The 72,089-nt window shown below is 40.5% G+C and overlaps 1 protein-coding gene across 2 annotated transcripts; it reads right to left on the reverse strand.

The window, feature by feature from the left end:
* Positions 1-769: 769 nt before the first annotated feature.
* Positions 770-55,245, reverse strand: BOD1L1 (biorientation of chromosomes in cell division 1 like 1; the record flags this gene model as incomplete). Of its 2 annotated transcripts, none has more annotated exons than XM_079707399.1 (26): positions 770-887; positions 6,173-6,326; positions 6,731-6,815; positions 6,913-6,962; positions 8,900-8,945; positions 10,035-10,069; positions 10,148-10,223; positions 12,088-12,158; positions 12,527-12,611; positions 14,242-14,321; positions 15,053-15,125; positions 15,736-15,806; positions 17,052-17,109; positions 18,532-18,575; positions 20,942-21,026; positions 21,911-21,975; positions 23,866-29,836; positions 31,680-31,752; positions 32,877-33,015; positions 33,679-33,790; positions 35,172-35,338; positions 43,361-43,510; positions 44,094-44,708; positions 45,181-45,371; positions 49,792-49,916; positions 55,009-55,245. In XM_079707399.1, 26 exons carry the CDS (start codon positions 55,243-55,245, stop codon positions 770-772), a joined length of 8,976 nt encoding a protein of 2,991 aa, XP_079563525.1. The 2 variants fall into 2 exon arrangements, with proteins under 2 accessions (XP_079563525.1, XP_079563524.1); XM_079707398.1 differs by having other exon boundaries at positions 12,085-12,158.
* Positions 55,246-72,089: the final 16,844 nt, after the last annotated feature.

Consider the following 72,089-nt stretch of genomic DNA (forward strand, 5'->3'; position numbering starts at 1 on the left):
TTTACTTGAACCGGAACTTCCTACGTCAGTGGGGCTGGTAGTAAAGTCACAGATGCGAGTATAATCTAGAAACAAGTTACATTCTTAAAAAACAGAATCACAACTGTGAACAGAAAAGCAATGGAGACCCCTTCTTGAGCTAAACTACTTTACTTGGATACATGCGAGAAGAGTCTGTATTTCCTGCCAGATGAGATTCAGATAGTTACAGGGCAGGCAGAGTCCTAAAACATCTCTACTAATGACTGCATAGCATTTAAAACCCTTTTTTTTTTTATTAAAAAAAATAAAATAAAATAAACAGATATATAGTAAAGTTCACAGATAAGTTTTCTCTGTAAAATAAATAAAGTGTTCATTGATTAGCATCATACATACAGTAAAATACAACCTGTTTTTACATGTTTATATACTGTACACAGATTACCAATTGGCAGCCTGGTGTCTGATGGGCTGGAAGGGTTTGCGTGAGTGATGTGTCACATCGGGAAATCCCAATTTCAAATGTTAAAATATACAACTACTTTGTTTTGAGTTCAGGTACAAAGTAAACTTATTTTCCTTTATCTGAAATAAATGTACATAATACTTCTATGAACAATAGTTTATAAAGCTGTTTAAAACATAACAAGAAAAAGCTTGCACCTAGGAACTTGGAGCACATGCACGGCCTTCCCCTGGTTAAAAACAACAGCCTGTGCCCTGAGGCTTGTCCCTCTTCTCTCTACCGTGTCTCCTTGTGGACCAGCCAGGGGTGGCCGCAGTCAGATTACCGCTTTGCCTTCTTCACCAGGGTTTCCTCCACCCTCTGCTGGCCTCTGGTGCGTGCCCCGGGAGGGCTGGCTTCTCTCTTGCGCTTGGTAGAAGGGGAGAGCTGTGACTTTGATCTGCAGTAAACAAAATTCAAGGCTGTGGTAAGACTTAAAAAGAGCTGCTTCAAATAATTTGGGAGTTCTTCAAAAATTGGAAGATTTTTGACCTTGAGAGCCAAGAAGAGAAAACCTGGCTAAAGTCTACACAGGACAAGGAGACTCTAGAAGAGTCTATGCTGACTGGTTATTTGCTGACAGCCTCACATCCTAACAGGGCACTGGTGGAGGAGTTTGGAAGCCTGTCCTCTGCTTCTGGCTCTGTCCTACTCTGGGTGTGGACCTTGGTCAAGACCACTTTCTTCTCTAGGCCCTAGTTCTTCTATCTATACAATAAAGAAATCAACGGCCAGTCCCATGTTGAAACAACTGGTGAGAACACAGCGGGATGGCAGCCTCCGTCTGAGCACACGCACAACCGTGTCTCACAGGACGTTACCACAGAGGACAGCTGGCAGTGTTAGAAAAGGCATGGGAACTTGAGAAGAGTTTCCTACCCAGTCTCCCTGCCAGCAGCCTAGCCCTGCTCTCCATTCTGCCATTAGACTGATTTGTCGGAAACTTCAGTTAATCATGTCAATATCACCGTCTTGTTTATCTCTTCTCTAGGATCTCTGATGATTTCAGCACAAAGTCATCCAGAACACAATACACAAAGTCCTTTACCATTTGCCCTCAACTGCTGCACCATTCTGGACTATAGTCCTGCCAAAGTAGCCCCATTCCCAAACACAAAGTGTTCTCTGACATGTTCATATTTTGGCATGTGATTTTTTTTGGAACAACGCCGCAGCTCCTATCTGGCAAACCTCATTTTGAAGCCCCAGTTCAAAAGCAATTCCTTCTGGGAAGCCTTCCTCATCACAGAGCAAGCTGCCCTTTGGAAACCTCACAGCACTTTCCGTTGTTAATTTATCCACTGGAGTTTTTCAAATTGCAGGCTAGAGCCATTATTTTAAAACAATGTATTAATAGAACACAATAGACCATTGATATCACTTCTATTCAGTTTGGCTCATGAAAATTTTGTTTCAGTGACAGCGACAATATTGCGGAATACATTCTTAACATGAGCTGCTTACTGTCAAAAAAGTTTGAAAGTCAGGTACATATACGTCCCTCCATTAGACAGGATGTTTCTCCAGGGCAGCTGCTGAGGTTATTCCTTTTCCTCTCTCCAGTGCCTAGTACAAAGCCCGACATGTGTGAGCGAGCAGTAAATGTTATATCAGTGAAGACACTTGGAAAATAAAACTGCAGGAGCTGGGACTCTACTGATGTGAAGACATGTTTTGCTTATTGTTCCTTTAACAGCAAAGTAAATAAGCTCAAATCGAGTCAAATATTGTTGTATATGATGTAGTTTCAGCATAATGTTATCTATGCATGTGTTGAGAACGGCTAAAAACCAGTGCTTGCCAATATCCCATTTCAAGCCATGACCAGGGAAAGCCATCAGCCACTAAGTGTGCAGCTATTTACCGAGGAGTGGGTGTGTGCCAGCACTGTGCTGGATGCCTTACCGCAGAGCACAGAAGCTTTGCGCAGGGGCTTCCGTCTAGCTGTGTGAGCTTGGCTAGGTCACCTGAAAGACCCTTTCTTTCCACTCAGAGGGTGGCCTATGACCAGCAGCACTGGCAGCACCTGGGAGCCTGTGAAAAATGCAGACCGCCAGGTCCTGCCCCAGACCTGCAGAGTCAGAGCCTGCATCTCAGCAAGAGCCTCTGTGATTGGCCTGCACATTCACGATTGAGAAATAATGAACCAGACCTTTCTAAGATTCTTCTCGTATATAAAATAAGGATAAATACTACATTTTACTTAATGAGGATTAATGGGAGAATCTATGTGAAAGGTGCCCGGCACTTCAGTTTGCTTTACTTTCTATAACATGGGGATAATAATGCATACATACAAGTATGCTATGAAGATCAAATGTGGTAAGAGACATCAAAACAGTTTTTATACAATGTCAAGTCTTTTATTTTTTGATGCTATAATGTACAGAAGGTAAGGCAAGTCCCTGACCTCAAGGAAGAAGCTTATGGACCAGAGAGGAAAACAAAACTAACACACTGAAAGCAATGGTATATGACACTGTCAACTGCACAGCCCCAACTGCAAGGGCAGCAGGAAGGAGGTGAGAATGAGCTGAACAGGCAGGGCAGCGTCCTGAAGGGGGTGTGTGTACAGGATGGAAGGACCTGGCTGACTGGGGGCTGGTGGTGAGGGCGCTCCTCAAGAAAGAGCCAGCACAAGCAGAGGCAAGGAGCAGGGGTCGGCACAACCTGTGGGAAGCAGGAAGATGAAGCAGGCCAGGCTGAAGGTGCAAGCCAGCTCGTGGCCATGCCTCAGGGGCTTTCCTGTCACCTCATCGCCTCTCCAGTGCTCTGGGCAAAACAGAAATGACCCTGGGCTGTTACCTGCTGGACGCTGCTGCACTGCTTTAACCAAGCATTCAGGTCTGTGACCACTCGGGGAGAAACAAGCCTTGTCTTTGTTTCTGGGGGGCATGAGTTGGCAGGTAAGGCTCACAAGTGTCAAGGATAAAGCCTGTACAGGAGGGCCGTGAGGTGGGGCAGACTGGTGAGGCCACCAAGACCCCTTTTGGCAGCCCTTCCTACTTACTCTGTTTGGAGTAGGTTTCATTTGGAAAACAGATGATTCCCAAAGACAGTTATTTGGCAAGACAAGAATCTTAAACTTAGAGAGAAAGCATCACTGCACCAAAACCAGTCTCGGGGGTTTAAAAGTGACTTGAACGTCAGCAGGGACTTACCTTCCTAATGGGGGAGATTTACTAACTTTTTCACTGGTAGATAATTTCTCTTTTGCTAATTTTTGGTGATTTCTAGGAGAAACTGTTTCTGGGCTGCCAAGTTTGGATGTTGCACGTGTAAATGGCTCACTATGATGCTTTCTGAAACAGATTATAGAAACACTGGACAGTGGCAGCACTGAACACTCCAGTCCCTGGGACTCCAGAAAGGACAAGGCTCCTCGCGGGCAAGTCAGAGAATGGGGACTAAAAGTAGGAAAATAGCTGGTTTTCTGGACCACTGTTGGTAAGCAGGTCTTCATGTCACCTGAGACTAACTCTGCTTATATGACTCCAGCTTTGCTTTCACTGTGTGGGACAGTATATTGTGATTTAGAGAAAGATAAATCTGTGATAAACAGAAAATATATTGGCTGATGATATAAGATCCCAAAGTGCTCACCAGAGTAGAATAAGGGGCCAAGATCGATGAAAGTACAATTGACAAAGCTGAATGTTAAGGCCCTGGAACCGGGTCCAAGCAGTCGCCTGCACAAGTATCAGGTGAGAGAAGAAATGCCCCATGAGGAAAAAGAACGTGCTGAGTTGGTGTGCAGCCCAGGCAGAGGGAGCCCAGTGAGCTGGATGCATGTTGAAGCACAGTCTAGAAAATAAGGTGGACAGGCCTTTTCTAGATTCATCAGCGCACACTTGGTGTAAACATTTGCTTCTTAAAGAGAATACAGATAAATTGAGGAGAACAAACAGGATGATGAGGGGGCTCAAAACAAGAGAAGACCTGGAAGCCGCCCTCCAGTGTTTAAGGGAAAGTTGTACAGGAGGCTCCAAAGGTAGAAGCTATGGGGAGGCCAGCATCCATTGAACACAAGAGAATGCCACGAGGAGGTGGCTTTCCTGCCCTGAGGTAACATGCAGAAGCAGAAATACCTTTTCAGAGGAGCTGCTGGCAGCATGATCGAGGTACTGATGGGTTTGCGGTATGGACCCACGGAGACCCCACGTGACCCTGAGAATCTGTGAGATTATAAAGATGCCAGAGCCCTGGAACCAATCAACCAATGCCAAGGAATCTAAAGTGAAAAGAATCCATTTGTAAATCACGAACTCCTAAAGTGCATTAAGGAGAAGCACTGATAATCCGGGTGATTATAGAACCGTAAATCAAATACGATTTATTTTTGAAGAATAAATTTTAAAGGGCAAATCTGTTAGCTACTTTTAGACACTCACTTGAAGATGCCTAGAAGGCCTGTGGAACTTTCTGAGTTGGGCTCGACTATACTGGATGATCTTTCCATGAGTGTAAAAGAGGGAGGGGTGTCTGTGCCCAAATGCACCCTCTCAATCAGCAGATATCTTAATTCTGTGATTCCTATTTATCTGAGCTGCCCCACCTAAAAAACAATCATGAGACACCTCACCTTCAGCCCTGTGAGCTCCTAAAGTCTTCTGGCTCTAAAATCTCATTCTTTGAGAAACTAAACCACATCATGATGGCTAATAATGTACAGGTTTAGAGGAATTAGAAATAGGCTCATTTTAAGTCTTTATGTAAACGTAACACATTATTACTATTATACTACAGTGGCAGATGTTAATAAGTGATACTCTTGAAATAAATATTCCTGAAATCTTGGATAATGAAATTATAGATGATGATACCAAGATTAACAGCTTGTGAATCACATTAAAAATGGAAAATATTCATGCTTCAGAAAAAGTTATAAAACTGTAAGGTGATGCAACACTTCTCAAAATGGGCTGTGGGGAAAGGAATACTGATTGATGTTAACAGGTATAATAACAGGGGCTGGGGGGCAAAGTATAACTGACAAAGTTAAACAGGTTTCTTTCCTTTAGGACCATGACAAGCCCTTAATATGGTAATGTACATTATGGCTTAAGAAGGAGAGAAAATTCAGAGGCATTCCCCAAACTCACTTGACCACGGTCCTCTTTTCTACAGAGGCTCTGGCTCTACTAGGGTTTGGGAGAACGTACTATGGGAAACATGAAATTGCCAGTTATGTAAGTGGAAAATGGTGGCCATCCTGGCGATTTCACGTGATGGACCTGTTACATAGCACTGCGAAGTGCATCTCACAACGGGTGTGGGCTCGTGATTTCTCTCTCTCACTGCAGCTAAGCACGCTGCACACAGAGACTGTGTTGTACATATCTGTGTTTCCACCCACGGTGCTTTGCACTGCATCTGAGACATCTACTCATCCTTGATAAATATTTATGAAGGAACTACATAGGTTCCACCAAACAGGTATCTAAAGCCTGGAAAAGATTCCAAAGTGATCCTCAAAAATGGTTTAAGAGGGAAAACAGCCTCTCCCAGAGGAACTGAAATGTCACAGGGCTGGGAGCATGTGCTCTCTGCTGAGGATAAAACGAAAGGAAAGAGCTCACACTGTGGCACAAGTGAGTCAAAGACAAGAGAATCCCATGAAACCCGCAGCTATTTTCTGATGGAGTAGCTGGTGAAGGTTCTGGAAGCTCTCCTTTGTCCCGTTACCTCTGAGCCTCTGATCTGGTGCTGGACCTTGTGGTGGCTCCTGTGGGCTCATCTTCTTCCTCTTCTTCCTCTTCCTCATCAGACTCCTGGTCTTTCTTGTCCTCAGTTGCTTCAGAAACTGACTTCTGGCGTTTTCTTTCTGGCTCTGAGGATTCTGTTCAGATAAAAGGGTAACACCTGGATTGTACAATTCCCAAAGACACTTCCAAAGGACAGAGTCACAGAGTTTAGAACAAAGGATATTAGGGCCTTGGAGGCAGAAGAAGTGGTTTTCCACTTCCTTTTTGTTTCAGCACTTGCAATTCACAACTGTTTAACTTAATCTCTGGGATAGTTTACTTAGGCAGTTCACAGCCAGCATTTGCAAAAAATTCACATGTACTCAGAAAAGCATCTGGGATGTACCATTTCTGACACAGGATTAGAGCCATTTCACACATATTTATGTAGTATTAATACTAGCTGCACCCCCTGGATTTTTCCTCATCCAAAGAAAAACTCTTAAAAAGGTGATTCTGAAATGGTAAGACTGTAATTAAGACTCTGCCAGGAACATACCAGCATCATCTGATAGAGTGAGCGAACGCTTGGGCTTTCTTCCTCTCCGACGCACATTTGCTACAGATTTTTCTTCACTGTCATCCTAGAAGCAATAAAATTAAAGTTGAGATGGTGGTCACTTCAGCATTTACTAAGTTTATTTCTAAAGGACATGTCTTGATAAGAAAGTTAACACTTACATTGCTTCCACTTCGTTCCTGTAGGTTAGGTGTTTCTTTATTGGACTCATCTTTAAGAAAAGGAAGATCTCTGCATTAATATTTTAATTAGTGTCAAATTAAATTTCAACAGTCTGGCTTGCTGTCTGTGAATGTACCAGTGCTAATTAAGGTATTCTTACACGATTTATCATTGTTTTTGTATCAGCCAAGCAAACGTTGAGGTGGAATACTTAAGCAAAAAAGCACGTCGGAATGAAAGTCAGGATACCAAAGTTTGCGTTTCAGATCCGTCATGAATAAGCTATGTGGTCTAGGCAAATTACTTAAATTCCCTCAGCCTCAGTTTTTTCACCTGTGAGATGAGGATTTGGGTTAGATTGCCTTCATGGTTTCTCTCTTTCAGCTCAAATGCTCTGAACCTGGAAAGGGAGGAGGAAGGGGACATCTAGGGAGCCCCCAAGAAACAGCAGGAACTGCAGGTCAGGATTCCAGACTTTACTCAAATTGTAATGGAGCTCTGTAAATAGTACAGCCCTCATTTGATAGGTAGGAAAATGAGGCTTGAGTAACTTAAGTAATTTGTTCAGAGTCACATAACTAGCAGGTGGGGGGGGGAGTTGGAATTCTTATATGACTCCATATACTTATATCATGGTATCTGGAAAAGTACATTTTATAAGCCTATTTTAGGTTGTGAATACCTATTCTTTATGTATTTGCTTTCTGTAGATGTTATCATTTTCTGAGAATGTATCTTGGTAAGAAAAATGAAGTTTAGTTCAATGCACTGTTTGAAGCTAAGATTATGAGGATGCTGATTAGACACTCATCAACCCAAAAGTGGACTTATTAGTGATGAAGACTGTGTAGCTGCCTTTTCTGCAAGTTCACTAAACTAACGTAGGTAGAAGAGTTAAAAACCAAGAAAAAGGCTCACAAAGAAGAATCCAGTCTTTAACTGGTCATCATTACCTAGATTCAGAAAACTACTGCCCAACGACAATACTAAAACATAATTGCATAGCTTACAATAGAGTCTTTAAAGGGCATTTGAGTTCTAAAGATTTCTTGTTGTATGGATATAAAATATTATAAAATTATGAATAAAAGATGGTTAAAAACAAAACATAAGCAAAACCTCCTTTTGTTAAAAAAATAAACAAACCTTAATTTTCAAAGAGGCAAGAAAAAGTAAAATATGATCATAAGATCCCACACATAGTTAAATGTGGAAAAAATTTTAAATTACACATTTGCTTTTACCTTGCTAATCAAAATATGTACTTTCCTGATATGACCATGCTATTTATTTGGTCCAAAATACTTGTCATATTCTTTTTTTTTTTTTTTGCCTGTGTCAGCACTTTCAAACCCATCAATGGCTATTTTTTGCTTTTATGTATCAAAAAATTTAAGCCATGAAATTAATATACATACATAGTAAAAATTCTGGAAAATGCAGGCAACAGTAAAAACATGAAATGTTCCTACTATCTCACCAGCCAGAGCTAATCATTATCAACATTTTGGAATATTTTTTCTCCTTGGAATGAGGACAAAAACACTTCATTGAAACAATTTTATCTCTTGCATCCTAGTTCTGGAAGCTGCACAGGCTGCTTTCAAAATTCTTCTTCTGAAAACAATAGCCTCTTGGGCTGAATTCCTGTCTTCCTGACAAGAGTTCCCAGTCCCAGGTTGATCTATTTCTCCCTAAAACATGTCCTCGAAAGTATGGTTTGGACACAGCAGTGCCTTCCCTCTTTTGCTCTGTGTTGCCCTCCCCCTCCTCTCTGAAGGCTTCCCAGACTAACAAAACTGAGAATGACTCAGATCACAGGAAAAGCCAATAGCTAGAGTCTCTCATGGCTACAAGGACAGCTGCTTTTACCAAGGAAGCCACCCACTTCATTGGAAAACAATGAAATTCTAAAACCTTCCCTGACAGCCAGGTCCCCCACCCCTTCCTTAGATCATACACAGAGCAATGCTTTTAGGTACATACCTGTTTGCATTACTTTCTGTTTGCTGCCAGGTGGAGATTGTTCTACCTAAATTTAAACAAAGAAAAAAACTGAAGTCAGCAGTTTGTTACCATCACATAGAAAGTCAATCAACAATGTAAAGAAGGTACAGGACCTCTGTTTATTATGTAGGCAGAATATCTGGAACCTACTTCCTACAGTTGACTAAACATACCAAGCAAATATGGATGCCTATGATTCTGAACACACAGGTCTTTCCACAAGGAGGATTAGGGCTGCCACAAGCCTCTTTCTCAGCCACTGTGCTGCTACGCTGGGGGGCGAGCAATGGAGGGACATGCATGGCCCGCTGTTAATATTCCCCAACCCAGCCCGGCAAACCATCTTATGTGTTGGTAAATTCATTCACACTCTTACATGTGGCTCTTTGGTTCTGTTGTCTTATAAGAATTCTAGTGAGGTAATTAATGCAGATATTGTTATACTACTTTATATCCAAGGAAATGGGAGTCTCGAGAGGGTCACATGACTGGCCCAGTATCACAGATCTGGGAGTAAGTGGCAGAGCTGAGGCTTGAATCCCATTTGCTTTTGTTACGTCAGTGGACATGTCTGTCCTCTTAATAATGCTATCATTGAAACTCATGCAATGACGTCTTGGTACAATGATTTTGTTGGGTATACACTTCAGGGTCAAAGATAAAGAATATTAAAAAATATAAAGTATTACTGTCAATTTTCCTGCATCAAAATTGGTGTACATTCTATTATAAAAGGGCCTCCATAAAAAGCAGTAAGATAGACACTTTGGAGGTTTCCATAAAGAAGCCATTATCTAAAAATCATATAAAACAGCTATTTTCTATATTTTAATCAAGGATGACAAGAAGATAAGTCCCTAGATAATTTATATAACTGAACTGACAGGTGAGGATAGAATCAGAGTGAATTACAATTAATATAATTATATTTATATGAAGCTATTAGTAATCATAATATGATCTGAATGGTTATTTGATGTTTTATTTAAGAAAATCTCTTAAAGCTTTTCAAATACTTTTTAGAAAAGATAGTTGAAAATGCTAATATTGCAGTACACTCTTTCCAGGTCAAGAGCAGATATTTGAAGAATTCTCATCTTTTGCAATTACTTACAGTGACAATGCCAGCATCTATTTTGCAGTCATCTTCTAAAAAATAAAAATCTCACTTAGAAAATCAGTTTGACAATTTCTTTTGTGTGAACTGAAAACACACCAAGTACCTACTTGTTTTTAAAGATGTTTCTACAGGGTGTTTACGAGGTCTTCCTCTTTTCCTTTTAATAATTACTGGCTGATCTTCCTAAGGGGGAAAGGAAAAAAAAGCAATAAAAAGTTTTATCCTCTATTATACAAATAGTTTGCTTTCTCAAAATGGGATTTAGAGTTCCCTCCTAAGAGGTCTCAAATCCCAGCTTTGTCTCTTAAAAAATACGTGACCTTAGGCTAGGTGCTTCATTTCTCTCAGTGCAGTCCCCTCACTTGATAAATAATGCTAACTGAGTATGAATTCACGGAGTCCTGAGGATTATGAGATAATGAGATAATGGAAGTAAGCGTTCAGTGTCAGCTTTTACTTCTGTAATAAATATGTATGTCCACTTAAATGTGGATTTGGTCCTAGTCACTTGTGACCAAATGGGATCCCTTATAAAAAATAAAGGAGGCCACTGAAAACAAACAGAACTATTAAAAAGCTGTATCAACAAACAATAAATGCTGGAGAGGGTGTGGAGAAAAGGGAACCCTCTTGCACTGTTGGTGGGAATGTAAATTCATACAGCCACTATGGAGAACAGTATGGAGGTTCCTTAAAAAACTAAAAACAGAACTACCATACGACCCAGCAATCCCACTACTGGGCATATACCCTGAGAAAACCATAATTCAAAAAGAGTCATGTACCACAATGTTCATTGCAGCACTATTTACAATGGTCAGGACATGGAAGCAACCTAAGTGTCCATCATTGGATGAACGGATAAAGAAGATGTGGCACATATACACAATGGAATACTACTCGGCCATAAAAATAAACGAATTTGAGTTATTTGTGGTGAGGTGGATGGACCTAGAGTCTGTCATACAGAGTGAAGTAAGTCAGAAAGAGAAAAACAAATACCATATGCAAACACATATATATGGAATCTAAAAAAAAAAAAAAAAAGGTTCTGATGACCCTAGGGGCAGGACAGGAATAAAGACGCAGAGGTAGAGAATGGACATGAGGACACGGGGAGGGGGAAGGGTAAGCTGGGACGAAGTGAGAGAGTGGCACGGACACATATACACTACCAAATATAAAATAGATAGCTAGTGGGAAGCAGCCGCATAGCACAGGGAGATCAGTTCGGTGCTTTGTGACCACCTAGAGGGGTGGGATAGCAAGGGTGGGAGGGAGGTGCAAGAGGGAGGGGATATATGTAAACATACAGCTGATTCACTTTATTATACAGCAGAAACTAACACAACATTGTAAAGCAATTATACTCCAATAAAAATGTTAAAAAAAGAAGTTGTATCAAGACTGGCAAACTTGGCAATGGTTATCTAGAAGATCTGGCTGGTGTACAAGTTGTTTCCCTTGATTTATGGGCCTCCGTCTCAGGTCACTGTGATTCTGTGTCCCACTGTGCTCTTTGCAAATCTGAAGGGGCCTGGAGTGAGCAGGGATGGAGGTCTGCCTCTCCTGCAGCCTCCCAGGAATCCCTGACCTCACCTTGTCAAACTGGGTCCCGTCTGGCACTTGCTGCAGGCCTTCCGCACATCCTGCTGCTGCTGCTGCTCCCATTTCGTTCTGCTGGACTCCAGGGCTCAGCAGCTCCCTGTTCTCTGACCTGAGCTGGTGCCTGGCTTGGCCGTGCTAAGCCTCTGGGTCAGGAAGTGACATGGACACTGAGGTACAGATCTGGGCTGATCCCATGTGGCTGACAGAAGTAGGTCTCATACAAATGTTTGGATAAAATTAAGATATAGGGAACAAAATGAATCAAAATGACACTGATAAAGTGCACTGCATGAAATGCTGTCCTAGTGCACTAAAAAAAAAAAGAGCTACTTCAAAAGCATTTAAGAAGAACTTTGGATAAGAGCACTGAATGTATTTTATTTGTTTGTAGTACTTAAATAAATCTGAACAAATAAATATAAAAAACATTTCTCACCTCCTGAGATTTTATGTTGTCATCATCATTCTGCTCTGTCTTTTCGCCAGCAGCTTCACTGCTGCTGTATTCATCTGCAGAAAGAGCAGAGCTCGTTCACTGCTGGGGACTACACTCAGCCTCAGCGCCAGGACACCTACCAAGGTGACCTATGTCGTCCCCGTCACACATGCATACAGACTCCATTCTCAGGTGGACACACCAAAGTTAATAAGCCAGAGTCTGGTTAACCGATAAGAAGCACACTTTGGGTAAAACAGGAGCCAGATTAAAAATGATTCCCAAGCGCTACTGATACTCAGCACGACGTACTGTGTTATAACGGGAAGGCAGATCAGCAAACTGCGGTTTCAGTTGGCGAAGCCTGGTGAGAGATATGCTGACTGCTTTGAAGGATTAGTCTCCTCTTAAAACAAGTTATCTAAGTAGATGTATTACTCACCTTTTTCTTCCATGGCCCTTGAAGCAGTGTTGTTTGTCTTAGAACTTGTTTTAGGTAACTCTTCCAAATCTCCAGAGTTCTCTTCCTATGGAGAAGTTGAACAAGACAAGAAGCTTCTTTTTCTTACTTATTTCAACAATAATTTCCTAGCAGTCTTTTAGATATTTGTGGGAAATTTTTTAAAAAGTAACAATCTTGCTGCTTGGGAGACTACACAAAAAGATACAAAATCTGAAGGCAGAAAAGCATGAGATAAGGCTATAAAGCAACAAGGCCATTTTTTTTCCCCTGCAAAATGGAAATTGCTCTTCTCCCTCACCCTGCACTTTTCAAGAGAAACTCCAAAGAAAGAGCTGAAAGGAATTTACAACAGATTTTTTTCTTCTTCTTTGTTGGTGGAGGGGAGGGACTGGGGGAAAGGAATAAAGCAGAAGATGCCAAAGAGAACTTCTGGGTATCCAGCTGGGCTGATTTAGAGCAATGGTCTCTCAATGGTTAAATTATTTGCCCTTAGTTGCAAAGAAGTTTTGAGCATAAAATACCAAATTGTTTATACTATGATACTAATATAATGTGTAAATAAAAATATACAAGTTAAATTTAAAATCAGAGTACTGTTTTATATTGAGAATATTACCTGTATATGTGATTCTTAAATGAAAATAATTAAGTCAGAGTATATTTAAATTTAACATTAAAAACCTTCCACAAAGTTGAAGGGAAAATAAAAGGATACCCTTTAATCTGCTTCTTTCCAAATTCAGGAGCACTGTCTCAAGATTTTTGTTCTGGATAGGGCAGGGGGAGTGATGGGCTTTTTAAAACCCAGTATCTTTCCTTGGCCACAACCAACTGAAATTCATGACAATATGTGACTTTACCTCTTCGGTTGTTAAAATTCTTTTAGTACTTTTTATTTAGTTTATCAGTTATTGGGAGGAAAAGAGACTATAAACTGGTTTTAGTGAGCCGAAGTCAGCTGCATATATTTATAAGGTGACAAATACTTTTGGAACAAGTTGGAAAAACAATAGATTAGGGAAAGCGAGAGAACGAGAAGATGGAGGTGGACTGGAATAGACACTGAGAAGTACTGAGTCTTGGAAATGGGAGAACACCCAAGAAGAGGTTATCTACCAGGAAATGGAAAAATCTGGGCCTAGAACAAAAGACAGGGTAAGAGCAGAAATGAAAATTTGTGAGCTGCTTCCCTGAGTCACAAGGTGAAAATAAGATCATAGGAAAAAAGAGGCAATGAGGGAGGGCCCATCCTTGGACTACCTATATTTTAGGGGCTGGAGTTATGGTAAAGAGAAAGCCAAATATTAAAATTTTTAAACAGTATGTATCACTGTATTTCACTGTTCTCATGTAAGTATATCTGTAATAAAGCATATTACACTTGGGAAGAAAGGACCTAGAAACCTAAGGAAGTCAATAATATGAACAAAATCCTAAGCAATGATTACATCTAAACTGTGATATTAATACAATCTTACAGTTTAAGATTATAAAGTGCAACATTTGTTTGTTTCCTTTGAGAGAGCCTAAAAAATATACACCTTTTATTGTTAGAGATACATAAAGTAAAAGGGATATTAGAACTATGTATATAATATATACACACACACACATATATATAATACAAAATAAGTATACACAGTGATGTAATTAGGTTACCCCTAAAACTTGAAATTAATATGTGGAAAAAGTACCTTTGTATCTTGTGGCTCAGTTTCAGAACATTGCCTCTGTCCTGTTTCTATTTTGGAATCCAGGACATCTGGATTATCATCTGTAAATCAGTTTGCACAGAATCACGAAGGAATAAAAGCCAAATGAAAAATGAAATGCATAGTTCTATTTTAAAAAATGACAGTTTGAGACTTCTTTCTTAGGCATTTATGATGTCATGAGCACTGAACACTGGCCTTGGCCCTAGCAAAACCAAAAAAATAAAATAAAAAAATCTACAAATGCTCAAATGGCACCAACAAAGCAGGAGGTTCTGTGGCGAAGGCTTAGGACATAGCATATTCAGAGATTCTTTTATTCTTGGCTGAGCTGTGTGGCTGTGGTTCCCCAACCAGGGATTGAACCCAGGCTATGGCAGTGAAAGTGCCAAGTCCTAACCACTGGACCTCCAGGGAATCTCCGTCCACAGACACTTTTAACTTTCTGAACAGGTTAGCACCTAAGAGGTATGGCTTAGCAATTAAGACCATGCTCTTGGGAATCAGATTTACTTGATGGCACCTGGCTGGGGCCCAGGCCCAGGGTACAGAGGAAGCCTGGGTTTTTGTGATTTCCAGGGGTTGGGTCTTCTGTAGGGAATAATCTAGTTTCTAGATCAAGTCCAGAAAAGACGCTGGAGGTGTCAAGCTGGTCTGGAAACACACTAGAGTTAAGAGTTGTAAACAATTACTACCCTCAAGAATTTTCTGTGTTACCGGCCCATTATTTTGGATGTGAAAATAATATGATTTTCAAAGATGTCTAAAACAGGAACATATATATTCTAGATACCCAGTTCATCTTCTGAAGAGAGGTACTGCTTCTTTCTTTTTCTTTTAGGCATGTGCCTTTCTTCCTCTTCAACCTAGAATTAAGAGTGACTATATTAAAGATAGTAGAATTTGGATCCAAATCTACTTAAAGAGGGGCACATTGTATTAGTTTCTAGCCCTTGGAATAAATTTTAAAAAAATCTAGACTAATGCTTCTGGCATCTAGATTTGGATTAGACTCATTTTGTAAGCTTGAGAGTTTTTTTTTTAAGATTTTAATATAAATCCATACAAAATATCCATATCTATTTCTGGTTACATACTGTATTTCAACAATTCTAAAATACATTAAAAAAATTCTCATTTTACCATCTCTGAAGTCAAACTATGTCTTACAATTGATGGCATGTCATAAATTAACTGGCAACATTTTTCTCCCCTCTTGGTGGCCTATTAAAGGGCTGATGAATGGCAGTATATGAAAAAACATCCTTGACTGTATCATAGGGACATGTCCAAATAATCCTGGGACCTGTCAAATTACCTAAACCTTACAAGAACATAAAGAAGTAACAGTGATATGGAGAACTCTTAATACACACATTTAATTTCTTATATACACAAAGAGGTAAAAGCCTTTGTGCACAGGAAAAAGCACTATGCATAAAACATGAAATACTTGAGTTTCTTATGAAAACCCACCTCTTTAGGATTTGTTTCAACACTATGACTTCTTATGGCTTCTGTGTTGTCTTTTCCACTATTGGATATCTCTGAGTAATAAATACAAAAGAAAAAAGAAAAAACAAAACCCCACCTTAAGTATTCACTCCAATACTTATTTTAGGGGTGTGTGTGGAAGGGGGAAGGAAAAGAAGAAAGAATACTTTATAAATGACTGTGGTGGGATCCTCACAAAAACTATGTCAGGTAAGTTCCATGATTTCCATTTCTAGACTTGGGTAAATGGAGTTGAAGGAGGGAAGAGAATCACTGGAATTTACATGGCAAATTTCAAAGCCATTTCTCCCCCCCAGCTCCTGTAGCAGCACAGTATAAACAAGTGTCCAAGGAAAACAACAGATCATGCATGGTAGCTCTCTTTGTAATTGGGACAAGTTGCAAAAAACCTCAATGTCCACTAACAAAAGAAGCAAAATAGTAACTGTGGTATATTCACACCATGGAATACTAAAGAGCAACTGAAGTGAAGTAACTAGAGTTATACATGTCAACATGACAAAAAAGAGATTGGGATTGGGGAGGGGGGTGTATAATATGGATTCATCTATATCTGTAACATTTTTTTAAAAAGTTATAAAGCAAATATACTGCATTTTAAGATATGACAAAACTAGGTGATGGGTACATGGGTGTTTATAATTATTGCTGCTTTACTTTGGTTTGAAATATGGTATAACATGTTATAAAAATAACTGTATAGGGGGATTAAGACCTCTTTCCCCATTCTTGGAATAGGGAATCAACAACATCAGTAGGAATCAACAAAATTCTACATTTTGTTTTGAGAAGAGAATTATCCCTCTGGGGTCGGCAGTCTCTGCAGGTTGCGTGCAATGAGGCCTGACTCCTGGGCGATGAGCCTCATAAATGTGATGTCCCTGATCTACTATCAAATTGAGACTGCTTGTCAGAAATCAACAGTTAAGTACTTAGCACAGAGCCTCTCCTATGATACAAACCACTGGGGTCTATACGTTTTGTATCCACATTGGATAAATCTACTGTGAGGTTTCTGGCAAAGTTCTAGTAGCTATTTAAGGCAAGGCACCACTTACAAGCCATGTGGCCTTGAATGAGACACTGGACCACTCCATGCCTCAGTTTCCTCAACTACAGATGTGATGCTGCTAACACTCATTGCAATGGATCATATAAATTAGATGAGTGAAAATTTGAAAACTAATTGTAATTAGCACAGGGCATGTCACACAGAAGGCACTCAACAAATGATAATTATAATATTTAAATTACTACTATGAAATTCACTAACTTACCTTCTTTGCTTTGAGATTTGCTATGAATTTCATTTGTTTTTGAGCCTGAATTTTCGACCTAAACATGCAATAGAAAAAGTTACTTATGGATAATCTCACACAAATCTTGAATATTTAGAAAATAATCTGGCCGTTTGTGGGAACGCTTAAAGGAACTGGAGTACGTGTTTTTTTTTTTTTTTTTTTTTTAATTTCACCCACAAGCATAGGGCATTTTCCTTTTGAAGAAGTTTCAGTTTAACAAATTAGCATCCCACTGTGTTTATTCTCCTTGTCTTTAAAATGGTTATGGCAAAAGAGTAAGAAATGAGAGAAAAAATTTCCGAATTCTATGAATTCTCTTCCTATCCAACAATCCCTGAAGATTTTCTTTACTAAAAAATGTTGAGGGATTCTGTCATTCTGTCATAAGGTTTCCCTCTGGCAAATCTTGTCAACTGTACTTTTTTTTTTTTTTTTTTACACAGAGAGGAAGTCTTAGAATATCCTACAACATTCTAAATCCTAGCTACAGAATTTCACATTTGGAAAGGACAGTTGTGCTTAAATGGGAAAAAGCCAGCTGAGGGATTCGGGGAAACAAGGTAGGATGCTGGGGAGCTCTGGAGGTTTCAGCCACATTTAGAATCCTTTTAACTCCTGGAGGGTAAACCTGAAGAGAACCAAGTGGGGCTTTTCTCTTCCTTTTATTCAGTAGACTGTGTGTGAGCTTCTAGATACAGACTGGGATGTCTCAACAGGGTGAGGTAAGCCCTCTGATGCCACAGTTGTCTGGTAGGAAGCAAAGCTCTTCTAAGTCCTCTAGGGGCACTGGAAAGAATGTAGCTGTCTGTGATTTGCAAGCGTTTTACAAAATGTTCACTTCTCTATGCACTCAGAAAGAAAAAAACAAACAAACCCAATTCTTTCAAGCACAAAAGGGATTATGAGAGCCACAGCTGGGAAAAAATATGTATATATAGCAATTATAGTTTAGTATCTTCACAAACGGTTTCTAAAGACATAAAATGAACTTTAGTTCTTAAAATAAAGTCGGTTTTGTCTACAGCACCAGGATAATTTAAGACATCACAGTTCAATCTGCAATCCCATTATAGTAATAAAAAAATAGAAAGCTCCTAGCTCTTTGAAGGATTTCATTAGGATTACCAGGGGAGTTCCCTAGTCTGAGGGATCTGGGCCGCCTTCTATTTTCTTAGTGCTGTTTCATGACATTGGCCTAAACAGCCACTAGAACATAGTGCAGCTGAATTGAGTGACTCCTTTTTTCTGAGAAAAACAACTAAATTTCCTGACATCAGTGGATATAGTTGAACATGGAACTAAAGGTGTCAGTAGGTTGAACTTGAATGGAGAGCACGTCCTGTCTCCTAAAGAAATGCACAGCCAGCCCTTCCCCTAAATGTAATCACTCTCAAAACTCCAAATCAAAGCAACCCCAACTGATAACAACAAAACTCTAACCATTACAGTGACTTACATTTAGTGATTCAATCACCAACAAAGGCTCCCTCTGTAGTTCAGCTGTTCAAAAATAATGAGAAATAAGGAAACTGAATGTTGTTTCTGAACCAAAGAGAAACACATTTAGAGCTTTTTAGTTAAGTCGGAATATGTTGCTAAGTGGCCTACCTGCTTTTGTGAAATATAAAATTCTGACCAATTATATTCTACAATCCGTGTTCTGTCGTACTATCAGAAAAACAATGTTGCCTGCATTTTTACAGTAATGGCAGTGATCCATTAAATCACTATAGTGATGTAGCCATGTCGGTGATCTGAAGCTTAGAAGGACGGTGGAAGGAAGGCCTTTGCTGTAACTGTTAAGCGACAGTGTAACACTGGTTCATTTAAAAATAATGCCATCAAATGAAAAGTTAGATCCTATCCCTTCAAACAGCAATGGTCTATTTATATTCTTTGGAACTTGAAGTACAAGGTCTACTGTTTCTACTCAACAATGACAGAACACACATTTTTCTTTTAAAAACTTCCTTTTACGTAAGTAGATCTCTTATTGAACTGTACCTAAACACAGTAAAGTAACCTGAAATATAACTGTGGGAACAAAGGACTTCAGAATCCAAAAATGTTACCTTCTTGACAATTAACAAATGGGATATTAATTATTTGTATTATAACACATACATACAAATTTTAATTAATGCATCTGTCTAAGTTTTGGATAGATTAGTCATCGTTAGGGTTTTAACATGTGAGCATGAATGGCTTACCAGGTCTTGGGGTGGTCTTCCAGTACTGCCTGGTACCTTTGCTTATAAGGCTTCTGAGGTCACATACTTTGAAGGCTGCCCTTTCATATGGTTGTGCCTTGGAAGGTCCCCACCCTGACTGCCCCAGATATTTCCGGGTGAGGATTTATATACACTGCCTTTCTCTTTGCCTTGTCCACCGAATATACACCTACTCATCCTTCAATAGTTGCCTCCAAGTTAGGGTATCAAGTGCTTGAAATGAAAATGCAAAATTTACATATTCTTTGACCTCTCAACTCACTCTTATGAAAACACTTGGGGAAATGCATGGTTACATGCATATGGAAGCTCACTGCAGCTAGTAAAAACTACAAAAACTGGAGACCGCTAAAATATCTAATAACAAATGGGAAAATGCGTTACAGACCACTATTAAAACAAATGAAGGGCTTCCCTGGTGGCGCAGTGGTTGAGAGTCCGCCTGCCGATGCAGGGGACACAGGTTCGTGCCCCGGTCTGGGAAGATCCCACATGCCGCGGAGCGGCTGGGCCCGTGAGCCATGGCCGCTGAGCCTGCGCATCCAGAGCCTGTGCTCTGCAATGGGAGAGGCCACAACAGTGAGAGGCCCGTGTACCGCCAAAAAAAAAAACAAAAACAAATGAAGTTGATCTGTATACAATGACAATGAAGGCTGCCCACAATATACGGCTGAGATAAAAAAAAATTATAGAACAATATAATTCAGGTACCTAAACTGAATCAGAATAAGTCTCAGGATTTCAGCCATGAATGACAGCACAAAGATATCTTCCTAAAGACCAAGAATGAGAAAGTGATTACTTCTGCTGGGGGCTAAAGGAGAAGATAAGAAATTGGGCCTTTGCAAGCTGTGTCTTTGCTCCTGGATCATGCTTTACCTGAACTTTTCAGTTTTTTGAATGCTATGGACTGGAAGTTTCTGTCCCCCTTACATGGAATATATTGCCACCTACCCCATATACTGAAATCCTAACCCCCAATGTGACGGTATTGGAGTTAGGGCATTTGGGAGGTAATCAGATTTAGATGAAGTCATTTGTAAAGTGTAAAGTGGTCCTGAGACCAAAGTGTTTGAGAGCCGCTGTCCTAATCCTGTCTGACACTGAGGCTCTCCCCTAAAAAATACTTAGTGGACACCGAATACTACTGCACAGAGAGACTGAGAAGAGGCTATGCAAGCGGGGAGTAGCTTCAGTAACTGGGCAACTTCCAGAGCCCAGGAGCCATGAGTGTGAGGTTAAAAGAAGTGCGAACAGGGGCCGGAGACTAGACTTTTGGAAGTGAACTGTGATAGCACCTGAAAGGATAGGGAGGGCCCCATTGACACATTTGTGAGCTTGAGCAAGGGTTTGCTCCAAAGCAACTTGTTTGGCCACAATTATTTGGAGACATTGGATTTAAACAATTACCTTACATAATATTGATTTACATAATATTGATACTTCATGAGAAAAAGTATAAGTTAAAAATGAAACAGTAAAAAGTTCCCTTTAACCTATGTTAAAAAGTGAGAGGTAAATCCATAAAGTGTGTCGATGTTTTATTACAAGTTAACTACTAATTTTATGTGGCAATAAAAGATAAAACTACATGCAAGGAAAAAGTAATGTGAACAACCACTAAAAGGAATTTACCGATTCCACTCAGCTTTCTCCCACTTGGACTTTCTGGTGGTGCTGGAATTTCATGATTTTTCTCTTCCTCTGATGGCACAAATACCTAAAAAGTCCAAAGCACCATAACAAATAAGTTAAATGAGGTTTTTGAAATAAGAAGGTAAGTTTAATTCACCTCAAGTGAATTAAACAAAACACCCAGCATCCTGTGACAATATAAAAGTCTACTTTCAAGTTTGTGAAATTTAAAAATGAATATTGTCAACCTTCAGAAACAATAAAATAAAATAAAATAAAATATGATAAAACTAATTTCATCCATCAATGGCTCTCCTATTGCTTTAAAGTAAAAGAGTACACCACACAAGGCCTTTCCTGATCTGCCCCACTTCCTCAAGAGGCTCAAGTCTCACCACAGCTCACCCTGAACCACTGCAGTGCCCGCTGTGATAAAAAAACAAAAACAAAAAACACCCCCAAAACTAGATTTTATTCTAAGTATGATGGGAAGCCACTGGAAATTTCAAGCAGAGCAATGACATGACCTAATTTATGTTTTTCAAGATAGCTCTCAGGGCTGTGTGAAGACTAGAAGAGGGACCGGAGAGGAAGAAAGTCCAATGGGGACACTACTGAAGTAGTGGCTTAGATTACGTGGCAGCTGTAGAAATAGTAATAGATGGATTCAAGTTATATTTTGGAAATGGACTGAATGTGGGGTGACTGAGGGTGACTGGGGTTTCTGGTTTGAGTGGATGGAATTAATGATGGCACTATTAACTAAGGTATTGAGGTTCTTAGCTTTTCCCCATAGGATGTGACAATAACAAAACTTAAATGTCTTAAGTACAATGAGAAGCTATACTCTGCTTGTATAGGTATATAGAATACAGGAACTATATTCTGCTCAAGTGTACATATGTTTATATATGGTGAAAAGGTACTTACACCACTGACAGTTCAGCATAACTGAATTACCAGCCATACCTCAGTTTTCAAGTTGGCTTTCAGTCCCATTCCTCCCAAATCATTCAATGGAGACTCTTCAGTGCCTAATGAAATTCAAAGCAGTAAATCAATTTAAGAATTTTCTTGCAAAATACATCCTGAATCAAAAGGTAACAGAATGTTGTTATCTAGTATGCCATGCCCTCTTCCTCTGCTATCAATAGAAAACAGTAAAAAGGAATATATACGAAAATTCTCAGATGAAAGGCAAGGGGTCATTTACTCATTTTTGGTGGAGGGGATGTGTGAAAATGTATTTTTTGCTGTTAAGATGGCTGCCCACAAAGAATGATACAATATTATTTGTGAGGACGTCTTATTTCTGAGAATTTTTCTATAGTGATCTACATCAAGTTTGTCCCTAAAAGAAAATATTCTAGGCCACTGTGGTATATTCCCAATAAAGAAGGTGATATGTGAATAGACTCACTGTACTTGCTTCATGCTGACACAGCAAAGTTGAACATAAAGTTAAAAACTGTGAAGTGGATAAAAAGAGAACAGAATTTTCTCTGCTAGAGACTCAAACCTATCCCTGTCTTGGTCGTTTCTTTCCTTCTCTCTTCTGTCCTGTGACTTCCAGTTTCTCTCACCTGCCCACATGTAAGCCTCCAAAGAAAACCCTTCCTTTCTCCAAGAGGCTACAAGCTTGCCTTTGCTAAAAGCCCTCCTATTTCTGTTCTTTCAGGGGGAAGAAAAGGGGGGAGGCAGGAGGAATAATAGACTGTAGCAATGGTTGAGTCATAAAAAAACTTCCAGAGTGTTCAATTTACCCTAAGCTAAAATCAATGGAAAATTTTAAAGTCACTTATTTCAACCCTTGGGACATTTCTTAATGTCTCCTATCTAAGTCTCTATAATGAACAGGACTAAACCTACTGGCCTCAGCCTCTAGAGGCTGCATTTAGATGGTATCTAAGGTCTATTCCAGTTGAGAAGTCTAGGATGCTACAATTTATACAATCAGAGTAGAAAGGAAGACAACATCCCTGATCCCTTCAAGTCCAGCCCATGTGCCCCCTCTGAGTTCTCACAGCATTCTGTGGTTAACCCTATTCTAAGCACCTGTCATGCAGTGTCACGGCCTATGTACAATACATGGCTAGATTCACAGCTGTTTTCCCATCTTGACTATTTATCTTTGAATCCACAGTGGTACCTGGTGTAATGTGTCTGAAGTGGGAGTGTATGAATGACCAAGCTTAAAGCTTACACCTTTGAAAGTTACCAACTGTTTCTAACAAGACCAGCACTCTCTGAAATCTACCAGGAAGGAGCGCATTTCTTTTCCTTTTCAAACAATTCTAAACCAGAAACTAACTCATTTATATGAACAATAAACTCCATTAAATAAACTAATGTGCTCCCTCGATTAGAAGTAGCCAGCCAGACTGAACTGACACATAGTTCAAGTCTGTAAGTCAGATAAGGGTTGGAATGATGCTTGTTTTTGTACTATTATTATCTCCTTTTTATACAACAGAAAACTGAGGCTCTGAAGTAATTTTTTTCTAAGAGGCACCTGAGTACTATGCAAGTTATTTAAACTCTCTGAATCTTTTTCCTCATTTGTAAAATGAGGGTGATAAAAAATATACTCATTTCATACGCTGTTGTAAGGGATCTTCATTTTGATTGATAAGAAATCTGAAGGTCCAAGAGGTTTAGTAACTTGCAACAATCCTGCAGACAACACTTGGCCAGCTGATGACCTGGCTCTCAGCCTCTGGCCTCTGGTCTCCTCGCACGTGAGAAGCAGGTCTAAGGCTTTAAGCTTTTAAACACAATTTTAGAGAAGCCTGACCTTCAAGTTGGATGACAGCTATTTTGTGATGTTCTAGAACCCAAACTATCTTTTGGAATATTGTCTTAAATGTCCTCTACACACAATTATCTTTGTAAAATGCAACAATGTGCACTTAGGAGATTCTCACCTATGTTATGCAAATTCTCTTCAGGAGAAACAGTGACTTCAAGGCCTCCTTCTTCCTGGAAGGACACGGTCATGCTGCTACCATCTCCTGTTTTCTCAGCAGGCGCTGGAGTGCTCCACTTGCCACTGCGATCACTCCTGATAGTCAAGTCCTGCTTGCACTTAGGAGCTGAGAGAGCTACAGCATAGGCAGCGGGAAGGACTGTCATGTGAGAAGGAGCAACTTCTGATTCTTGGCCATTAATACATTCAGTGGTGGTTTTCAAGTCGCCCTCAGGCCCCTGCTGATCATCAGCTTTTTTAGCACCAGTATTTACAGCTGTCAAACAGAGCACCCTGATGGAGGAGTCCTCGGCTGCCTGCTCTGCTCCTCGAGGGTCGAGAGGCAAGTCCACACTAACCCCTGCCAGACACCTGCCTGGAGTGCTGTCCCCCGACGTCCCTGCCTCAGGGCTTTCATCTTCTCTCTGAACTTTGCCCACACAGTCCTTGCCAGACTTCTCTGTCTCTGGTGCACACCCAGCACCTGCAGAGAGCATGCTGACCGACACCCTGTCGTGCCCTTCCCTGGTGCCCACTGCCACCATGGGGCCCACTTCTTTTTCTCCTGTGGATGGCCCAGGATACTGACAGTTGTCCTCAGCAATTAGGCTGGGCAGAGGGGCCTCAGCCTTGCTCATCTTCGAGGCTGACAGGTCATCTTTTCCTTCAGGGCTGCCTGCAGTCAGCTGATTCTCTTTCTGCCTGTCTAGGCCAGTGGCGGCCAGCACACATTCGGCTGTGCTGGTGGAGATGATGGCGGCATCACTCAAGTCCTCTGTTCCCGCAATGGTGGGCTGATCTTCATCCTGTGGGATGGCACCCACCATGACTGCCTCACGTCCTTCCAAGGTGCTGGTGGAAATCATGGCGGTGTCACTCGTCTCCTCCGCTGGTGTGAGCAAGGGATGGACTTCCTCCTGAGGGACAGCACTGGACACTGGGCCCTCGCAGTCTTCTACTGAGCTTGTTGAGATGATGGCACTCCCATCTTTCTCTTCCATGCCGGGGATGGATCGCTCATGTTCCCTTCCCACAGCCACACCACAAATGGAGGCCTCACACTCTTCTGCGATGCTGGTGGAAATGAGGGCACACTCATCTTTCTCCTCCTTGCTGGTTGAAGCGAGGGGGCTCTCGACTTCCACAGGTGCGCTGGGCATAGGCACATCGAAGTCATCAGCACTCACCAAGACTGGCCCTTTAGTTCTTTCTTCAACTGCTACAACTGGCTGCTGACTCTCGGCACCTTGGATGGTTGTTGCACTGGAAATGGGCACCTCGAACTCCTCCCCTATGCTTGTGGAAATCATGGCACACTCGTCTTTCTCCTCGTTTCTAGCAGCCGGGAGTTGGCTCTCACCGCCTGACACCGCGCTGGGCATGGGGACCTCGAATTCTTCCAAGTTCACTCTGGGGCCTTCCACGCTTTCTTCAGTTCTCTGGGCACTTGAACGACCTTCTTCCATGTCTACCATCGTGTTTAGCTGCAGGGTGAAATCATTTGTTGTACTGGTAGAAATCATCAAGCCTTTGCCTTGACTTTTACCACTGGCTAAACAAGCTGGGTTGGTAATACTGACACTGGCTTTAGCAGCCACAAGGCCATCACAGTCTTCATTTTCCACAGAGGTGATGATACCTTCATCTGCTTTTTCACCTGGTGACGTGTGATGAGCCTTGTATTCTGGGACTGCACCGGATACAAGAGCCTCATAACTGCCCCCCACCAGGCCAGTGGAAATAGTGGTATCATCGACTTTTTCTTTTCTGGTGAGCTGACTGTCACTGTGATCTGAAGCCGCACTAGTCATGGGACCCTCGCAACCTTCACGAACTGGAGCCACTTCGCCCTTTCCTGCAGCTGCGCTGGTCACGCTGCTTTCCACAATCCCTTTGGCACTGGAGCAGATCTCTGCATCTTTAATGTCCTTCTTGGCACTGCTCATGCTATCAACATTACTCTCATTTGCATTCAGGACGGCAGCCCCGGCCTCGGCTTCCACATGCCCCACTGCAGTGCCAATCCGACCATCCCCTTCTTCTGCACTTTCACAAACGGACACCCCTTCACCTTCTTCTTCGATCCCTGTGCATGTTGATGCGTGCCCGATCTCATTGCCTCTTCCAGTACTGGTCACGACACCCTCCCCTTCGTCATCTTCCTCCTTCGCGCCTGTGCTGGTCACGATGTCTTCGTCATCGCACGGACCAGCAGCGACTAATGGTATGTTGGTGACGTCTTTGGCAACTGTGCTGTCCATTGCACTCTCTCCGTTTTCTTCTGATTCGGAACTTAGAGCAAAGCCTTCGCTGCTCTCTTCTGAACCTGTGCAACTTGCCGGCCCCTCCCCATCTTCCTCTGTTATCCCTGTGCTGGTGACTGCGCTTTCACCTTCTGGGCCGTCATTCACAGACCCGTCTCCCTCCTGGGTGGGACTGGCTCCCGCTGGCGTGTCATTATCTACTGGGACCTCAGGGGCCCCTGTAACCCTCTGCTCCTCCTGTGGCCCTGCACCAGCTACTGAGCACATGACGAAGCTATCACTTCTCTGTTCTGCTCCTGTACACGTCACAGTCCCCTCAGTTTCCTTCTTGGGGCCCATTCTCATCATATTTCTCCGGAATCCATCCACCTCTTCACTGCTTAGGGACCCCTCTCTGATTTCTGTGCCAGCACTTGTTACTGCTCCATCACTTTCAACCTCGCTAATAAAAGTAACAGCTCCCTCCATTAGTCCTGAGTCCCCACTTGAAGAACCATCACACTTCCCCTCGGAGCCTGCACTGGTCACAGCGTCATCCTTCTCTTCAGGTGCTGCGCTATTGATGTCGTCTTCGGTGGTCCCCGCGGGAGCTGTCACTGGGTCAGCCACTCTTTCTTCTGGCTCGGCCACAGCGCACTCACCACTTTCTCCTTCCTTGGTGCTTGTGAGGAAAGTTTCACTTTCAGCAAATCCTTCTGTGACGACGCCCCCACCTTCCTCTGCTGCAGCAAAGATGGTGCCTTCCCTGGCTTCCAGCCCGACGTGAAGAGAGTGCTTTCTGGAGTGCACACCCATCGTGAGGCCTTCATCCGCCTCGATGCTTGTGCAAGGCACGGCCACCCTGCCCTCTGCTGTCTCTGCAGACGTGGTTGTGGCATCCCCCGCCTTCACTGGGTTTAGGGGAACACCTCTGTCCTTCCCTTCAGTACTGGTGGCAGTGGAAGTCTTTTCTGCTCTACCAGACCTGGCTGTTGCAGTCTCAGCTTTCCGGCTCCTTTGGTGTAAAACAGAGGATGCAGTGTTGCTTTCAGCACTGGTGTCCACCTCACTGTTTTCATTCCTTCCGTCAGCAACAGTTGGCATGTTTTCTATTTCACCTGGGCCTCTACTGTGCTTAAGTCCAACAGTTTCAGCATCTTTCTCTGTACTCACACCTACCACCTGATCAACAGCAATGCCATCCTTTTGGCCATTTTCTACAGAAGCCTTAATTGTCTGCTTTGAACTCAAGTTACTTCCTTTCCCAGCCACGTCCACTGAGCCACCTTCTTCGATAACATTCTCATTTTCCATAGTCATGTCTGTTAACTCACTTCCAAGAGGCATGTTTACTTTTCCTTCTTTGCTGTGGAGTATAGTGGCCTGGGAACCTTCTGGAATGTGTCTTTTGTTATCCATGCTTGCTTTTGCTGGTTTGTCTACTGCGGAAACTGCATCGCCTTCTTTGCTGTTACTTGTCCTAGGGACTTCTGATTCCCTAACAGTCAAGCTCTGGTTAGGGATTTCAGAGTGGTCCACAAGCAAGGTGCTGGCTGTGCCACCTTCTGAAACAGTTCTTTTGTCAACTGAAGGAGTTACACCTGAATCATGAGATTGTTTCTGAGGCACAGCAGTCACAGAACTTAACGACAGGGAGGAGTCTACATTTGTGGAATGTTCAAGAGCAGTACCTCCTTGAGCAACACGTTCTTCAGTGGGTCTGGTGGTGTTTTTCAAATTCTTTTGTGCCCTGTCACTTTCTGACAGAGCATGAGGTAACAATCGATGACTCGTTTCAGAGTCTACATTCATTTCATGAGTTCCTTGTTGAGCAGGCTCTTTCTCCCCAGGATTCGGTTTGGACACAACACTTTGGAGATGCACTTTCTTGGTCAGGGTGCTTTTATGGTCAGCATGCTTTTCAGAATTACCAACAGTTCCTGTTCCACGTCCTGATTTACAGGCTGGCACTGCTGTTTTTGAATCTACTATGGAAGTTCGTACCTCATCCTTTAGAACTGTGGTGGTTTTTTGTTTTGTAATATTTTCTGAGTCAGTGTCTTGCTGAGAACTACTGCTTCTGATATTTTGGGTTTTGGGTACTTCCAATGCATTTTCCATGGCTGGCTCCAGATCAATTTCCATTGGCTCTTGTTCGGGCATCAAGGCAGGATCACCGCTTTTTTTGGGTCTCTGAAGGGAGGAACTACTGGGAGTGCCCAAAGGGTTTGCTGTTGGTTTTTCTTCTCCTTTGGTCATTTCTTGGGATAAGCTTCCTCTTCGATTTTCACACAACCTTCTGCTTAATTTCTTTTCCACGACTGAACTGTTTCCTCTGGGCTTTTCATGACTGCCGTCAACCTCCTTACCATCCTTGTCCTCTGATTTATTTTCTTCCTTCTTTTTCACATCCTTACTACTATGCTTTAAGCTCCTGCTTTTGTGCCCATCTGATAACTTTCTCTCAAGTCTGGCAGAGCTTGACTCTTTATCACCCTTGTGCTTCTCCTTTGCTAGTGGTAACTTCACTCTGTGGCTGGACTCTCTCTGTGCACCGTGTGTTGAAGAGGCAGTGCTCTCTGATGCAGGTTCCGTACCACTTTCCTCAGAAGGTCTGTCTTCAACTCTAGACTTCCGCAGCCTATCTGGGTCACTTTCTTCTGTGTTCTTCTCCTTATCTGGTTTTGAAGTGGTCACCTGTTTTGTGACATTTTCTTGTGATTCTGTTTCAACTGCTTTTAACTGTTTGCCTTGGCTTTTGGATTTAGACTTTAACACAAGTTTCTCTTCTAACAAGCTCTTGGTTCTTCGCTTCTCCTTGTGAACAACCTCTTCTGCTTTTAAATTACTATCTACATTAGTCGAGTCCGTATCACATTTATCCTCTGAGTAACTTTCACTTCTTCTCTGTAATGTGCTTCCATGTTGCTTGGAACTCAGAGAATCTTTCTGAATTTTAGAATCACTTGATCTTCTTGATTTGTGCTCTGCCTTAGTTTTGTCGGCTGACCCGTGTCTCTCTTTTCTGTTGTTTTCTTTACGAACATTCTCATCGGTTTTTATAATATATTCAGAAACTGGTTTACCATCTTTGCCCAAAATTGATAATTTCCTTTCATTCCTATGTTTACTTTTTCTTTCAGCTTTATCATCTGAAGAAAGCCTTGTTTGTTGGCTTGGCTTCTGAATATTTTCATCAACTTTCAAGCCTTTCTCAGAAGAGTGAAGCTCAGTCTCATCACCTGTTTTATGTGTACTGTCACCTTTATACTTATGTTTTGTAGACAGTTTGTCTTCTGACAAAGTTTTCTCTTTTTCAGGCTTGTCCTTGGAGGATTTTGTCTCTTTCTTAGGCAGGCTTCTCAAGTGTGGTGTTTCAGAATCATCCTTCTTTAGATGCTTTTCATTTTTAAGTGTGCATTTCTGTTTCTGGGGTTCTTCTGTGCCACTTTCTGACCGTTCCACTGGCCTCTTCCCATCTCTCATGTCAGTCTCTTCCTGCACTCCTTCCACCACAACAGGGGTTGAGGTCCGTCTTTTATGTTCCCTTTCTATTTTGGATTCATTTTTGTTTTCATCAGCTGAATGCAAAGACTCTGAAAGTCTCCGAGTAGGTTTACTTGGTTCACTCTTTGCATGAACGTGCTTCAAATCCTTTGAAGAAGATACTTTTTCCTTTTCACAATGCTGTAAGAAAATAAGTTAAAATATAAGAAATACTAACATTAATTTTTATATTCACATCTAACATTTGGGTGCATATAGTACGTTGAGTGCTGTCACATGTTACACCTTACTTATTTAACCTTTGCCAGCAGCCAGTAGATATTGTTAACTTCATTCTATGCATCGGGAACCTGAAACTCAGCATGATTCAATAACTTGACACCCAGCAACGAGTTCAGATGATTTCATTCTGAGTCTAGTACCCTTCCCACTACATCGCAGCATCTTTTTAGAGAGTAGTTCTTTTTCCTGAGATGCGTCCATGCATTTAGGAGGCCTTCTTAAACTCTAAGTTGCTAAAGCCTACTAATGCCCAGTGGTCATTAATAAATATAAGCTGAAAGAATGACAAAGTAATGTTATTTTTAGTCCAAAAGCTGAAAACCTAATGAAGGCAATTTAAAAATTTTGCAATGAAATAAAGGTTTCTTATATTTTAATTTAGAAACCCAAATTATTTATGGGAACTCCATGAATTTAGGTTACCTGTAAGACAAGCTATGTAGGAAGCTTCAAATGAACACAATAATTCACGGTAATAATAATGTTATATATGACATATGTATACATTGATGTATCCAAGGGAAGATACTGATAGACCAAAACATCCAAACTTTCCTCCCTACCCCACAGTACGGCACTGAGGGGATTAATGTTAATGACTAAGCACACTCTTAATAAAGACTCATGGACTAGCTATAATTATTCTTATTCAAATAATGGGCTGAAGTATTCAGAAAGCCCTCTGTGTCTCTGGGTCAATTTATCACTGCATCTTTTTACATTTTAACAACTACTAATATTGGGACCAACATCTTAAAAAAATACTTTAAAATTAAACTCCTCAAAGAAAGAACAGGGATTTCATCAACCTAATTTTACGGTAAGTTCTAACCAATGTGAATAAAATTTTATGAGATCATTTTTCACAGAAATTTCTCATAAAATAAAGTTAAATATTTAAAGATATGCCATTAGAAAATCAGGATATACTTATAAATATGCCTGTAATTTCTGGATAAAGACATCAAGAACATTTACTGGCTATGAATAAATAATTACTAAACCATTAGTGTTTCCCTTACAAGTGTTAAGATAGTTCAGCTACAGAGTTATAAATATGGCAGTATACATAAACATTTAAACCCAGTGAAAACAAGTTTATCTCAAGAAAATAAGGCAAAAAGGAGAAGAAATGTGTTTACTGAACATTTTGGGGGTAGTTTTATGTACATATTTTTACTATTTAAAATGATCACATCTTAGAAACAATGTAAGTGTTCAACTAAGAGGAAATGCTTAAATTATGGTATTCAATAGAATATTATACAATCAAATATTATAATTAGGAAGTTACAGCATACAATGGGTAAAGAGGGAACATTAAAAACACTTTGCAAGATTACATCTATCTACAAAATTATGAACATATGTTGATGAGAATGTAAGAGAATAAAACAGATAATCTATTTGTGGAGGGATTTTTCGCTTTTTTCCCTTTTGTTTTTCATTATTATTCCTGGCAATTTTCTCATTGCCAATATAGGAAATAAGAGGTGGGGAAGTTAGGGGAAGGGAAGGGAGTAGAAAAGTAGCTATTATCCAGATAAAAGATCATAAGAATCAACTTGCCAAAATGAGGACTTTAGGCCATAATAGGATGGGGGTGTTAGAATGCTGAATGTGATGGATTTTTTCAACTTGGAAAAAATCAGCTTGTATTCTAAGTTTTACTACAAAGGACTGAATGGCGTATATCTAACAAAAGAACAGTTAAAATGGGGTTTTATTAATTAAGACACACCTCACTTGTTTTGAGGGTTTCTTTGGAATCTTCTTCAGATTGCTGTTTCTTTTTAGAATTCTCGTCAACGTTCCTAGGTGGGGAAAAAAGTGAAATATGAAAGACAGAAGAGATATGGGAACATATGTATATGTGTAACTGATTCACTTTGTTATAAAGCAGAAACTAACACACCATTGTAAAGCAATTATACTCCAATGAAGATGTTAAAAAAAGAAAGTGAAATATGAACTTTGAATCAAATATCAGAATTTATCAGAAAGATTAAAAAAAACCTTAGCTTTTCTTTACTATAACATTTAATCTGTACATAGAGACTTGTGCATTTCAATTTAAATCCTATTCTTGGTCAACAGTGAAGAACTCAATCACAAATGTGACATGGAACACTCTTGGCCCTATAGGAAGTATTCTTGAAACAAAATTTCCTGAATGTTGCTTGAAGACGAATAGGATATGGGCTACAATTTCATTTTGAAAGTCTTATCTTCTGAATAAACAGGGTAGTTTTATTTATTCAGATCGACAGGAATGAGGTCTATAAGAAAAATGAGAGCTAACTCCTCCCACTGAGTTCTGCAAATGACTGATTCAGCTATCTTCAAGTTTAAGATAAATTTATATAACTGCATCATGATGGAACAGCAAAGTTATAGCCCATGGCTAGACAGCCACTCTCAATCTCTTCAGCTTTGTAATTCTTATAGAATTAACCATGATAATGCAGTGCTAAAAAAAATTTGGCTTGGACCTCTGGTTTATGGGGAGAAGTATGAGATTCTGGTGAATTGCCTGGAAAGACTGGAGAATGGAAACAGTCACTGTCAGTAAGAGGTAACTTGAATGTCCAGAACAGGGATACTTCCTGAGTACTTCTGGAGAGTCTATAAACTCTGAAACTCTAGGGACAACTGTGTGCTTATGCATGTGCATTTTTCTGGGCAAAGAGCCCAAAGCTTCCATCAGATTATCTAAAAAGTCTACCCGCCTCAAAAGATTAGTATACACTACTTTGAAATATTATAGATATTAATACAATGAATTATGATACTGAAAAGGAAACCCTAAGGTCTTTCATAAACATGGAATAACATACACATTAAAGGTCTCACTCGTTACTGTCATGTTCAAAGCCTCCCTTCTAATAGCATGCCAAGAGAATGTTACAGTGGGAATGTGGCCAGATAAAATATGTACCTGGAATCCTTTTTTCTCTTTTTGCTTAAGGCTACCTTTTTCTCTAAAACTTTCCGTTCTTTAAGGACTTCTTTACTTCGGGGGGCTTTGGGTTCCAAACTCTTTGTTGATGATTCTTCTAAGTCCACACTACTTTTGCCTGAGAAAGAAGCAATCAATAAACTGTATCTCACAACAGAGTTTTATAAACAGTGTAATATTTATTTTTCATTAAGATTTTCTAATCACTGTAAAAATGCAAAATGGCTTTAATATCTCTAAGCTGTGTTAGAATAAAAATAATTTTTTAGATGGAGAAGTCATATTTTTTATTTCAAATGCTCATATATGTACATCTGTGTATTTTATATCACACAAGATCAGTGTCCAGAGGAAGTTCAGTTTTGTTCAATGAAATATTTCAGATAAATGTTTGACATTTTCGTTAACATAAAGTATAGATGAATTTCATTATTATCACTGCAAGGCTTGAGGACTCACAGGTTAACAATAAATTTTCCAGTGATAATTCATTCCACCATCACTGGAGAATAAATTGCTAACATGTGAGGTGTATTATCTGGTATGTGATAGAATGTTTACTTTAGATACAGAAATATAATTTAAAAAGTGATGAAACACATTAGATTAAAAAGGAAATCTTCCATACCTTAAAATACGTAATTTAAAAAAGTGAAGTTTTATTGAGATATGATTATAAAATAAAATGATCAAAATTATATCTCATAAGTTACATTAATAGCTAGAAAATAATGGAGTATATAAGGTAGTTTAAAATATTAAAAGTTAACATCTCCCATACCTTGATTCTTAGCTTTTGAAGACTTTGTCTTTTCTGCTTTCTGTTTTCGTTTTTCCTCAAGTTTCTCTCTATTAATTTGCCTCCTTAAAAGCCTCTCTTCTTTTTCTTTAGCCTAAAACCACAAAATATTCATAATTATCCTGACAGATTTTCAGGCAAAAGCAAAAACACTTTGGGGAAAAAAGTACACTTGCCCTTCAGATGTTCTTACAAATTAATGGGCTCTGCAAAAGTGCATATTTACTACTATATACATATGTGCGTATGTGCGTGTGCATGTGTTTCAATCTGGACGCTACCAGAAGAATAAAAGAGAGAGAAGTTGGGGCTTCCCTGGTGGCGCAGTGGTTGAGAGTCCACCTGCCGATGCAGGGGACACGGGTTCGTGCCCCGGTCCGGGAAGATCCCGCAAGCCGCGGAGCGGCTGGGCCCGTGAGCCATGGCTGCTGGGCCTGCGCATCCGGAGCCTGAGCTCCACAACGGGAGAGGCCACAACAGTGAGAGGCCTGTGTACCACAAAAAAAAAAAAAAAAAAAAAAAAAAGAGAGAGAAGTTAAATTTTTCCACTACTCTTAAAGAATGCCATCAATTTAAAGGTATCATTTTGGGAAGTGGTGGCTTAATAAACTGCTATTTCAGTTAAAAGGATAGCTATAAAAATATCTATGAGCATCAAGTGTAGAGGTAGGTCTCCATAATTTTTTGATTTTCTCAAAAAAGAAAGCTGAAATACAGATTCAAGTGACAGGTTAGTCCTACAACAAATGTGACTTTCTGGTCATAATCTCAGGACCCAGGTTTTAGACATGGGACTTTCTGCAGTCATACTTTAAAGCCAGGGAAAATCCAGTCATTGTGTGTTACTCCACCATCTCTTTCCCACCCAGAACTCAAAGCCTCAAAGCACCAAACATCCTAAGCATAAGCGTAACTCCTTATCAACTAACCTCAAGAGATAAGCCACTATTAACATTTTGGGGCACTTCCTTCAAGTCATTTTTCATGTAGTAATATTTCCTCAATCTATGATGCACAATTTTTCATATTTTAATGTTTCTGAAATCGTAAGCCATCTTAAAACTGATGTACATATACAACAAGGAAGCAATTTTTTTCTCTAAAAACCTGTTAATAATAGCACATCTTAGAAGTATTTTCAAATGCAGGAAATATGTGGATGGACTGTGCTTCCCTCTTAATATTATGTTAATGGCTGACGTCATCTCTCTTTATGGCTAGATCCATATTTGAGTCAAACATTTCGACACTATGAAACACCTAGGTTGTTACCAGTTTTTCACTACCATTAATCATGATATGAACACCTCCATCATATGTTTATGTCTATTCTGCCTAGTTAAATGACAAGGTTCCTGAAAGTAGAACCTATATGTCACTGTTTCAAATGCTCACCAGTATCCTGTAAACAGACTAGTCAAGTTTGCCAACCTGACTTAATAGGTTAAAATAATAAGAGATCAAATCTGACTTACTATAGATTGCCGCCGTTGTTCTACAGTAAGCTCGTCATCAGAATCACTATAATACTTTGAATAAAGATATGGTTTGTGAACATAAGCATGCCGTATACTTTTTGCTTTTCCTTCACTGGGATCATTGGTTTGAGTTTTTGTTTTGTTCTGCTTGTTCTTTTCTTCGTCTGGAAGAAAGTCAATAGAAAGATCAGTGCTTCTGTCAATCAGCAATAAGATCAACATTATGCTTGATCAGCATCAAGAGGCAAAAGTAGTATCAATGTAGTTCGAGTGTATTTGTAGGTCTGACAGGAGAAATATCAGTATCTGAACATCCAGATATTGACATTTTTAAAGGCTATAATCAATTTATTTATTTATTATTTATTTTGGCTGCACCACATGTCATGTGGAACTTCCCCAACCAGTGATTGAATCTATGCCCCCTGCACCGGAAATGTGGAGTCTTAACCACTGGACCACCAGGTAAGTCCTCTTGACTTATTAATTTTTTCCTTTCTTTCAGCTTCTCACATATCAAAAAGGCAAAGAAAAATTAGGCCTTATAGTTATTTATGTTTCTTTGACAAAGTTAATCCTCATTTGTATGAAAATAGACTTGGTATGAATGCTTTACCGGTATTTAATTGAACAAATTCACCTGAAGCAACACTTTAAAGTAAACTTGAGATGTTAATGACAACCTGTGATCTTTCTTTTATGGAAGAGGGAAGAATCAATAATTGGCCCTACACCAAGTATATACTAAAACTCCTCTATCTGAAGAAGGAGGATAAGTTCCCCATGGCACAGCAAGAAGTAAAGAAGTGGTACTAAGTACTGCTTAGTACTCTCAAAAGAGCCATTTTCTTATTTTTTGGATCCCATATATAGAAAATCTAGTTCTGTCCAGGAAAAACCTTGAAAAGACCCAATAAAGGATCTAGAATTAAAATTCCCATTTGGCTAGAGAAAGTGGAGTTTCATCAGGATGACAGCATTCTTCCTACATGGTACTCAAATGATCTCATGATGATAATTATGAAGAGTGGAGATTGCTCCTAATTCAGTTTTTTAATGGATACTAAGAAAAGAATGAAAAATGGGAGATACAGAAAAATACATTTGTGGAATTAAAACCTTCTACTTTTTCCCTCTTATGGTTTTCTCTCTAGGTATTCTATCCAAGAGCCAGCAACAAAGTTACAAGATGCTAACTACAGGCAATTGCAAATAATATTCAATATTTTTGACTTTTCAAAAGGTCATAAACAATATTTAATCATGTGGTAAAGAGCAGCATAAGGTATTGATTGAAAGCCCAGACACAGGTTTGAAATGGCGTTGTGCTCACTAGTTATATCACCCTGGATGAGAGAGACACCTTGTCTTGGCAACTCTGTTTCCTCACCTGCACCTATACAATAGTGTAATAACTGAGCACAGTGCCTGGAACACACTAAGCACTTAATAAGGGTTGGCTGAAAAACAAACTATATAATAAAAGAGAGGTCTGGTCTTTCTCCTCCATTCTGGGAGGTAATCTCTAAGCATTTGGAATGCCATGACAGATAGGAGTGTTTTTATTTGCCTAGGGTCATGGGTCAAGCCAAATTGCCTAACAGTTGATTTAGGGTGGGAGCATTGGGTCATGGGATATCAGTTTGGCCTCCAGAGGGGCTGGAGGCTGAGGACAGACACATGGGCAGTCAACTAGGTGTATATGATGAAGCCCCAATAAAAACTTCAGACATCAAGACTCTAATGAGTTTCCCTGCTTGGCAACAATCTGTATACAGTGTCTGATGTCAATGCCAGGAAGGGCACTGTGTCCACAACACCGCAAGGAAAGGACAATGGGGAGACAGCAGAAGCAAGAAGAAGTACAATCCTGCAGCCTGTGGAACAGAATCCACAATCACAGAAAAGTATATGAAATGAAATGGTAAAGGTATCTATGTCCCAGGTAAAGGAAAAAGATAAAACCCCAGAAAAACAACTAAGTAAAGTGGAGACAGGCAACCTTCCGGAAAAAGAATTCAGGATAGTGATAGTGAAGATGATCCAGGATCTTGGAAAAACAATGGAGGCAAGGATCGAGAAGATGCAAGAAATGTTTAATAAAGACCTAGAAGAACTAAAGAAAAAACAAACAGATGAACGATATAATAACTGAAATGAAAAAGACCCCAGAAGGAATTAACAGCAGAATAAGTGAGGCAGAAGAACGGATAAGTGATCTCAAAGATAGAATGGTGGAAATCACTGCTGAAGAACAAAATAAAGAAAAAAGAATGAAAAGAAATGAAGACAGTCTAAGAGACCTCTGGGATAACATTAAATGCACCAACATTCGCATTATAGGGGTCCCAGAGGAAGAAGAGAGAGAGAAAGGACCTGAGAAAATATTTGAAGAGATAATTCCTAAAAACTTCCCTAACATGGGAAAGGAAACAGTCACCCAAGTCCAGGAAGTACAGAGAGTCCCAGTCAGGATAAACTCAAGGAGGAACATGCTGAGACACACAGTAATCAAATTGACAAAATTAAGGACAAAGAAAAAATATTAAAAGCAACAAGGAAAAAATGACAAACAACATACAAGGGAATCCCCATGAAGTTATCAGTTGATTTTTCAGCAGAAACTCTGCAGGCCAGAAGGGAGTGGCACAATACATTTAAAGCGATAAAAGGGAAGAAACTACAACTAAGAATACCCTACCCAGCAAGGGTCTCACTCAGATTTGACAGAGAAATCAAAAGCTTCACAGACAAGCAAAAGCTAAGAGAGTTCAGCACCACCAGACCAGCTTTGCAACAAATGCTAAAGGAACTTCTCTAGGCGGGGAAGACACCAGCAACTTAAAACAATCTTGTACATACACAGACTGCTATATCAAAACTGCACGGGAATAGCAAACCCAAAAACTACTACTACTACTACACACACACACACACACACACACACACACACACACACAGAGAAAAAGTAACCTGAACACAACACTAAGGATGGTCATCAAACCACAGAAGAGAACCAGAGAGGAAGGGAAGAAAAAAGACCTACAAAAACAAACCCCAAACAATTAAGAAAACGGCAACAGAAACTTACACATTGATAATTACCTTAAATGTAAATGGATTAAATGCTCCAACCGAAAGACATAGACTGGCTGAATAAATACAAAAACAAGACCCATATATATGCTGTCTATAACAGACCCACTTCAGACCTAGGGACACATACAGACTGAAAGTGAGGGGATGGAAAAAGGTATTCCATGCAAATAGAGATCAAAAGAATGCTGGAGTAGCAATACTCATATCAGACAAAATAGACTTTAAAATAAAGACTGTTATAAGAGACAAAGAAGGACACTACATAATGATAAAGGGATCAATCCTAGAAGAAGATATAACAATTATAAATATATACGCACTCAACATAGGAGCACATCAACATGTAAGGCAAATACTAACAGCCATAAAGGGAGAAATCGAGAGTAACACAATAAGAGTTGGGGACTTTAACACCCCACTCTCAGCAATGCACAGATCATCCAGACAGAAAGTTAATAAGGAAACACAGGCCTTAAATGATACATTAGACCAGATGGATTTAATTGATATTTATAGAGCATTCCATCTAAAATCAGCAGAATTCACATTCTTCTCATGCACACATGGAACATTCTCCAGGATTGACCACATGCTGGGCCTTAAAGTGAGCCTTGGTAAATTTAAGAAAACTGAAATCATATCAAGCATCTTTTCCAACCACAATGTTATGAAATTAGAAATAAACTAAAAGAAAAAAAAACTGTAAAAAACACAAACATATGGAGGCTACAAAACATGCTACTTAACAACCAATGGATCACTGAAGAAATCAAAGAGGAAATCAAAAAATACCTAGAGACAAATGAAAATGAAAGCAAAGATCCAAAACCTATGGGATGCAGCAAAGGCAGTTCTAAGAGGGAAGTTTATATCAATACAGTATTACCTCAGGAAAAAAGAAAAATCTCAAATAAACAACCTAACCTTACACCTAAAGCAACTAGAGAAAGAACAAGCAAAACTTAAAGTCAGTAGAAGGAAAGAAATTATAAAGACCAGAGCAGAAATAAATGAAATAGAGATGAAGAAAACAATAGCAAAGATCAATGAAACTGAAAGTTGGTTCTTTGAGAAGACAAACAAAATTGATAAACCATTAGTCAGACTCATCAAGAAAAAGAGGAAGAGGACTCAAATCAATAAAATTAGAAATGAAAAAGAAGTTACAACAGACACCGCAGAAATACAAAGCATCCTAAGAGACTACTACAAGCAACTGTATGCCAATAAAATGGACAATCTGGAAGAAATGGACAAATTCCTAGAAAGGTACAATCTCCCAAGACTGACCAGGAAGAAATAGGAAACATGAACAGACTGATCACAAGTACTCAAATTGAAACTGTGATTAAAAAACTCCCAACAAACAAAAGTCCAAGACCAGATGGCTTCACAGGTGAATTCTATGAAACATTTAGAAAAGAGCTAACACCTATCTTTCTGAAATTGTTCCAAAAAATTGCAGATGGAGGAAAACACCTAAACTCATTGTATGAGGCCACCATCACCCTGATACCAAAACCAGACAAAGATATCACAAAAAAAGAAAATTATAGGCCAATATCACTGATGAACATTGACACAAAAATCCTCAAAATACTAGCAATCTGAATCTAACAGTACATTAAAAGGATCATACACCATAATCAAGTAGGATTCCTCCCAGGAATACAAGGATTTTTTTATGTTTTTTAAATTTTTTTTAAATTTATTATTTTTTTTAAATTTATTTTTGCTGGGTTGGGTCTTCGTTTCTGTGTGAGGGCTTTCTCTAGTTGTGGCAAGCGGGGGCCACTCTTCATCACGGTGCATGGGCCTCTCACTATTGTGGCCTCTCTTGTTGCGGAGCACAGGCTCCAGACACACAGGCTCAGTAGTTGTGGCTCACAGGCCTAGTTGCTCCGCGGCACGTGGGATCCTCCCAGACCAGGGCTCAAACCCGAGTCCCCTGCATTAGCAGGCAGATTCTCAACCACTGCGCCACCAGGGAAGTCCCAGGATTTTTTTAATATCTGCAAATCAATCAATGTGATACAAGAACAAATTGAAGAGTAAAAACCATATGATCATCTTAATAGATGCAGAAAAAGCTTTTGACAAAATTCAACACCCATTTATGATAAAAAAACTCTCCAGAAAGTGGGCACAGATGGAACATACCTCAACATAATAAAAGCCATATACATAAACCTACAGTTAACATCATACTCAGCAGTGAAAAGCTAAAAGCATTTCCTCTAAGATCAGGAACAAGACAAGGATGTCCGCTTTCGCCACTTTTATTCAACGTAGTTTCGGAAGTCCTAGCGATGGCAATCAGAAAATAAATAAATAAAAGGAGTCCAAATTGGTAAAGAAGAAGTTAAACTGTCACTGTCTGCAGATGATATGATACTATATGTATAAAATCCTAAAGACGCTACCAGAAAACTACTAGAGCTCATCAATGAATTTGGTAAAGTCGCAGGCTACAAAATTAATACACAGAAATCTCTTGCATTTCTATACACTAACAACAAAAGGTCAGAAAGAGAAATTCAAGAAACAATCCCACTTAACATCACATCAAAAAGAATAATATATGCAGAAAAAACCTACTTAAGGAGACAAAAGACCTGTACTCTGAAAACTGTAAGACGCTGATGAAAGAAATCAAAGACGACACAAACAGATGGAAAGATATACCACATTCTTGGATCGGGAGAATCAATACTGTCAAAATGACTATACTCCCCAAGGCAATCTACAGATTCAATGCAATCCCTATCAAATTACCAATAGCATTTTTCACAGAACTAAAACAAACAATCTTAAAATATGTACGGAGACACAAGAGACCCCAAATAGCCAAAGCAATCTTGAGAAGGAAAATTGGAGCTGGAAGAATCAGGCACCCTGACTTCAGACTATGCTACAAAGCTCTAGTCATCGGAACAGTACAGTAGTGACACAAAAATAGAACTATAGATCAATGGAACAGGATAGAAAGCCCAGAGATAAACCCATGCACCTATGGTCAATTAATCTACAACAAAAGAGGCAAGACTACACAATGGAGGAAAGACAGTCTCTTCAATAAGTGGTGCTGGGAAAACTGGACAGCTACATGTAAAAAAAATGAAATTATAACAGTCTTTTAATATCATACAGAAAAATAAACTCAGAATGGATTAAAGACCTAAATGTGAGACCGGACACTGCAAAACTCTTAGAGGAAAACACAGGCAGAACACTCTCTGACATGAATCGAAGCAATATCTTTTTCAATCCGTCTCCCAGAGTAATGGAAATAAAAACAAAAATAAATAAATGGGACCTAGTTAAACTTAAGAGCTTTTGCACGGCAAAGGAAGCCACAAACGAAATGAAAAGACAATCAGAGATTGGGAGAAAATATTTGCAAATGATGTGACTGACAAGGGAGCTGTCTCCAAAATTTACAATTAGCTCATGCGGCTTAGTATCATCAAAACAAACAACCCAATGGACAAATAGGCGGAAGACCTAAATAGATATTTCTCCAAAGAAGACATACAGATGGCCAAGAGGTACATGAAAAGATATTCAACCTCACTAATTATTAGAGAAATGCAAATCAAAACTACAATGAGATATTGCCTCACACCACCAGGCCATCATCAAAAAATCCACAAACAATAAATGCTGGAGAGGGTGTGGAGAGAAGGAAACCCTCCCACACTGTTGGTGGGAATATAAACTGACGCAGCCACTGTGGAGAACAGTATGGAGGTTCCCTAAGAAACTGAAAGCAGAGCTAGCATATGATCCTGCAATCCCACTCCTGGGCATATACCTGTACAAAAACATGGTCTGGAAGGATATATCCACCCCAACGTTCATTGCAGCGCTGTTTACAATAGCCAAGACATGAAAGCAAACTAAATTTCCATTGACAGAAGAATGGATAAAGAAGATGTGGTACATATATACAATGGATTATTACTCAGCCATTAAATACAATGAAATAATGTCATTTGCAGCAACATGGATGGACCTAGATATTGTCATACTGAGTGAAGTAAGTCAGACAGAGAAAGAGAAATATAGTATGATACCACTTATATTCAGAATCTAAAAAAAAAATGATACAAATGAACTTATTTACAAAACAGAAACAGACTTGCAGACTTAAGAGAATGAACTTATGCTTACCAAGGGGGGAAGAATGGGGGTGAGGGATAGTTAGGGAGTTTTGGATTTCCATGTACACACTGCTATATTTAAAATGGATAACCAGTAAGGACCTACTGTATAGCACAGGGAACTCTGTTCAATATTCTGTAACAACCTAATTGGGAAAAGAATTCAAAAAAGAATAGATACATGTACAACTGAATCACTTTGTTGTATACCTGAAACTAACATAGCATTGTTAATCAACTATACTCCAATATAAAATAAAATGTTAAAAAAATATATCCTGTGATAAACCATAATGGAAAGGAATATGAAAAAGAATGTATAACTGAATCACTTTGCTGTGTAGTAGAAATTAACACAACATTGTAAATCAACTATAGTTCAATAAAATAAATTAAAAAAAAAAAAAGAAAGGACAAGTAGAAGCTCTGTGTTTGAACTTTGCCAGACTCTATAGCCTATGTGCCTCTTCCCTTGGCTGATTTTAATCTGTGTCCCTTAGCTGTAATAAACCATAACTATGAGTTTAACAACTTTCAATGAGTTCTGTGAGTCCTTCTAGTGAATTACTAAACCTAAAGGTGGTCTTGGGGACTCCGAATTTGCAATTGGTGTCAAACATGAGGGCAGTCTTGTGGACTGTGCCACTGACACATGGCATATTCATACAAGATCTCATCTTTTATAATAATCCTAGGGAATGGAGTTAAGAGATAGAGAACCTAGGCTTGTTGAGGTTTAGTAACTTACCAAGCTTGCTCAGACAGACAACCTCGGAGCTGGGACTGAGGAACAAATCTTCCAACTATAAAGTCCTGTGCTCTTGCCACTGTACCACACTGTCTTTTCATGATACAGCCATCTGAATATACAAATACTGCTCAGTGGGAAGCTTCACAAAGGCATTATTAAGTAAAATGCTTTACCATCTGATGTAATCTCTCCTTCTTCCATGCTATCAGACATTACAGCTTCCTCCTCAGTGTCTTCTTCAAAAGATGAAAGGTCACTGGTGTGGACAGAGCTAACTGTGATGTCTGTAAGTCCATCCACATCAGAATCTATCAAAGAGAAATCTTGAAGAAGGAAATATAACAGAAAATAAATCATCTTGTTAAATAAGAATACACAGAGCACCCAATTCCTAAATTACATTTAAAATTTTCTGGTTTAAATACTGTCAAAGAACTTCAACTTCAGAAATAATCTCTCACCATTAGTAACCAGTATCAAATAAGGTATTGTTGTTCGCAGAAAATACAAAGGCAAATTATCCTGTAAAATTAAAGAAACTCATAATTCATGGTCTGAATGATATAAACAAAGGAAATTTTAAGTAAGGAACTGAAATATTTACTATCTAATATTTTAAAGATTATGAATTAAGTTGCTTGGAATAATGTATATGAATAAATTATAAGAGTTACATAATAAGGTTTAGAACTTCTCTGTTCATTTACTTTGTGAATTGGTACATTAGTATAGAAAATAAATATACAAATGTTTATTGCTCATCTTTTAGCAAAGAGGATATGAGTTTTCAGGCTTTTAAAACACACGTATCAAATACATTTTATTAAAATTTGAAGGCAAATCTGATGTGCCCCCAATGGACACTCATTGTCCTTTAAACTGTTGTTGATTTTTCCAAGTTTTTACCTTCTTTGGTCCCTTCGCTGGTTTTAGCTTTATTATTGTTTTTTTCTGAGGGAAGTTTTGAACACTCTACTTCTTTATCCTTTGCTTGTTTTTCATCTTTTACTTTTTGGACATCTTCACTCCTTTTTGAGTGATCAAATTTCTTTTCAGTCTTTTCCTTCTTTTCTTTCTTTCTTTCTCCCTTTTCATTGCTATCTGGCTTCTTTTCACCTTTGTCTGTTGATTTATTTTTTTGGTCACTGCTTTCTTGTTGAACATCCTTATTTAGCAGAACTGAACTATTACTTTCTTTTATGTGATTTTTAATTTCTTCAACTGGACAAGGGAGATCACTAAATTCTTCAGACTTAGGGATTGTTTCCTGTCCTTCCCCTGCAGAGTCAGGTGTAGATTTTTCTTTATCAGCCGTGTCCTCTGAAGTTCTCTCTTTCTCAGCAGTAGCCTCAGTGCTTGGCTGAGACGGGAGTTTTTTGGATATTCTCTCACTGGTCTTTGCATTTGACGTTTCTGTCGAAGCCCTGGCAGCACTAGCTTCTTGGTTAAGAGAAGTGATGGTTTCCAAGATTGACATGGCATCACTGGCCACATTCGCACTGGCCCCAGGGGCAGGGACACCTTCGAGGGAAAGACATGTTTTAGAATAAATTTATGCAGAAGGTAAACCCCTCTGCTGAATCAAGGCCACTTGCCACTGTCATCTTCATATGACACATAACCTTTAGACTTTCAGGTACTGGTGCTAGTACTTAACACATTCTAAATTCTCTACCTCTGTAATACAGTATATTAGGAAAGGCACCAGCAAATGTGAGACTAGTCTAGTTCTCAGAAAAAGGATGTGTTTTCTAATTATTTTAATTATACCCTCTATTGAAACACACACACACACACACACTACATTACTAAAATGCTTATCATTAAAAAAAAAATGTTATGCCAGTTGAAGAATCTCAGTGATAATTAAAATAAATATAATTTCACTAGAGTAGCCAAATAGATAAATGTTTTAAAGAACTAAATACCCCTAACTTGATACTCAGTTCAAGAAGGAAAGCAATGGAACTGACCAAGAGTAAAAGCAAAGCACCTTGTGTAATGATGGAAGAGTCTGGTTTCTCATCATCGGGGGCTGTGCTGCCACCTGTTTCCTCTTTGTGATTTAGTGTGGCCAAAAACTCATGCACAGCTTTCTCCACCTGAGGTCTGAATGTGTGGTTAATCTTTGGATCCACAACCTGAGAAATAATTCTGTCAATACCAGACTCCAACATTCCTGATCTGAAACACAGGGTAATTTACAGAAAGGTGAAAAAGATAATACTACATTATTTGCATTAAGTACTTTTAAGTAAAGCCATATCTATTACATATATGTTCAACCTTAAATTGCCTCCAATCCATTCACTTGGAATATACAGAAAGAATACACAAAAGAAAATACGTTTCACAATACAGTGGCATTTAATACACCATACTGCAAAAAAATATGTAAACTTCCCACCACTGTGTCATCAGTGGAAATACTAAGGCAGACAGAACAAAAGCAAAACAAAATACCCTTAGAACTAGACACAGCACATTACCTAAAGACCAGGCTTGTAGGTGATGCTTATCTTACCTCAATCCTGCCCATGGCTTATCCCACTAAATGACCTTAGTGATCATTTAGTGATAGGAATAAATGGTCATTAAAGCTGAGCTCTGGGTATAAAATAAATCTATGGATTCTGCAACCTCTTTTTTTTTTTTTTAACCAGAAAAGTGTAAGCCTCTTGTAAGTATTAGAGCCTCCAGGAAAACTGAAGAATATACACAAAGTATAATTTTACCAAACTTACAAAAAGGAAATTAAAAAAAGAAAAGAAAAAGAAAGAAAACTTTAGAAGAACAAAAATAAAACTTAAGACTTCTGGCCATTTTATTATCTTCTTGCTCTAAAAACTAAATGATGTATTCATTCAACAATTATGTTACAAGTGTCATCTACACAACAGGCACCATGCTAGCCACTGGGCCACTACAAATCAGACCTGGTCCCTGTTCTGGTGGGAGAGAGAGACACAAACAAAATACAACATGATAGGCACTAGAACACACCATACACTGTAGGAAAAGAGTAGGATATTATTATTATTAGCTATGTCTGAGATTATTTGTGAAAGCTTTCCTAAGGAAAGCTTGATTTTCAGAGAAGAGAAGGGGAAGAAAGTGCACAAAGAAATATCATACATAAGAGACAGAGGAGCAAAAGGGACAGTAAAGTCTGAAACGTGCAGAAAATCACAAAGGTGTCTGAGCAAAATAAGATGACCTGAATTTATCTGAGGAAACACACTTCCACCTTGTTCCTTTCTAACAAAGAACTTGAGGAGTCACAGTTCCCTGGATAGAGTTGGGAGAGTGGGGTGTTGGTCTTCTGCAGCTCCGAGGCCTCAGGCTCTCCCTGCATAGTGGGTGAGGTTTCCCTCCTTATACTTTGCAATGCTATTTCTGAGTGCAGCACTGTCTGGAGTGCAGGATGGATGTGATTTTCATTTCCTGAGGCACCTCGCAGCCCTGGGATACTATAATTCCACTTATGTGGGCCATAGCGAAAAATGAGTCAACACTGCCCAAAGTAGGTAACCTGCTTTCTAAAGTTCTAAGATATAATACAAAAAACAAAAAAAAAGCAAATCCTGAAAACATTGTTGTTACAACTTAGAGGTGTCTTTAAAATGTAGCAGGTGGAAAAGAAGCAATGACAAGCAATCTGAAAAATGTTTTAAGGCACAAGCACAAAGGCACAAAATAAAAAATAAAACCCACACACCTCCAAATTACTGCTTTAGTCTCTTTCCCTGATGCCTATGTTCTGGGCCCTTGTGTACTTTAGTCTACTCTCACTGAAAGGTCAGCTCTGATCTTAAAAATGTATGCATATAGGTGATTCACTTTGTTATAAAGCAGAAACTAACACAACATTGTAAAGCAATTATACTCCAATGAAGATGTTAAAGGAAAAACAAAAACAAAAACGGAAGCCAGTGCTAGCGACCACATTGCTCTTCGTGGGCTCACTTCATTGAGGTGTGGCCAGAACTGCCTCAGCAGAGGGAGGAGAAGCCACACTTCTAGCTTCAAGGGCAAAGCCAAAATGCCAGCAGCTGGCACTGTCTTGGTTAAAGCTACTTCCTTGTCTTCCTTTTAAACACTGTACAGTTAAGGTCATTATTTCTGAGCTCCCTAGCATTTTTAGGTTTTGTTGTATAAACGAATGCATAAATAGAATAAAATAAAACTTTTTTCCATCTATTGAGTTGGCAGATTGGCTATTAAACTGAACCATCCAAAACTGCTGATATTAGACTATTTTGTCCTACAAAAATGGCAATTGTAGACGGTTCAATCTAACAGAGTCAACTGAGTATTTCTCAAAGTATATGTAAGAAAAACTGTCTGAAATTGTATTTATAGGTGATAGTCCATCCCTATACCGTTAGACACAACTAGTCTTTTAAGAAACTTTAACATGTTATTTAAGAAACATAAATTTACTAATGGAATTTAAATAAGAGAACAGTTCTATTAAAAATAAATAACAGAGCTGGAAGAAAATATACAGATATCCCAGTAAGAGCAATGCCTATATTACCCAAGAGACAGCTATTTCCCCTGTTCTGAAACGTCTCTAGAGGAGAGTCCTCATCACCCATAGGTGGACTGCTCTAGTGTTAATTGTTGACAGTCACAAGAACCCTCTACTGAGGTGTCCAGCAATCCCTCACCAAACAAGATTCTGTGAAAACAATGCCTTATATTGGTACAAGAACAATTTTAAGTGCTTGATTTTACATGGGCACGATTGAGTTTAGTTCCCTTTGAAGAACAGAATAAATGACTGTTTCCCTACTTTATAGGTTCTGTATGCTAAGGAGTAAATTCCAGGAAATTTGCCTTCCATTTAGTCTCTCAATATATGGAAAAAAAAAAAAAAGAATCCAAGACTCTCCCCTTCCACTTTTAAAGCAATGTTATCCATTGTGAGAGGGAAGCAGATATGCAAATCGTTGCCTGACAGTGCTCTGCAAGTGTGGACAGTGTCAGTAAGCTTCCCTTCCCCATCCCACCCTTAGCCTCCCATCCCCCTACTATTTTGGTTATTGTTCTCCTGAAGGTCTGGAAATGAGTAACCGCCCCCACCCCCAGGCCTGCCACCCAACAGGAAAGGCTTTGACTTTTTCCCAAAAGGTATTATTATGCAGCCCTCTAATGGCATCTTTCATCTCACCTGGACTCTTTTACAGGTTCCTGAACATCCTTTAAAATGCAGACAACAAAGCTATTGTCAAATTTCCCTCTTCTCTTATTTACTAGGACACAGAGTCTGAGCCCTCAGGCTCCTAGTATCTAGTATTACCTGTGGCTAAATGGGTCTTTGAGTCAGAGTGTAAAGTTTTATTTGTGGGGCTTCATGTGGGTGGAACTATCAATGGAGTAGCACACTAGGTAGGTGTGCAAGGTTCCTGAGGGACAAGAGGGAATTAAGAGGTAACAGCTGTAGGGACTTCCCTGGTGGAGCAGTGGTTAAGAGTCCACCTGCCAATGCAGGGGACATGGATTTGATCCCTGGTCTGGGAGGATCTCACATGCTGTGGAGCAGCTGAGCACGTGTGCCACAACTACTGAAGTCCATGCACCTAGAGCCCGTGCTCTGCAACAAGGGAAGCCATCGCAATGAGAAGCCCGCACATCACAAGGACGAGTAACCCCCGCTCGTCACAACTAGAGAAAGCCCGTGCGACGAAGACCCAACACAGCCAAAAAAAAAAATATTAAATAAATAAATAAATAAATAAAAGAGGCAGCAGCTGTAAAAACATTTGTTTAACTGTTTAAAAGCCACATTTCGTAAATATTTGTCAAGGCAGGGAGACTAAGGCAGTTTTTAAACAATGTAGTCACTTTTTTGGGGTGTGAAGCAGGGATAGAGGGTCCAAGTCTTCTTGTCTTGGCAAATACTTATATTCAAGAACAAGATAATATTGTTAATTTGCTTTTGGGGGAATAAATATGATTTTTTTAGGTCCCTCTAAACATTCCAGCTTTTCACTCTCTTTATCTTTACCAAAAAATGACTCCAACATGTCTAAATGCACTCCGCCCACCTTTTTTGGATACGTCATCGTTAAAAAGCACAGGTAAAATCACGGTAAAATGCAAGAAAAAAGAGAAAAGAAAAAGCGAGGGGCAATATTAGAATACAGAAGACACAGCCTCAAATCAGGGAAAAATGTTTTAATTTCAGTGACCTTTAATGTCTTTATTTGTAAATCAGGAATAATAAAGTCTGCTCTTTTAGGGCCAAGAGAATAATTGTGAATGTAACTGTATAGGATATATTTACCTATCTGGCATTAACCATCTATTCATATCATATCTAGAGGGTTTTTCTTTTTTTGAAGTCACGTTGTCATTCCCTTCCCTCAATATTTCCAAAGGTCTACAGGAGAAATCAGACTGTTAAATTTATGGGGGAAATGTGAAGTGATTAGAGCCTACTCTAAAATCGCACTGTATCATAATATCAAGTAGCCACACCAAACTTGACAAAATTATCACCAGGTGAACAAACTTCTGCACAATGTCTCTGCTTTCAGGCAAAGTATATGGTGACATTCTCAAGCCCTTGTAGAAACTCTGCAATTCTGAGGCTTACTTGAGCACTTGCTGTCGAATATTGTTTCTTAGCTGGTTCTTATTGAGGTGCGGACTCCACGTATGAGTTGCTAAGTGGTTTGCAACAAAGTTGTCAACACGTTGTCTCAGATTCTGATAGGCAGGCTAGAAAGAAAGAAGAAAAAAGACATAAATGTTAAAAATCTCCACTGTTACACAATATTGATAGTCTCAGGAATTTGAGTATCTTTAACAGTGTTAAACATTTCTTAGATTACAGTGTCAATATGGCAACAAAGTTTCACAGTTTATGACAATCCTGCTTCAGGATAATTTCAGAGTCATTCAAATACCATTTATTTTGTCTAAGACAATATGTTTGGAGATGAGGAATACAAAGCAGACAGACATACCTCCTATTTACAGACAAGGGACTAGAAAATAAGATACAAATAAGTGTTACTGTTAGATGATTTGGAGCAAAGAAAGGGAGAGGAGCAGAGAAAGTAAGCCTTCACTGAGAACATGGCACCTGAGTTTCACAGCGCAGCTGGGACTAGGAAAGGCAGGCCTTGCAGGTACACCCAACAATATAAGAGCAAGTGGATGAGAAAACGTGGGGTCAGGAACATTAGGGAGACCCCCACATTGTTAAATCCCATTTGGATGGAGAAGAGACTATAAAAAAGCAGAGAAATAAAGTTGGAGACAGAGCTTGGGGCCAGGGCCTGGAAGGATCTGGGGACCTGTATATGAAGTCTGGAATTATGGGATAGAGAACGGGAACCCACAACACATATAAGGAGAGTGATATGTGATAGCTGAGCTTTCTGATGAAAACTTTCTGATAAATTAAAAGCTTTCTGATAAAGCTTTTAATCTTCCTATGGTGAAAGAGTAAACAGACACAAAATATACTCAGGAAAGGATGCAATGACTAGAATAATAAAGGTCTGTAGTGGGGTGGCAAAAACGGGCTGAAAGACATGGATTCGAGAGAAATTATGAAGTCGCAACCACTGGAGCTAGGCATTAAATTTGATGTAGGTCACCAGTTCGTAACTGGAAGCAATTGTTGCCCCCCTACCCACCGGGGTCGGGGGGGGGCATCAGGAAACGCCTGGAGACATTTTTGATTCTCACAGCTGAGGGGAGTTGCTTCTGGCATCCAGTGTGTCGAGGGCAGGAATGCTGCTGAATATCCTACAGTGCACAGGACAGACCCCCCCAACAAAGAACTATCCAGCCCAAAATATCAGCTGTGCTAGAGCTGAGCACTCCTGACATAAGGGAAGCAGGAGAGAGGACACATACTATGTCATCTCATCTTAAAAGGATGCTGCCTAGAAGGAATGTTTGACCACTCAGTCAGGACTGCATGCTTCGTTCCTCTAAGCTGTCCCCCACGTCATGCTGTTTATATCTTTCTTTTATGTGGCTCTTAACATAGATGAGTTTGAGTGTTCCGAATGATTTTAAGCAAAACTGTACAGCCTCGTCTTCTGCTATTTGCTCCCTTACGCTTCAAAGCTAATTCTCTAGTGATAAGTTCTCATGCCTTCAATCTTGTGCACCTACCATTCTTTCTCCCTGTCCATTTGGCAAACTTCTCACTTTTGGAGTTGACCCAAATCTGTGAAGTCATCCTGATATCCAAGGTAGGCTTCCGTGGCCCTTCTCCCACGTACCAACTATCTCCTATACATACTGTCATTCAAGTAATTCTTGTGTTGTACTGTATTTTGGGGAGAGGAGGAATATTTATCTCCCTACTGAAATGTAAGCCTGCTCCTCCCACTCTTTCCATCTTTGTTTCCACACACCTTTCCACACTGCTAGGCAGATAAGCAACTGAAAAAAGTTGTTGTCAGATGAGATGACTGGGTAACTATCTAGGTAACACAGATGATAAAGATTTTATCCCTTTGTGACACCCCTTCATCTCTTCCAATTTCCAGACTTTTGCTAATACCTGTGTTCAACCCTACCAAAAACGGTCTCATGATGATTTTTCATCTTCTTCTCCATTTATCCAAAACCAATGTGAATGAAAATTAATTTTCTCCCCAATGATTCTAAAACATAATTCTTCTTTGCAGTATTCCCAAATCTCAGAAACAGCTAGGCTCAAATATCACAACAAATTTAGCACTCTAGTTGCCCCATAAAACAAGCTTCAATCTGAACTACAACAGGTAATTCTCCTGGTTTCTAAGTTCTACTTTAGGTAAAAAGCCTAGTGACTAGAGAAATATTTTAGATTCCATTACTCTTCTGGGAATAGCTATCTATCTCTTCTTCCTTCTCCAGCGCTCAGGGTCAAAAGCCTTGATGTCCTCCTTGCTTCCTCCCTTTCTCTTCCACCCCTCTTCCAAAACTATCAACAAATCCTGTCAGCATTAGCATCAAAAAACAGCCAGAACCTGACCACTTCCCTCCTGCTTCACTGCTACCACTCTGGTCCAGAGCATTCTCATCTCCTTTCTAGATTATTGTTGCTGACCTCCCTGCGTTACCCTTGCTCGTCTGAAGTCTGTTTTCCACAGTGCAGCTAGTGCCAATCTTCTAAAATTAGGGTAACCATATTAATTTATTGTCCAAACCAGATCATGACTGGGTGCAAAGGGGACACTGTTAATAATTATACGAGGTCACACTATCTAAAATGAAAGTCAGATCATGTCCTTCTTCTGCTCAACTCCTGCCAGTGGCTTCTCAGCTCCAGTAAGCGCCAAACTCTTACAAAGGCTTCCAAGGCCCAACAGATCTGTGAAGGGAGGGGCAATTCTACCTCACCTCCCCTCACTTTCTCCCTCAGTAGGTTCTGCCTCAGGCCTTCCGCACTTGCTGTGGTCTCCACCTGGAACCCTCAGCCCTGATAGCTGGACAGCTCCTTCAGTTATGGCTCAAATGTCATCTCATTGAAATCTTCCCTGAACAACTTACTCAAAACACATCAGCAATCCTTTCCACCCTCATCCTGCTTTCTTTCTTCTATAGAACCTCTCACATATTATTTATTGTCTGTTTCTCTCTGCCGGGATTCAAGCTCCATGTAAGCAGGGACTTTGTGTTCACTACTATATCCCTGGCACCTAAAACAATGCCTGGTACATAATAAGTATTTGTTGGGTGAATAAACTTATACACTTCTGTCTTCTATTTTCCTTTTGAACCTAAAAAGAAACAGACAATAATCATAGTGACCAGGAGCCATTTATAACTGAGAAAGTATCCAAAAATTGGCCTTTACCACCTGGGGTGAAAGATGCCATACTTACTTGGTCAGTGAGCTCCCTGCCTGGGACAGAAAGATGGGCCTCTCTTGATTTTCCCTCCTCATACTCTACTCACATACTCTACTCAGCGCAAAGGGGTCAGAATGGCTTTGCAACCTCTCAGCTTGCTCCAGGGGTCTGGGAACTGGTAGTCTACAGCAGAGGAGCCTCAGCATCAGCTGGATCTTATGGCTGCATGTTAATGTGAATATGTGCATTTTCCCTAGTTTTCATTAGATTGTCAAAGCCCTGAGTTTCCCTCCTTCCCACCCAAGATATGTTTTAAGACTCCACTTTGAGAGGCTCTGGCAGGGATATTACAGATACAGCAATAACACTCAGTGGGGATGGGGATGAAGAAAACGTTGAGCCTTAGACATTGCAGCCCCCGCGCCCCCACCATCAGCATATTACATTTTCAATCTGCATACACAATAACACACAGATTTGTAGGTTTCTGAGAACAGCAAAGTGAAATTTCTACTTGCCGGATACAAATAACCAGCTTTATTTAGTTGGGTAACATTTACTTGGCCATGTCCTTTGAAAGGAAGGAAGGGAAGAAGGGAGGGAGGGAGGGAGGGAGGGAGGAAGAGGCAATAGGCATTATTTTCAAAAAGGTGGTTGTGCATATTCTCTAAAAGTGAGAAAACTATATATCAATACTTCCCACATAGATAAATATCCCCAAGTAAACTGAATTTTCTGTGGTGCCGAAACTCTGACAACTCAAAAAAGGCACATTCTATTTCTGGTCTACAAGGTGGGCCAGAGTTTTTAAAAGGGAAGATGTTCCCACATGTCAGGAAGGTTTTCCCAGAGAAGATAAAGGAATTGTGCGCAGTTCACCACAAAGCACTTTTCTCAAAGAAACGAGGTTCCTTAGAACAGCTTAACACACTGTGAGAAAACCCTCACTCCATCAAAACTCTAAAACCAGTGAACCAAACCAGACCTAAGGAAAAAAAAAAAAAAAAAAAGAAAGAAAGAAAACAATTGTTTCCAACAGAAGCTTCCTGCTTCACTTGTTTCCAGACCCTACTGGGTTTCCATCCATCTCACCGAGTGCTCCTTCCTGGTGTCCTCTACTCATCCCTTGCAGAACCAGCTAAGTTTACCTGTTCCTGCTAATGCTCCTTTCACTTTGACATTTGGTACAAAATCCCTTCCCCTTCCTAGCCCCTAACTCTTTCTGTACAGGGAACCACCGTGCTGACCTTTCCCCTCTACCACTTACTCTTCGGAACTCACTCTTTTGTCCAGTCCTTCTTCCACTTCAGTATCTGCTGCCCCCTCTCCTCCATCCTTTCCTCAGTTTTCTCTGCTCCTCACCCCTCACCCCACCTCCCTTCTCATTTTAGAGAAGTGACTTGGCCTAAGCTACCTAAATCAGTCATCGGTAGAAACAAAAGTCCTGATCTCCCCAGCTCGGCCTCTTCACCCCTGCACCCCTCACAAAGTCCAGCACACTGCAAATAATTTGATTCATTACCACTTAATAATTTCTGCAAAGGACAAAGATATGATCCTTGCCAGAAATCTTCGAGAGAAGGCAAAAATAACTTGGATACAAAGTAAACGTGTGTGTGTGTGGGGAATCAGAGATGAAAGCACAGTTAACGTTAATGTTTCCAAAAGAGTCTCCAAAAGAACAGTGACTCCGTCTTGCTCACCTCTACATTCCCAGCACCTAAGCAGTGCCTGGCACGTTGGAGGTGCTTAACGCTAGTCTGTTAAACGAACGAAAGGCTAAGCGAATGAATGAACACGGCGTGCCTTGAACAGTGCCGGGCACAAAGCAGCAGCTCAGAGAGGAAGCGGCTGCACAAGGAGCTCGGCGGGAGACGCGCCTCAGAGGGGCCCAGGCAGGGGAAGCCAAGGCGCCGCCGGCCCATCGACGGATGTGGGAGACTGCCCATCAAGGTGGCCCGCGGGTCCTCCCCTGTCCCCGCACGCCCGCAGCTCCTCGCGCCCCGAACCTTGGTGTCCACGTCGGCCAGGCAGTCCCTGCGGAACTGGTCGAAGAGCCCTTGACTTTTGAGGTGGTTCACGATCATGGCCACGAGCTGCGGGTCCCCGGCGCCGGCCCCCGCGCCGCCCGCCCCGACCGTGCCCGGGCCAGCCCCGGGGCCGGGCGGCGGCGGCGGCGGCTGCGGCTGCGGCGGGGGAGGCGGCGGCGCGGGAGGAGGCGGCTGAGGCTGCGGGTTGGTGGCCATGGCGGCCTGGGCCGGGGAGGGCGCGGGCCCGGGCGGGCGGCGCTCCTGGGAGGCGGCGGCTGCACCGGTCCCGCCGCCTGAGGTAAACCAACGGGATGTTGTTACGGAACCAGCGGATCCAGGGCAACCCCGGAAGTGAAAGGGAACCAGGGGAAGGGAGGAAAAGGCGGTGACAATAGCAATGAAGGTGACGCTACGGGGGCCGCGAGGGGCCAGTTCCAGCAGCCTCATACTGCGGGCGCCCTCGCAAGGCTGGGCTGTGTGGGAAGCGATAACGGGCGGTGGGCTCTGCGCGCGGGTCTTGGGTCTGGAGTCCAGGGCAGTCGGGCGTTTGACTCACGCGACCCCCAGGGCCTGAGGGCCGACTGGGCGCCGGCTCGCACCTGGCCGGGGCGGGGGAGCGAAACGTTGACCGTTGGTTGGTTCCAACCGTGGTGGCGTTTAGGCCTGATGCTGTTGCTCCTGATTCACGGAGCATTCGAGAGCCATAGACGTTCGCATCCGTAGACATGCGAACCGTTGATAGAACTGCTTAGTCTAAACTCTCCCAGCCCTCTTCGTTCTCAGTCTGTGATCCTGCCCATTTTTCTTCCAGGCAGGTAGCTCCAGGGGCCTCCTCTCTCCTCCCCGCCCCATCCCGTTTTCTCTTGAGCATCCCGTTACTCTCCGAGTGTGCCTGTGGTCTAGAACCCGATCCCTCCAGCACCTCCTTCCTACCCGTGAAGACAAACCGCCAGGCTTTTAGTTTTTAGGGTGTTGCTATTGATTAGTTTGATCAATAGGTAATGCTTATATAGCACGCACTAGGAGCCAGGCGTGGCGTTTAGAGCTTTCTATGTGCATTAATTCACCCAGTCTTTGGAACAGCGCTGAACTAGGTCTTACTATCACTAATTTGCAAATCAGGAAACTGAGATCCGAGAGAGATTAATTGTCCAAGGTTACACAGAGAGCAAACCGCCTGATTCTTGACTGAGTTATCTTTAAAATTATTCTTAGTACACAATCAAAGCAAAATAAATATTACAAATTTTCATAATTTTCAATAGAATGTAAAAGTTATGGGAAAATACATCAGGGTGAAATGGATTTTGTTGCTTTTTAAAATTCATAGATCTGTGGATGAATATGTCCTATTGCTAGAACGGGAAGGATTGAGCAACAATTCTATTCGTATTTCTAGTTTTTATAGCTGTATGACCTGAGAAATTGTGTTCATATAAACAAGTACTATACCTGGGAACGGAGTTTTATTGTAGCAATACTCAATTCTTGATCTCAAAAAATTAGATTTGATGATCTTTGAGCTGGCTGTTCAATTAGCCCTCCTTCAATTTTCTTGAAAGCAAAGAATTGAAAACCACCCGACTTGCCAAAGGATTTGTTTACCTAGTCCTTATTCTTCCACTTTTTCGGTTTCTAGAAAATATACCAGATAGGTTTTATCAAGACATCAAATAATTAGAGTAGGGTGTTAAAAAAGAAAAAAAAAAAAAAGAAGACACCAAGTGACTATGATTTAGACTTTTTAAAAACTGCGATGTACCTTGTTTAACCCGATATACTCGAAGTTTGGGGAAAACATTGTTCATTTGCATAAATAGTTTTGGATAAATTGCAATTTTTTTGGTTACAGGTGGTTCAGTTTTGTTTTTGTCAAAACTTTGCAGCTAATGAAACAGCTCATTAAAGTTAAAACTGTCAAATATAAGAAATATTTGTCATATAACCTAATTAACAGCCATTTTCATTGTCAGACTAACCAGATGAGCCTGATTGGATTTACTTTCTATCAGAAACAGTTTGACTTCATTGTTTCAATTCAAATAAAGTGTCCTGTATTTTGAGGAGTATAATGAAGACTGCAGAGAACAGAAGTCGTGCAATAAAAGCTTTATCGCTAAAAGCAAATCAAGATCAAAATGGTATAAGATATTGTTTTATCTATTTTCAAAATTAGTTATGAAAACAAGATAAGAATATGACATGTTGCCCTTTAGTTAATTACCAACAATGCAATACAATATATTGTTAAATGTATATAGTACTGATTGTGTGTAGTAGGGTAAAAGGCATTGTATTTCTTTGGTGTATATAGATGTGTGTATCAACTTTACTCAACTATTTGGGAATAACTAAAGAGTCATCCACAAGAATTCAGCAAAATTCCATAAATTTAATTAGGCAAATGATCAAACTTAAAAAAATAATGAAACAATAAGATATTTGCTGCTAAAAATGAATTGGTTCAGTGTCTAGTAAATAATTTTATGTTTTGTAAACAACATATAGAAAATCCTAAATATTTTCTAAAACATCATAAGGTGAGAATTAACTATATTCTGTTTTTCCTTTTTTATTGATATTATTAATTTTATTTATTTTGATTCATTGGTTACTCAGTATTCCAAATTTTTTTTTTTTTTTTGGCTGCGTTGTGTGTTCATTGCAGGCTCTAGAGCACAGGCTCAGTAGTTGTGGTGCACGGGCTTAATTGCTCTGCGGCATGTGGGATCTTCCCGGACCAGGGCTTGAACCCGTGTCCCCTGCATTGGCAGGTAGATCCTTAACCACTGCGCCATCAGGGAAGTCCCCAGTATTCCATATTTTTAGAGGCATTTAAAAGTACATATTTTTGTGGTTATAAGGTTAATACTCATTGTAGAAAATTTGAGAACTATAAAATACAAAAGAGAAAAGAAAGACAATCAGTCTCTTTTTCAGATAACCACTATTAACGTGTTGGTATGAATCCTTTTGGATATTATATTGATATATATGCATATACAATTATTTAATTTTTTTAAAAACTAGGTAATACATTCAAATGGAACACAGTGGAATGTTAAGTCTCTCCTCTGTGCCCCAGTTTCCCTACCCAGAAGCAACCTCTATTACCAGTGTCTGGTATAATCTTCCAGAGATGTTACACACACACACACACACACACACACACGTGTTTTAAATTTCTCTTTATAGTATTTATTGGTGAAAATTATAAATCATGGTTGGTTTAAGATGATGGGTCCCTTTTCTAGTCCAATATGGTTTCTTTTTCTTTTAGTTTGTCCCACTTCTGTTAATCCTATTCTTTGCCTATTATTTTGCAGAATTATCAGTCTCTGTGTATGTTCCAAATTCACTTGAAGTATTGAGTTTTTATAAACGGTATTCCTAGGAAAATGTACTTCTACAATATGCTCTATAAAATGTCTCTAGTAGTTACACAAAGAAAAGTTTTACCTTTCATGGTTCCCTTAAACTTGCTCTGAGTGTTCTAATTTAGATGTCTATAGGGATTGGAGAAGGCATTTTAAATTCTGTTCCTTTTGGCAGAAAAAGTAGAAAATTATAATTTAAATAGATAATTCACAATTGATTTTATAAAATGTATGTTAACTGTCTTATTGAATAGCACACAGTTAATCTAAAAGAAATGAGAATATTTGTATCCATGGGTTTGTTACACTGGTTACACACATACTGGGTACAGTGTAACTTTGAACAATTTTTTAGCCTTGGAAAGCATTCTAGTTACATTGAAAAGAATCAGGGTCACTGATCTGTACTGCTTTGTCTGTTCCAAGGTGCTTTTCTTTCCACTTGAAGGCAGGTCCTAGGGATGAGTATCGTGAATAACTAGGGGTAAAATGGTGTACATTTAAATCTAAAAAAAGAGGGAAAAAAAGCTGTTTTAAGCAGTCATCATTTCTTACCAATGGCCTTGTTGCTTTGTTCTCTTCTCTTACAGTTCCTTTAGAATCAGTAATATAATTTTTGATAATAGTGGGGGACCTCTTGGTGAGGTCTTCAAAAAATTTGCAATTGCTCCCCTACCCCACTGTATGTATGTCTGAATTCAGACCATCTCAACAAGAATCAAATACTTTCTCCTTGAATATGATCGAGCTTTCATTTGGTTTCCCAAGTTTGATGCTCCGGTGACTTTAAACAAACTTTACAAACACTTTGGGAAGGAGGGAAACAATGGTGGGTTATTATGGCAGCCATTACTGGTAGCCATTTGTGTCCTTGGGCACCAGATACCTGCCAAATATCTGACCCCTGTGATTTCCTCTCTTTTCTACAGCCCAGCCTGCCCCCTCGCCACACCTACCCAATCCTCCAAACCTTGTTTCTGGGGGCTAGTCCTGTGAAAGTCAAACATCAGTTTACAGTGATGATCTCCTAACCCCAGGGAGCCCATCTGCTTATTAGGCAGAGTCATTTGTTCCCTTTCCCTCATATCCGCAGGGCAGCCCCATTCCAAACCAGGTCCCAGGCCTTGCCTTTCATAATCAAAAGGCTGATGAATGTTATTTCCTAAACGACTCTCCATCAACTCAAAGTTCAGTTGAAATCTTGAAAGTTCACTTTTTCAGTGATAACAGAACACATCTTAAGGTGGGGTTCAAAACACCCCCATTAACAATTTTTGTAAGAGGCGGGGAAGAGGATAAGATGTATTATTTGTCTTTCCAAAGCAAACTCTGTGGTCACGGCTAATTTCTATATTTCTGCTGCAGTGTACAATAGTCAATGAAGGTGGAGATGGTAGCTGGGCAGAACATTTTATAAAGTGTTAATGTGAGAAGGGGAATTGCTTTTTCTCCTGAAACAAGTTGAAGGGCTTGTCAGGACTTGGAGGTGAGGGTGGCACAAGGGGATGGTCAGCTGGAGAGGAGGAGGGTCAGTTCTGGCAGAGATGGGAAACCTCCTCATTCCCTGCCAGGCTAGGAGTGCCCAAGAGTAGGGGTGTTTTGGGAATTGTGGCTGTGTGAGCATACGCTCCCTGGACAAGCTGCAGAATTAAAGAAGGCAGCTGAGTTCTAGCAGGTGAGAGATGGAAGGTGGGTCTGGGACAGCAAGATGGCAATAATGGGAACAGAATACTAGGATTGGATTGCATAAGCCCCTGGGGTATTGGGGCAGGAACTCCAGAGGAGGAGAAAAATCACAATTTGGAGCAGAAGATGTGAGAGGAAGGAGGTGGAGAGAGGCTTTCTGGTGAAGTGGGGCATAGCCATCACCTTAGTTATTCATACTTTATGTAGGAGGGTCCTGTGTGGGTAATAAAGAAGATTAGCAGTGGCTCTCAAACTTTAGTGTGCATTAGAATCTCCTGTAAGACTTGTTAAAACAGTGCTGGCCCCATCCTCAGAATCTCACTTTTGGTAGCCCTGGGTCAGGGCCTGAGAGTTGAAATTTTTAACAAATGCTGATGGTTCACCATTTGAAAAACATTGGACTAGACTAACTGTGCCTCACAGGCCTAATCTGGTTGATGTATATTTGTAAATAAAGTTTTATTGGAAGATAGCCACATCCATTGGGTTTGCTTTGTTTGCATGTCTAAGGCTGCTTTTGCTGCAAGGCCAGAGTTGAGACAGAGACTGCATGGCTTACAGAACTGAGAAGATTTACCACTTGGGCCTTTATAAAGCCTGGACTAAAAGGAGGCAGCAAAGGTGTGGTTGTGGGACTTTGGAGGTGAGAAGCCTGTATTCAAGAATGTCTGCATTTCACTAGATAAGAAGTTGCTTCTCTGAACAGTGAAGATAATGCCTAATTCACAGGGTTGTTGTAATGACCAAGCCAGCTCACATAAATGACAATGTGACATATATCATTTTGTCACATGACAATTTGTTATATGAAATGAATTATTAAGAATGGGTGGAATTTGGACAAAGAGAGAGAGGAAAGAGCAGATTACAGGAAAAGTGTCCAAGTTTTCCTTTATTATAGTTTCTAATGGTACCGTGAATGAGAATAGAATCAAGGCAGGACACTGGGTCTCTGGTATGGGTACTGGATGCACACGACATGTTCAATAAATGCTCATTTAGTATCATATATTTATTTCATTTCTGTTAGAAATGTTCTGTGACGTAGCCCATCAGTTAATTAAACTGTCCATTAATACACATGCAGATGTGCTACTTTGTGAAGAAATTGCTTTTGGCATTGGGGGAGGTATAGTGGGTATGCTGAGACAGAATTCTAAAATATGAATTTTCTCATCAATGTTTGGGGAACTCTGATGGCCATTCGTGGTTCCCTTAAGTGATTGGTTGCCTTTTAGTCAGGTTTTTATTCCACGCTTCCTAGTTTCAACATGTTTTTGTTTTCAGAAGAGGATACTCCTTTTATTCAGGTAACATTACTTTTTTCATATTTCTTTGCCTTTAAGATTTAAACTTCTGGTAGTGATAACAATAAGATTTAAAGAAGTAAGATTTATTATGAAGTTAAGCAGCCAGTGTCAATGTTACTGAGTTGCTGGCTATTTTGACAATTGGGATGGCAGTATATCAGATGGCTTGAAATAAAAGATATTCCTTAATATGCCTATAAAAATGGAAAGAAATTTTGCATTTAGAAGAGTTAGTCTTTAAGAAGATTGTTTTTTATTTTAAAAATAGCATGTGTGTGTGTGTGTGTGTGTGTTTCCTGAATATTCTAGATGATAGATCATTCCCTGAAAACTGAAAGCCACATCTCCAGGAATTAAATTAGGAAAAGCAGAAATGAAAGCAAGATTTGTAGAAATGATGTAATATTATCTGAATCACCCAAATCTAATCCAGGTCATCTGTGTAGAAATTCTGAAAGGGATGAGAAGGTAGATTATAACCAAGAAATTTTATACCTAAGTAATGAAAGTATTCTACCTCTGAATAAAGAATCTCTTCAGAGGGGAAATGGCTGGCATAGCATCTATGAAAGGCAGGGATCCAAAGTGTCTAGAACTGGCGTTGTTTCTACAGAAAGCATGCATTTGCTAATAAGTGCCAGCCATTAAGATCATCTAATTCATTCCTCTTCTGACTCTGTGATCATTGGACAACTTTTGGTTCATATTTGGCTTCACATTTGGCTTCGCATCTAGGAAGAAAAGGTGCTGTTCAGCAAATATAGGAAGCTCTCCACTTGGTGGTTATATCTTTCCCCATGGATGATTTTTATGTGTAAGGCTGTAAGAACTTGGTTAATGGTGAAGCCATGTGGGATTCAGATCCATTCTTTGTGTACTGATATTCACCCTCTGACCTTGCAAAACGGAAGGCTGGGCCCCACACTGTGGTGAACAAATTGAGATATTGCTGTGGGACCATTGCAAAACGGAAGGCTGGGCCCCACACTGTGGTGAACAAATTGAGATATTGCTGTGGGACCATTCTGGATGGTCTATCTCAGGTAACATCAAATTTTCTTGGCCATGTTTTAAATTTAAATTTAAATCCCACAAGTTCCTTGTGGAAAATGAGGAAAACATAGAAGTTTATTGACAACAGCTAATCATTTAGAGATAAGCCTCCATACAAGCTATATCAATTAAAACTATCCTTGGGGTTTTTGAAGATAATTGGTATCACTCTCTGGTGGCCACACTGTAAGCAGATGTCTGGAGTAGTCAACCACCAGGTCCTTTGCCATATGGATAGAGCCAGTCTGCAGAAGAAAAAACATCTGACAACTGGCAGAGTGAAGCACAGATCTGGGATGGACAGTGAAGGCCCTGCCTGTCCTCCACTTGTTTCTGAGGCCTAGTTATATTTGTTCTTACCCATCGTTTGATTATGTAAAACAAATACCGAAAAACATTCAAACTAATAAAGATTCTATTGCTTAATATGGAAGATGCCTTGTTAAGGTGATGGGGAGGGACCCAAAAGGGAAGGGATTTTGAAAAATGGTGTCATGTGCACAGGAACCTAGTGAATATCAGCATTTGTCACGGTTTGCCCCCTTTGTAAACTGAGCCTTGGCTTGACACTTCCTACTAATCCATGCTGGCATACCTCAAAACATCAATACAAATCTGATATTCTTTAAGCCACATGGCTTATTTTTTAATACTAGAGCCTCTGTTACTCCAGTGAGGCCATGGATTGGGTGGGGACAACTCTTTAAAAGTGTTGCCAAATGCAAGTTCATGTGCCCCATGCACAGTGAGGCCAAACAAACTGAAACATTGGAGTTTGGAGCTGAGAAAGGTTTATTGCAAGGGCCAAGCAAGGAGAATGAGTGGCTTGTGCTCAAAAAAAACAAACTCCTTGATGGTTTTGACAGAAGAGTTTTTATAGGCAAAATTTGGGGTGAGGGCTGCAGAGTGTGTGACTTTCTTCTGACTGGTTGGTGGTGAGGTAACAGGGTGGTGTTCTGGGAATCTTGTGCTCAGCCTGAAGTCACCATCCTCCCCCTGGGTGGGGGCCTTAGTTCCTGCAAAAGAAGTCAAAGATAATATTGTTTTGTATATTCCTTGGGGAGGAACCAGAACGCTGCTTTATTGCTTCACCATTGTTTCTTGGCTGCTCCTCATTTGTTTCTGCGTTCCCTCCCTTCTCTTATTAGTATCTGTTTGAATCTGCCCTTTGGAACTCAGGGAATGTCTAGGAGGCTGACACCTTTTCCCTACAAACAAGAAACAGGGATCATGGAAAGACGTTTGTAACTGGGAGAGCCTCGCAGGGTCCTCCTTCATTTCAAAAGCAAGAACTTTCTTGCTAGAAAGATTTGACTCAGGAATGATTTTCATAGAGTTGAATCATGTGTCTCAAAAGATATGAGTTACTTAGAAAAAGAGAAATCATGCTTACTTCTTGAAAGAAAATTGAATAAATATACTCATCAAGTAATTCTTTTAGACAATGAATACTAAACTGACAATTGTACTCTTCTGGATATAAGTAAGGAGTTTGTGTTGAAATGTTTTGCACCACTCTTTTTCTGTGATAAGAAGAGACCATAATTAACAGGTGAGATTCAGGTAATCATTAAAAACATAATAAAAGGCTGAGTAACGCTAAGATTCTTTTAGATTAAACATAAATTTGAATTTTTACTATTTTAGGTTATTAGATGTGCCCAGTAACCCTTAACCAGATATTCAAAGGTACAACACTCTTTAAGCCACATGCTTTCCTAATAACCTTCAAACCAGACATTTCTCTTTTAAAACTTTAGTTGAGTGGTGTTTAAGTCACTTTTGGTGTCTTCCCCAAAGAAAATATTTGAACTAGCTTTTTTTTTTTTAAGTCTTTCCCTTTGCCAACAAGCTTGAAATGAAATGTGGATAAATGTTTATAAATCATTAATATCACCATTCTACAGACAAGGAGACTGAGCCTTAGAAATGTTAAGTAACTTGGTCAGTGCCACAGATTTCTACCCAAAGCCTATGAACTTAAACATTCCACTGTGGTCCCCCCTGGAAGACCAAACGCAACTTAAGCTAGTTTTCCAAGAAGAAGCAAAGCAATTCTGAACCTGAGAAATGGCACAGTCCCCAGTAATCATACTTTCTTTTATTGCAATTCCATTGTTATCTGTTTTTTTTTTGTTTGTTTGTTTTTTGTTTTTGCGGTACGTGGACCTCTCACTGTTGTGGTCTCTCCCGTTGCGGAGCACAGGCTTCAGATGCGCAGGCTCAGCGGCCATGGCTCACGGGCCCAGCCACTCGCGGCATGTGGGATCTTCCCACAGCGGGGCACGAACCTGTGTCCCCTGCATCGGCAGGCGGACGCTCAACCACTGTGCCACCAGGGAAGCCCTATCTGTTTTATTTTATATTGATGTTTAAAGGCTGGTATTATATAATTCATTGTAACCTCGCTTTATTCCACCCAAGATGTATGTGTAGTTCACCTCCACTTTACTCTGCTTTCTGATTTTTAAGGGTTTTAATTTGTTCTTTCACTAATTGAACCCAATCCTAACTAGAATGGACCTTTTCTCCTATTTGTCAAGATTCACAAAATCTTTTCTTCTGGTCTAGGACATCTCTTACTTGAATCTTCTGTGCATCCAAGCCCAGATATTTAAATCATTAGTGTCTATGATTAATGCCAAACATACAACCAGATTGTATGAGTCTACCAAGCTGAAGTAAACAATGTATTAACCCTTGTGAGAAAAGTCCTGAATAAGATCATTGTGTTGAAGAATAAAACTGAATCAGTCGGCAGGGTCTCCTCTCTGTTCCCCTGATGTTGTTGGCAGCATTGGGTATCAGAAGCCACGCTTGTGGTGTTAAGGACATCCATGGGAACCCGTCTGATAACGTGCAGGTCTCTTTTTGCTCCGGACGCGCAGGCTCGGCGGCCGTGGCTCGCGGGCCCAGCCGCTCTGCGGCGTGTGGGGTCTTCCCGGACCGGGGCGCGGGCCCGTGTCCCCTGCATCGGCGGACGGACTCTCGGCCGCTGCGCCACCAGGGAAGCCCTGTGCAGGTCTCTTGAGCAAAGTCCTCGTGTAGCCTGAAAAGGCTGAATCCAGCTGATGGGTCATTTGGTCAGTTAGAGTCAGGCTTTGCCTATTCAGTTTTTAAAATCACTACATATGGTCTGTTTGCAACTTTGATCTTACTTCTGTTTTTCAAAAGTGTTTGAGAATCACAGCTGTCACAAACTGATTAGGTATAAAAATATACATAATATCATTTTGGGTGGAAAAAAATTGCTTAGCATTGAGAGCAGAGGGGAGTACTGGCCTTTGGGTTGAAAAAAAAGTTCTGGAAAGCATGAATCAATAAATATTTTTATTAAATTAAAAAAAAAAAAAGAAGAAGCAAAACACTCTGGATTGGGACTTCCCTGGTGGCGCAGTGGTTAAGAATCCGCCTGCCAGTGCAGGGCACACAGGTTCGATCCCTGGTCCGAGAAGATCCCACATGCCGCGGAGAAACTAAGCCCGCGTCTAGAGCCTGTGCTCCACAACAGGAGAAGCCACTGCAGTGAGAAGCCCGCATACCGCAACGAAGAGTAACCCCCACTCACTGCAACTAGAGAAAGCCAGTGTACAGCAGTGAAGACCCAACACAACCAAACAATAACAACAACAACAACAACAACAAAATACTCTGGGTTATTTTGGACTGGAGGATGGGGGAAGTCCCTACTTCTAATGAACAAGCATCATTCTCTTAGAATGAAATTGATTTCATGGATGTACTGGAACCAGTTTAAATAGGCTCATGTTAAATTTTCAGGAAATTTGTGAAGTAGTTGATGCCAAGTTGGTAACTTGAAACTGGCCACCGTGGGAGTATTTATACCACAGAAATTGGCAAATGCCACAAATCAGGGCTTTCATACCCCATAGAGCCAGTTTTTAAACACTCAGCAGTACACAACTGCAAGTACCCTTCTGGCTCATGTTTTTCTGCCTAGTTATAGAACAAGAGGACATAAAAAAACAGTGGGATGGTTTCCAGGACAGGTTTTTGCTGGCATTTGGTTTCCTGCCTGCATTTTTCCCGTGTCACATACACTGCCAAGATTTCTGTAGGCAAACAGACCCCACATTCCTAGAGGAAATGAAGTTCACTATTATTTTCCCCTCAGTGGAATCCCAGATCCATTACTAGCTCTGTGACTTGAGCTGGTCAGTTATCCACATCTCTAGACCCGTATCACTCTAGTGAGGATAATATTGCCAACATCGGAGTTTGCAAGTGTATATGGGATGCGGAGGGTACTCAGGAAAGGCTTTGCTTAGAACTTGGTGCATTGTAAGCTTTCAATAAGCGATGGCTCTAATTAAAATGATATTATTATTTACTAGGTGTTCACAGACCCTCAGAGGACTCCTGCCCTTGAGGCACTTGTAATGTGCTGGTGTCTAGAGGCCTCACATTTCTGGTACAAAGCCCTGAACCAGTCTGCCTTGCACCATTTCCCCACAAGATGGCGCTCTGTTTCTGCCTGTGCTCAGTGAGGCTGGGAGCCCTGGCCCAGGTGGGATTCCTTTGTAATCCAAGCCACACCAACCACACTTTCTCTCTTTCATTCAATGCCTGCCTCCCAGTGACGTAACTACAAGTGCATGAAGCTTGACAAGCTTTTTTTGGCTAGAAAGAAGTGGGAGAAAGAAACCTTTCTTTTCTTTTTCTTTTTTTTTTTTTTTTTTTGCGGTATGCGGGCCTCTCACTGTTGTGGCCTCTCCCGTTGCGGAGCACAGGCTCCGGACGCGCAGGCTCAGCGGCCATGGCTCACGGGCCTAGCCGCTCCGCGGCATGTGGGATCTTCCCGGACCGGAGCACGAACCCGTGTCCCCTGCATCGGCAGGCGGACCCTCAACCACTGCACCACCAGGGAAGCCCAAGAAACCTTTCTTGAAGTATGTTGATTTGGCCTGGATGACTTTTCACTGACATGACATGAAGAAGGAAGATTTTTGTGTCTCTGTGCAACATCTTTTTATCCGCTGCAAGGATGTTTTTAACTGGTCGGAAGCTGAAGTCTTTGAGGGGTTCTTTCTGTTCTCTTCTATCTTGGTTCCTTTTTCCTCATTCTCCAGAATCTTCAAGGCAACATGATAGAGTAAAATGAATATGGGGTCAGCAATCAGTCAGACCTAGATTTGACATATGATTCTGAAGCTTATCAGCTGAATTACCTTGGGCTACTTATTTGACTTTCTAACCTTCAGCTTCCATAAAATGGGGCTATCTATATCTATCTATCTATCTATCTATCTATCTATCTATCTATCTGCCTTAGGTTAGTCCTGTACTTCACAACCTCCTACACATTAGATTAACCTATGGAACTTTTCAAATATAGTTGATTCCTTGGCTGTAGTCCAAAAGACTGATTCAATTCGGCTGGGTTCAGCCCGAGTATCAGTCTGTTTTAGGACTTCCCCAGTAATTCTGTGTGCAATGAGAGTTAAGAATGGCTGAGATCCTATTATTGAGCCTCTCTAAGCCTCAGTTGGCTCACATGCTCAGAAGCTGGAAGTCCCTAGACCTCAACATCTCATACAAATGCAAAATGAATCTCTTTTGCTAACAGCCACTTTGTGACTGCAATCCTTTACCTGTTCGGATTAGCAGGCAGTGCAGTCTCTCCCACACCCACACCTTGTCTTCAGAGACCTTTCCTGGGAAGCCCAAGAACCCCTATTGTTGCTCTGCAGGTGAGAAGAACTAAACCTGGGAAGCCTGGCCCTTGCTGAAGCTGGGCAGTCCCTGTGGTCAGGAGAAATGTCAGCTCTAGCCGCGGTTCCACAGAGAACAGTGGACGATGCTTCTTCTCCTGGGTTACCCTTGGTCAAGGATACTCTTTTCTCCAATTGGCCTGGGTTGCCAGGGATGTGGCCCATTGGAGGTCAGCTCTTTCATTTCACACAGAAGCAACCATATTCCCTAAGGCCCAGCCCATCACCCAGAGAGCAGTATCGTGAGCTAAAGCACTCACTGCCCAGAACCAGCTGCTTCAACAGCCTTTGCCTGGGTTGCCCAGTCCACACTCCTCCCTCTTGATGAATTTCCTCTTGGAGACCCTTCTTTTTCTTCCCATAGTCTGGCCTCAAGTAGGCCCACCCCTGTCAGATGTGTTCTAAAGAATATAATAAGTAGATAAATACCAAACTATTTTCTTACAGAAGGCTCCTTGACCCACCATGTAGTTTCACATATGTAAACTGATGTATGGGAGAGGATTCATTCTGAATTTACATATCAGCCTCTTCTAAACCCAAGCCCTTTCCAAGCCCCATCTCCACCGAAGAAGTCCCTTTCCCAAAATCAATGGGTAGGAATGCACTTACTTTGCACACCTGTAACTCAAAGGGACTGCTGAAATGATTGTTTCCAAGATAAAAGACAACTTGCCCCAAAAGTAAGTTCAGGTTTTTACCCTGAGCACAGAAATCATATAAAATAGCCAAGATGGCAGTGTTCTTAGTTTCAATTAATTCTAGGATTTAAACTCCTCTGGGCAGCCCATTATATGTAAAGGGGGTTGATATGAATGGCAACCTCACAGGGTGGCTGAAAATAAGTGAGAAAAGATGCAGAAAGCGCAATTTGTAATGTCTTACTGTCACTGTTACTAATCATGAATGCTCATCAGCATCTAATCAGAGTTGTCCCTTTGAAAAGTAGGTACCTCAGGACCAAGTTATCTCCCCTCCTCTTCCTGCCTCTGTACGGTAGTCAGTATAGGGATACAGACCCCTGACCAATACAACTCAGGGGTCCCAGGTTCTTACCCTATCACCAATAAGGGTAGTCACATTAATTAGAGTAATGGAACCTCTTCACTTAAATGCAGAGCTGTGGGCCCAAGTATTACTTGCTGTCTTTCCCTCCTGCTCTAGTTATAACAATTTGAGAAAGCAACTTTTGGACAGATGGTTTGAGTTGGTTCTGGAACTTTGGTTCTCTGAATAGACCCAAATGTCTTCAAGGGGTTAGGACTAAAATTGGGGAAGGTCTGGTTTGAACCATGTTCTCCAACATGGTAAACCCAAAGCCCTAAATATTGAAGCTATTGGTACTTGCCTGGCCTTTTAGGAAAGTGCAGTGCTGGATCTTGATTCTCATGTGGTTCCTTGGGTCTGCTGTCTATTTCTCAGGAATCTAGAAGGGAGAAGCTTATAATTAGCACCCCTAAACCTACAACAGTTCTCCTGGTTGAAGGGCTAAACACTTCTACCCTGGGGTTTTAGTGACCACTGACATTTTAAGAAATGCATGCATGTCTCTCAAAGGCAGGTCAATTTGGGGGTCTTCCTGCAGTTGCTAACTACGGAATATGTGGGTTTGATTACTTAAGGTGCTGGCTTGTCTCTCTTATGGATGGCCATGAGACATATTCTGGAGGTAGTGCTGACTTCGCTCAGTGGTTGAGTAGATGAAGCAGGAAGAGAGAGGGAGGTATTCAGGTGGATACATTTCCTCTAGAGCAAGCATTGGCCAACTATAACCAGCAGGTCAAATCTAGCCTGCTGCCAATTTTTGTTTTTACCTTTTTATTTTGAAATAAGTTAAGACTCATTTGCCACCTATTTTGTAAATAAAGTTTTAATGCAACATTACCACGCTTATTTGTTTACAGATTGCCTATGGCTGCTTTCATGATACAATAGCAGAATTGAGTAATTGCACTGAACAACAATGTATGACGTGCAAGGCCTAAAGTCTGTGCCATCTGGCTATTTGCAGAAAAACTTTGATGATCTCTGTGCTAGAGTCAAAGATGCTTCTCACATATGCTTCCCAAAACTGCCTCAGATCTCCCCCTTGCTGCAACCCAGAGGCCACAGACCCCTGTTGAATCAGAAGACTCTAGAGTTGGAAGGAAGTATTAGTGGATATCCAGTGAAATTTCCCATCTGAGACCAGAATCTTCCAAGGATGCCTTCTCAAGTGATCCTCTGGAGGTGAAGGCACACCATTGCCTGAAGGGGACAACTCACCTTTTTTGGGAAGTTCTGGCTGTTGAAAATGATTCCTTATATTGAGTTAAATCTGGTAGAAAGAAAAATTGTTCAAGTTTTATTATTTTATGATACCATCTCCAGCCTTTGGAGGAGGAAGACTCCATTGTCATCAAGGTGGGCTGTGCTGTCTGTCTTGTGTGGAGCAGCACAGTGGTTGGGGAGGAGATGTGCAGAAGCTGGGGTGCTCTGCAAGGGAAAAGATGCTGGATGCCTCTAGAGAGAAAGATCCAGAGAAGGGAGGCTGGAGAGACATGGCTAGACAGGGATGGGTCAGAAAGGAGCTGCAGGTGAGGAAGGAGAAAGAAGTATGGAAGCTATCTCAAATTATTCTTCAGTGCTTCTGGAATAGGATTTGAGTTTGTGTCATGCTTCTAGATGCTTCAACTAGTTGAAATGTTCTTCAAGGGAGAAAAAGGGGGCCCAAATGGTACAGATATATTGAGCTGTGTCAGTTTCCCTGAGGTTCTCATGCATCAGTCTTATATTCTCAGTCCATAGAGCTTTCAGACCAAGCAGCACCATAGCCATAATGGTCCAAATCCCACCTCACTGCCTTTGCTCCTAGTCATAGATTTCCTCTTCTCTCACCTCAAAGGTTGCTTCAAACCAGAAGGCGTGGAAGGAGATAGAGGTGGAAGGAGGCCATGTGCCAACTCTTTGGCCCAGGGTTGAAGGTTTTCCAGGGCACAGGACAGTGCACAGATCTCCAGAGGTATGTCAGAGGCCCTGTGTTCAAGATCTATTTCTGCAATAATTTTGTATGCAATATTTTGTCATTAGTTCTCTTTTTTGTGCCTTAGTTTCTTCCTCTGTACAACAAAAGGCTGGAGCTAGGGCAGTGTTCAAATACTGCTGTTGAGCTTTGGGTGTTCTACAAGGGTACTTGGGGCCTTGGGGCAGGATGGGAGGCAATGAGGAAGCTGAGGAGCTGGGTTTCCTGGCCATCTTACTCAGCTTTCATCAAAGCTTCTCTGTGCTATCTATTGGATAGATTGGGGTTCCTCAAAATCCTCTATTACCACTAAATTTCTGCTGCTAAAGAAAAAAAAAGGCTAGAATCCGATGAACTTTGTCAGTATTTCTCAATGCTGTGGTACTTGTCCCATTAGAGGAATTCAAGCTGGTTTTATGTGATATGTGGATGAACATTTTTTTTTTACTGAGATATGCTTGACATAATATTATATTAGTTTCAAGTTTACAACATAATGATTTGATATATGTATATATTTCAAAGTGATCACCACAATAAGTCTAGTTAACATTCACCACCACAAATAGTTACAATTTTTCTTGTGGTGAGAACATTTAAGATCTACTCTCTTAGCAACTTTCAAATATACAATACAGTATTATTAACTCTAGTCACCATGCTGTAGATTACATATCCAAGATTTATTTATTTTATGACTGGAAGTTTGTACCTTTTGACTTCCTTGACCCATTTTTCTCACCCCACCTTACCTCTGGCAGCCACTACTCTGTTCTCTGTATGAGCTTGGTGTCTTGTTTTGTTTTGTTTTTAAGATTCCACTTATAAGTGAGATCATATGATATTTGTCTTTGTCTGACTTATTTCACTTAGCATAATGCTCTCAAGGCCCTGCAAATGG

The sequence above is a fragment of the Hyperoodon ampullatus genome (genome assembly GCF_949752795.1).
Source record: "Hyperoodon ampullatus genome assembly, chromosome: 1".
Classification (NCBI taxonomy): domain Eukaryota; kingdom Metazoa; phylum Chordata; class Mammalia; order Artiodactyla; family Ziphiidae; genus Hyperoodon; species Hyperoodon ampullatus.